Raw genomic sequence first — 72,089 nt, 5'->3', positions numbered from 1 at the left:
GACAATTGTAGGGCAAATTCCCAGAAGTGCAGGGCCTCGTGGCGCAACGGTAGCGCGTCTGACTCCAGATCAGAAGGTTGCGTGTTCAAATCACGTCGAGGTCAAACAATCCCTAATCTGACTGCGAGTCTTTTATAAAATTCTTGAATCCTTACTGCTAGACCATATAACTAGCTCAGAAAATTCAGACAATTGTAGGGCAAATTCCCAGAAGTGCAGGACCTCGTGGCGCAACGGTAGCGCGTCTGACTCCAGATCAGAAGGTTGTGTGTTCAAATCACGTCGAGGTCAAGCAATCCCTAATCTGGCTGCGAGTCTTTTATAAAATTAATGAATCCTTACTGCTAGACCATATAACTAGTTCAGCAAATTCCCAGAAGAGTAGGTTAAATTCCCAGAGGTGCAGGACCTCGTAGCGTGTCTGACTCCAGATATGAAGGTTGCGTGTTCAAATCAAATCAAGGTCAAACAATCCCTAATTTGCCTGCGAGTCTTTTATAAAATTCATGAATCCTTACTGCTAGACCATATAACTAGCTCAGAAAATTCAGACAATTGTAGGGCAAATTACCAGAAGTGCAGGACCACGTGGCGCAACGGTCAAACAATCCCTAATCTGACTGCGAGTCTTTTATAAAATTCATGAATCCTTACTGCTAGACCATATAACCAGCTCAGAAAATTCACAGAAGTGTAGGGCAAATTCCCAGAAGTGCAGGACCACGTGGCGCAACGGTCAAACAATCCCTAATCTGACTGCGAGTCTTTTATAAAATTCATGAATTCTTACTGCTAGACCATATAACTAGCTCAGAAAATTCAGACATTTGTAGGGCAAATTACCAGAAGTGCAGGACCTCGTGGCACAACGGTAGCGCGTCTGACTCCAGATCAGAAGGTTGCGTGTTCAAATCACGTCGAGGTCAGACAATCCCTAATCTGACCGTGAGTCTTTTATAAAATTCATGAATCCTTACTGCTAGTACATATAACTAGCTCAGAAAATTCAGACAATTGTAGGGCAAATTCTCAGATGTGAAGGACCTCGTGTCGCAACGGTAGCGTGTCTGACTCCAGATCAGAAGGTTGTGTGTTCAAATCACGTCGAGGTCAAACAATCCCTAATCTGACCGTGAGTCTATTAAAAAATTCATGAATCCTTACTTCTAGACCATATAATTAGCTCAGAAAATTCTCAGTCATGCAGGGCAAATTCCCAGATGTGCGGGACCTTGTGGCGCAACGGTAGCGCGTCTGACTCCAGATCAGAAGGTTGCATGTTCAAATCACGTTGAGGTCAAACAATCCCTAGTCTGACTGCAAGTCTTTTATAAAATTCATAAATAGTTATTGCTAGACCATATAACTAGCTCAGCAAATTCCCAGAAGTGCAGGACCTCGTTGCGCAACCCGGTAGCGCGTCTGACTCCAGATCAGAAGGTTGCGTGTTCAAATCACGTTGAGGTCAAACAATCCCTAATCTGACTGCGAGTCTTTTAAAAAAATTCATGAATCCTTACAGCTAGACCATATAACTAGCTCAACAAACCCACAGAAGTGCAGGAGCTCATAGCGCACCGGTAGTGTTTCTAAGTCTTTTATAAAATTCAGGAATCCTCACTGCTAGACCCTAGCCTGACCTAAGTTCTGGCTAAGTTCGGCTGGCATCCAGGCTAGCTAGACCCTATTACTTGATAAGCAAATTCACAGAAGTGCAGGTCCTCGTGGTGCAATTGTATTGCGTCTGACTCCAGATCAGGCACGTAGCCAGTAATGGGCCAGGGCGGCACTGGCCCGACCAGGCAAGTTTGATCAAAATACATTTTTAGTTAATTTTTATTATTCAAATGTATTTAAGAAAATATATTAAAGTCCCCATGAAATCAAAATTGACCCTATTTACTTTGTTAGCGCATATTACTAGTCTTGCGGTGAACAATTAATCCGTGCAAGTAAATATAAAAAAAATTTTTTTTTACCATGGTAATCTTTAATCAAAATCTGAAAAGTTTCTTCCGGTCTGGAATGGCGTCTTTTTCTGATGACGTAGGTTTGATGGCTTGGTTTGAAAACGCTTAATAGTCTAGGCAGAATTTCTGAAAATGTGCTTATTTAAAGTGCTGTAGGCATTTTGTGATTATTTATATTATACAACATTTCTAGGGGTATTAAGGGGTGCTGAATCCAAATCTGCTGTATATGAAGCTCAAAAATGTCCCAAAATGCCTCAAAATTGAGAAATTCTAAATGGCCGCCACCACCAGGCTGAAATCTATTTTTCAGTTTTGACTAAACAAGGTACAAACATGAAATAAATGTGCTTTTGTAAGTTTTCCTACATGGGCAATTCAATGCCATATTCAGATTTGAGATGTCATTCTGAAGAAACTGCTTAGATATTGAAAAAATAGCTGTTTTTAACTATGAGCTATTATTAAATAATAATTATGTTATTATTATTAATATTATCAGGTTACTTTTACTTAGTTTGTATTTTGTTTTGAGGTAAAATGTGTCAAATGTGCTATAATGCACTCCCCAACCTTTGCCCTCCCCGATATCATCCCACCCTCCCCCGAGCTTGGCCTTTCTCACACCTCCCCCGAACTTAGCCTTTCTTAGCCTCTCTCCACTCTCACACTCAGAACGGCTGATCGGAAACATAAGACAGCTAACAGGTAAAGTCATGTCCAGTGTATATTTTCATAATGTGACATGTTTTCATAAACATCCCAAGGGGATCAATAACGTTTCTATCTATATATCTATCTAAGTAGTTTAAATAATTGCAGTATATATTTTAGCATTTTTGATCACTAAAAAAAGCCTATTAGCACGATTAGCTAGATGACATCAAAGTCAGTAAACTTAACACACTTGCTTTTACACTGACTGATTGGAGGAAAGACTTTAAATTTATTTCATTTAACCCTTTCACACGTACGATCACACCGGTGTGATCAGTCTAGGCTGGTCCCTGGAGCGTACGATCACACCGGTGTGATTAGAACGGTTAGTGCAGCACGTTGGCTGGCACTGAGCCAGAGACAGGTGCGCTCAGAGCTGCCATATATCAAAACTTTTCAGTGTTTTCAACCACATAATGTAGGTTTCAGACTTATAAATTCATATAAGTACTAAAAAAACCAATACATTTAGAGTATGTAAAATACACACTGATGTCTATGGAAGAAGCAATAATAATCCTTTCCATTATAATTAGACACGTTGTATTCATATCAGATACACATTGTGTAAGTAACTTCAAAGTTTACTCTATTCTTTTCCCAGTTCACCTGCCACTTACTGTTATGTATTTCGGGAGAAGTGGATGAATTCACGTGTTGTAAATCCAACAGATCTGATTCTCTGAACTGCGTCTGGGGCACAAACTAACATGGGGGCGCCCATCGCGCATACAGGTCAACTAACATGACTAACATGAAGGGGTTTAAACAACAAAACACATCCACTTGCATATATTTGATAATCGGATTATCAGATATTTCATGCCATATCAAACAAATTTGTGAATATTTTGAATAAAAAAGGAAAAATGACATAAAAGCAGAATTCATGAATTTTTTTATTTTTTTCTATTGAAAGGCCTCCCACGGTCCACCTGCAATACATCGGCGGCCCACAGGTTGGGAACCAACTCTTTCTTGTAGGTCTGAATTAGTCATTTGGCGACAAAAACCATGGCTGAAGAAATAGACCATACCCAAGAAAGCTTAATGTCATCTGAGCCACAGTTATGCATCATATGCCAGGAAGACAATAAGAAAAATCTCATGACAGTTAGTAAGGATGGCCTCCAGTCAGCTGACACTATAAGACAGCTCCAGATGAAATTACACCATGACAATTTCCGAGATGCAACCAATCGACTTACTGAGATACTTCAAGGAGACTTGCCTCAGCAATTCTTATGGCATAAGGACTGCCGAGCAAAATACATGAATAAACGTGAAATAGAAAGGAAATTGAAGGCAGAATTGAAAAAAGATACCAAACCAAGTTTATCTGCATCCACCCCAACTCTGCAAAATGTTACTCTACGGAGCAAAATGCCTCCAATAGATTGGAAGCAGTGTATCTTTTGCCAACAAGATCAGAAAGAAAAACTACATCTCATACAAGAAATGAAATTCAGCAGCAGAATCCTACAAGCAGCAAAGTGTGATTCATTCTTAAGAGTGCAACTAGCTTGTGTAAATGATCTTATAGCTGCAGAAGGAAGTTATCACATGACTTGCAAGACCAGGTTTGAACGTAGGACCAAACGCATGGAGTCACTTCCGAGCACAGACATGCCATTAGAGTGGATCTGCCAAGAACTTGAACAATCAGCAAATCAAGCGGATATTCTGGATCTTGTACATGTGTGGGACCGGTACTCTACACTAGCTAATGAGGCTCAATTAGATATACCATCTAGATTTCTAAGCCGAAGGAACTCCTTCAAGGAACAAATAGCTGATCGTCTTGAGGGCATATACGACTTTGTTGTACTGCATGATCAGCCTCGAAATGAACCTCGTACTGTCTTGGTTCCATCCAAATACCGGCATATTCCAGTATCAACAATGTTGAAAGACGACACCTCCAATATTCATAGAGTTATTCCTACATTCAAACATAAGGATCAAGATATGTTCCTGAACATGGTCCATGTGGCATTGCAGATCCGAAGAGATATGATCTCACATCCAAAACAAGAACGGATAGACATCAGTGAAAACAGAGCAATAGACAGCATACCCAACAGCCTGTACATGTTCCTCAACTTGTTACTAGGTGGTCAGCGCCTCCTGGAGGATGACACTGAAGATTATGATAAGAACACAGCCAAACGACAGCTTAGAGTCCTCAGCATTGCACAGGATCTTATGTACACAGCTAGTGGAGACAAGTTCCTCACTCCGAAGCACATTGGACTGGCCTGTACCCTTCATCAAGCTACACGTTCGAAGGAGTTGGTGAACATGTTTCACCAGGCAGGTCATGTTATGAGTTACCGTGAGGTAATCAAACTTGACACTGAACTGGCTAAGACGACCTTGGAGACCATGGGGGATGATGGTGCCGTTGTTCCACAAAATCTGGTAAAGGGTCGCTTTGTTCATTTCTCAGCGGACAATGTTGACATCAACGAATACACTCTGGATGGAAAAGGGACATTCCATGCCACTCAACTGACTGCCTGGCAACGTGGTCCACCTGAAGGTGATCTCCTTGAAGGAGTTGATCTTTACTCCAGGTCAGACACCCTCAACATCCCCAAGGCAATGACTGATATCATACCTGCACCAAAGAGAGGAATAACAGAACCGCCAATCAGTGGTGTATTAGCAGCAGACTGTTTCACACAGTCATCTGAACAATGTCCTGCAGCACAGAAAGCACAAGCTACAGACATGGCCTTCTTCATGTCCAGGACATCTCAAAAACCAAAACCTTCCTGGACATTGTATAATTAAAAGGCAAGCACAGTCAACCCAGAGAAAACTACAGTAGGGTACCTACCTATCATCCAGGTTCCTGCATCTGAACTCGATACACTGAACACAGTCGTCAAGCGAGTGCTCCATGTCTCCAAATCAATGGAACAACAGCATGTCATTCTGACAGTGGATAAGGCACTTTATCCGAAGTTGCTAGAACTGAAGTGGTCAGTAGAAGAATACAAGGGCGTGCTTATACCTTGCCTTGGAGGCCTTCACATTGCCATGAACTTCCTGGGTGTGATAGGACAACACATGGTTGATTCTGGCCTGAGGGAGCTATGGGTCAAGTGTGATCTTCTGGGAGCAAATGCTGCTCAGCATGTCATGGCAGGAAAGGGGTATGCACGTGCTATGATGACCCACAAGCTTACCCTGCAGGCTCTTTGGCAACTACTACTCCCACAGCTTTACACATATCTGGATGAGGTTGATGTTACACTGAGAGTTGAACTCGCAGATCTCTGCCAGTCCATAGATGCTGATCACATCGCACAAATGGTCGACAAACTGACCAAAGACCGATTCCAGCAGCCCATGAAAGAATTTTCTGCATCACTTGCAGTTGATGACCCGAATGCTGCATTCTGGTGGGACTATATGACTATGGTCAGCATCCTACTTTGTTTCACAAGAGCGCAACGTGATGGATTGTGGGATCTCCACCTGTATGCTTTCAAACATATGCTGCCCTTCTTCTTCAGGTACGATCATATCAACTACGCCAGATGGGGTACTGTGTACCTGGCTGAGATGTCTGCTCTCCCACCAGAAATCCTCCTTGAGTTTCAGAAAGGCAACTTCGTGGTAAAACGCAGTGATCGAAGCTTCAATCATGTTTTAGCGGATCAAAGTACAGAGTGGCTAAACGCTACAGGAAAAAAGAGTGGAGGTATCACCAGGATACCAACATCCCTCAGTAGATGGACACTATCGTATAATCTGAGAACAGTCATAGCTTCTCAGACAACAGCGATGCTGAGACTGACAACAGATGATGAAGACGATGAGTACACACACACAGAGTGCACAAAGAGTAGAATGGAAAGAGATGATGTGGATGAAAGCAGAATATGTCAATCATTAAAAGAGCACGGTGTGTTTCAAGATGGTGGGGACACACTCAAGAACATAATCAACAAGGACATGGTCACACCCTAGATTCAACAATCTCTGCTTGGTGCAGAACACCTTGGACAGGCACAAATTAAAGTGTTTGTGGACAAACGTCTGTGTGAACCTCCAGATAGTGACCAGCACTTGGATCTGAAGTCACCCATTCGGAAGAACAAAGCCAAAACATTTGCCTCTTTGTATGAAGTCGTGCAACTTTCCAAGAACAAGCAAAACATCATCAAAGTGGACAGGCAGATTCTACAAAGGCTCATCACAGCTTACAGAGCAGGTCGTAAGGTAGACCTGGAAAATATTCTCCAGCATGAACTCATGCCCATCCCGCCATCTCTGGCCGCAACTAACAGCAGTCTACATTCCACCAACAAATCTGTTTTTAGCAAATATACTGACAAAACATATCCAAACCCCTGCAGATGTGCCCCTTCAGGAACCCACCTGCTTTCTTATTGATGGCCAAGCACTTGTAATGGCACTTGGGAAGCTGCCTGACATCACAACATTCGGCAACTATGCCAAAAAGTTTGCTGACACAGTGTTGAAGATGGCAGAGAAGTACCAGAGGGTTGATGTAGTCTTCGACAGGTACCATGACAAATCCATCAAAACAGGCACAAGAAAGAAGCGTAAACAGCGCCACCGACCAGTACGCAGAGAGATCGTGAATGACTCTGTTCCACTTCCAGCAGACTGGTCGAGCTTCATGGCACTGGAAGAGAACAAAGCAGATCTTGCTCGACTACTCTCAAACCATCTGATAGAACACAGCCCAGAATATGAGCCAGTGGTTGTAGTATCAGGTGGGTTTGCTGAAGCAACCACTGTCAAGTCATCAGATCCAGAACTTGAAATATCCTCTCTGACTGCTGACCATGAGGAGGCTGATACACGACTGATTTTGCACTGCATCCAGGCTCCTATGGACACAATAGTGGTGTCAGCGCATGACACAGACGTGCTTCTTCTACTTCTAGCACATCATGACAGAATTGGATGTACCCATCTCTACATGAAAGCTGGAACATCAAAGGATCCAAAGTATTTTCCAGTACATGACATTCGCAAGTTACTCTCTGATGATCAAGTGGACACACTCCTTGCCTTCCATGCCATCACTGGCTGTGATAGTGTGTCTCAGTTCAGCGGTCACGGAAAGAAAACAGCCTGGCAGGTGTTCGAGCAACATCACACCGATCTTACTGGCCTTGGGAAGGGCCCTCTCACAGAAGATATTGTGAATTCAACAGAGAAATTCATCTGTAAGATGTATGGTGTGCCCGAGGTTGATACATGCAACAAAGCAAGAGTGAAGTTGTTTTGCAAAGGTCGTCCACAAGAGACTCTGCCTCCAACCTCAGATGCAGTGAAGTTTCATATCATGCGTTCACACTATCAAGCGACAATCTGGAACCAAGCTCACCTGCCACATCCTGATCTTCCTCCAGTGGATGAAATGGGATGGTTGCACAAGGAAGGTCAATTAGTGCCACAGCTAATGTATCTGCCACCTATGCCTAAAGCCTGCAGGGAGTTCACTTCATGTGGGTGTACCAAGGGATGCCTCAGCCAACGCTGCAGCTGCAGGTATGTGTATAGGGAATTAGCTGATGTTGATCATTGTGTACAAGAATGTACAAATATGATAGACTGGTAGAGTATTCCAATGTATCTGTACTTGTACTGGTTGCAATCTATCTATTCTATTCTTCTATTATTCAGAAAGAGTCGCATGGAATGTATAGACGCATGCAACTGCAGGAAACTTGACAACACTTGCCAGAACATTGAAGAGGACTGCGAATAAGCTGTCACTGTAACTTTTACTGGCATATATTTCAATAAATATCACCATGACCCATGGATCTTCCTGCTTTTGGATCTTATTTGATTGACAACTTCTTTATCACTAATGACCACCTTTTTCTCTATACTTGTGTGATTTTCAAGCTGATTATTGACACTTGATCTAAATCAGGACAGGATGTTAAATTCCCCATGTGTGAAAACCTGTGAACATTTAATTAAAGGTTGTAACTTTTTGTATTTGTTTGTACATTTGACCTCAAAACAAAATACAAAGTAAGTAAATGTAGCCTTATAATATCAACAGTAATAGTAATATTAAAAAAGGATTTGTTGTGGAGTGAGGGGTACTAAAATATATGTTTATAATGTTTTTAAACATTTAATTCTATTTACTGGTATTTTACATTATCTTTAAAAGTAATAATAAAATGCGATTTAAATTTGATCCTGTGATATGCAACATACTAAGGTAAAGAATGTATAATATCAACAATAATAGTAATAATAATATTAATAATAATAACTTAATTATTAATTAATTAATAATAGTTCATAGTTAAAAACAGCTATTTTTGCAATATCTAAGCAGTTTCTTCACATGACATCTCAAATCTGAATATGGCATTGAATTGCCCATGTAGGGAAACTTACAAAAGCACATTTATTTCATGTTTGTACCTTGTTTAGTCAAAAAGATGAAAGACTGAAAAATAGATGTCAGCCTGGCGGTGGCGGCCATTTAGAATTTCTCAATTTTGAGGCATTTTGGGACATTTTTGAGCTTCATATACAGCAGATTTGGATTCAGCACCCCTTAATACCCCTAGAAATGTTGTATAATATAAATAATCACAAAATGCCTTCGGGGTTCTGATTTTGTGAAAATTGACCCTGTCTATAACCACTCCTCAAACCGTTAGTCTGCTATGAGCGAGAGATGGAGAGGAGGAGCACTAGAGTTAAACCCCGCCCTCTGTTCAATATTCCGTTTCGCTTGGAAATACGTCACAACACTGGAGAAAAGTCGTTTCCAACTTCCGGTTCACAGGGACTTTAATATAAACCTGATTTATTGTTGATTGGTGTGTGTGTGTTTAATTTGTTTTCCGAATAAAATGGAACTGTTGAAGCAAGTTGTAGAAAGCCTCTCTCCCGAACGTTATTGGTTGCTATGGTTGCTAGGGTTTCCGACAGGAAGACTCTCTGGGCGGCGGGCTCTGGCGGCCTTTAGCCAGCTAACTTTGCTAGCTGCTTTTTAGCCATAAAGTTATTTGAAAAAGAACTCTGTGACAGACTATTTTCAACACTAAACCCAGGCACTTGTGTCTTGTTTTGTAGAATGAAAACAACAAAGGTACGCCTGTTGTTTAATGAATTTCCTTAATTTTTGCCTGTGAAGTGATTTAAGGCGAGACACGGCAGGCAAAAACATCGGGTTTTTTTTCACTGGTCAATTTTGAGATTTTGGGCTATTTGTCTTCAATGCCTTCTTTCAGACTTGTGGTGAAAAAAAGTCCAAAATACACATTTAGGTCTTTATTTTACTACATTTTGTCGATTTGCGTCTGTAGATTTCTCCTAAATTCAAGAAAAGTTGGCGTTCTTAATCAATACGCTGCTCCGCGATCGCTGTCTGCACCTGTCATCACAAACACCGTTGAAAAGCTCTCTCTCTCTCTCCTGTACAATGCTGTTGGATCCAAATGGTCATTTCCTTTAATCAGCAACCAATCTTGAAAGTACAATGGGGCATTTAACTCTAAAAGCGAAATCTCATTGGCTGATGTCAATTTCTGACAACGTGATTCGTTCAGATGCATCATGTGACGTGCTCTGACATTTTGATGTGTGTTTTTGACTGGGGTTCTGTTCAGTTGAAGGCCATCAATGCTGTGTTATAAGTTTTGATGTGTTTTAGGTGGTTTGTATTGTTGCTGATGATTTGATAAGATGTTGTGTCTGTAAATAGTTGTTTCTACTAAAAAAGTATGATTTTTTACATTACAAATCTTTAAATGCTGTTTTCTCAAAATGAGTTGTTTGTCATTCTCCGGATCAACTGAGGAAGTTTTATGGTAATATCTATTATTTTAAAATGTTACCCTATTCACCTGTAGTGTCTCGCCTTAAGTTAGTGGTGTGTTGTGTATAGCTGTATGCCTTATAGGCTAGCCTACATTCTTTAGTTTAAATTAGTTGCTATTTTTTGGCACAAAAGTGTAATTTCCACCAGGCTGATTGCATTGTATGGTTGATTTAACAGAAATTAGGGAGTGTGTTGTTATTTATTTCAAACCGTGCTCTGCTGATAGTTTTCATTATTTGAATTTCTTTTACTTTTAGCCTACTTTATTTTCGGGTGAACTGTCTTTGCACTGCTGACTAGCCTGAATAAATACACAGGTTATTGTCTATGCTGGTGGTTTGTCCAGCCTTTATTGAGCTCTGTTGGTTGAACATGATGATTAGACAGTGTTTTGTTATTGCCTTTGCCGAATATTGCAAAATAAAGTTGTAACTGTTTTTGCAGTTTGTCTATTCTTTTTTCTACTCTCTAAGGTTTAATTATTATTGAAGTCATTTTTTTTCTAGGAAAAACTAAAGGCCCACTCACTTTTTCACTGGCCCGCCCAAAATACAATTTCTGCCTACGCCACTGCTCCAGATCAGAAGGTTTTGAGTTCCAATCACATCTCGCTCAAAGACTGATCAATATTTACTCTGCTGTTTGAATGAATTAAACAAGGTAGTTGTACAAATGTATGTTTATAACTAAATCAGCAAATTCACAGATGCTCAGGGCTTCAATGCCAATTTCAGTTTCTCTTTAAATAAATTCATTAAGGCTTTAAAATAAATATTGTTTGTAAAGAATACCACTCTAATTTGTATATTTTATAGACTACTAATATTTTTAATTTTTTTCTTGTTTTGTTCTGAGTAGGCTACAGTTAAATTAAAAAAGGATTTGTTGTGGAGTGAGGGGTACTAAAATATATGTTTATAATGTTTTTAAACATTTAATTCTATTTACTGGTATTTTACATTATCTTTAAAAGTAATAATAAAATGCGATTTAAATTTGATCCTGTGATATGCAACATACTAAGGTAAAGAAAGTAATGTAAGGTAAATTATAAAATTGTAAAATTTATTTGTAAATCAAATTTACAGATGGGGACCATTTGCACCAGTAAAGCAAGCACATTGTGTTCGTTACTCCCACCCACTTTAGCTTTGGGTTTAATCACTGTTATAATTATGTTATAAGTTTGCTTTAGATGACAGTCGTGCAGACTGATGTCCCCTTTGGCGTTCCATACAGGTGATCGTCTGTGGGAGGAGCCGAGTCCGAGTCCGCCAGAGTTTCGCGCTGAAAAGAGCCTGTGAATTCCTGCTTGTGTTACTTCCCCGTCGTTTAATCTAAAACAGCCCAAAATACTCTTTTATTCCGATTCTGAGTCTGACCCACACAACCTCACTCAAGACGACTAAAAGATCCGCGCCGGTGAGAGAGTGAAAGGAAAACCTGATTTCTCTCTTCTTTTACAGATGAAGAAATGCCTTAAATATTTATGGCCATAAAGACATATAAAACCGGACTGCCTACAGCTCTCTGTCTCTGATCCAATGGATCCTTGTGCTGAGGATCACGTCTTTCATGGATGGGATGTTCCTGTCTTTTCAGAGCAGGATTATTTGGATTTATACACACCCGTCTCTGGTTTAATAGCAGCCGACCAGAGGAAAGAGCAGGTGAATGTGGACATGAAGAATGAGGAAGCAGCTGTGAGTGAAACACCTGGACAACACCTGCCACAGGTGACAGATCGTCATCACTGATCACACACACACACACACACACACACACACACACACACACACACACACACACACACACACACACACACACACACACACACACACACACACACACACACACAGAGACACAAACAGTCAAACCCAGATTCACTCACACTCCTTCAACATGTCTCACATCATCACAGTTTATTCGCTATAGTTTAGAGAACGGTAATGAAATATGAGCAGAACTCAGATGATATTTGACTGGTTTTGTCCGTCCTTCTGTTAGACTGTCTCACACATGAATTATGTTGAATATCTGTCAGCTGTTAAATTTAACTACACAATTAGATAATACCAGTTTAGCTCAACCAATCACCAAGCAATGCTTCATTGTGTTCAGTCTGTGTGTAAAAAGAGCATTAGCAATTAAAGAAAACACACTTCAGCAAATTATGTCACTGGTAGTCTCTGTATGAAGAGTTTCTGGGTGTAATATGCCACAGTTTACTGTATTCTGCTCTCCTCACTCACAGTAATGAACTATAGTGTCCTGATCACACTAGTGAAAAAAATATAAAAAATTATATCTGGTGTCTGAATAATTTTTGGTTTGACTGTACAGCCACACACACACACACACACACACACACACACACACACACACACATACATATATACAGCCATTACAATTACAAACAAGTCCTGTGACATCTGGTAAAACCATAGAAGCCATAAAACCATAGTCTGTCCCTCATTAATTTTCGCCATAACCGGCACTGAACATTAGCGTCGCAGAAGTTACGTGGCAGAAAGACTTTGGCTCCTAGCTAAACGTTTACTTACATTTTACTTCACTCTTTACTACTTCAACAACTATGTTTAGTACTAAGCTACTAAAAGTAGATGCTTATTATATTAATTATATTAATATATCAAGCAAACAATAGGCCTAAATGAATAAAATAAAGCACATTAGCAGCTCCTGACAATAAATGTAGGTGGGGCAGATTCCGGGTCATAGTTCAAGTGTAAGCTTTAGAATTACTACAGCTAATATGTAATTAGGATTAAACGCTTGTAAGTTTACATTCTAAACAAATCATTTCAAATAAGAAGTATTTACTGAAATATTTATAAATCAGGGAAACACAATTTGTTTTCTGTCAAAATGTGGGAAAGCCCTTTGAAATATCCATCAATGTTCCAGATAATGAAAGAACATTTATTATTCACGCAACATACACAATATAGTCAGTCGAGTCTCCTTCATTTATACAGCGCTTTAACAGTATAGAGTCTCACAGCAGCTTTACAGCGATAACAGGAGATTACAGTAACAGTGTTTAGGCTTTACAGCAGATCTAGAATAAAGTTATTGTCCAGATAAAGTTATTGTCCAGATAAAGTTATTGTCCAGATAAAGCTAGTTTTGATCGCTTCACTTCCGTTGTAAAGATCATTAGTGATTAACTTATGGGCCGCTAACACGACCTTAACGCGCTCCGGCCGCTCATCCGCACAGCAACAGTGTCTGTGGCTCGAGAACGCAAACCTTGAAACAGGTTCTTCCTGTCTGACCTTAAAAATTCATAATACAGAATTTTTTCTATCGCTTCCGCATGTCCACGCGAACCGGAATTATATGATAACGTTTTATCTGTACAGAGGAAAAGGGAAGGAGGCCTTCACAGGGACGTGTGTGTGTGTGTGTGTGTGTGTGTGTGTGTGTGTGTGTGTGTGTGTCTTCTCATGATGTAACGAGTACATCAGGATTTATGGGAAGTGTTCCCGGTTCCAGCTGACCTAATCTATGCAGCCTAATATGGAATTATAGAAGTCTATAATGTATTATGTGAATGCTATGTCAAAGAGATGTGTCTTTAGTCTAGCTTTGAACTGACAGAGAGTGTCTGCTTCCCGGACAATGTTAGGAAGACTGTTCCAGAGTTTTGGTGCTAAATAGGAAAAGGATCGATTTTGATATTCTAGGTATTATCAACTGGCCGGAATTTTGAGATCGCAATAGACGTGAAGGACTATAATGCGTTCGCTCAAGCACTGCGGAGGTAACCCATTTAATGCTTTGTAAGTGATCAGCAATATTTAAAAATTTATACGATGTTTAATAGGGAGCCAGTGCAGTGTTGACAGAACCGGGCTAATATGGTCATACTTCCTGGTTCTGGTAAGAACTCGAGCTGCTGCGTTTTGAACCAGCTGTAGTTTGTTTATTAAGCGTGCAGGGCAACCACCCAGTAGAGCATTACAATAATCTAGCCTTGAGCTCATGAACGCATGAACTAATTGTTCCGCATTTGTAGGGCTGGGCGATTTAAATCGTGATATTGTTATGCGCATCTCGTCAGTAAAGCCGGTTCCTTGATTAGTAGTAAATCGCCATCACCTGCTTTCAGATGGAGCGGCATTTACTACAAAGAGCCGTAGTTAACTGACAAGCTGAGCCATATCGCATTAAAATTGCGGACGTATCGCCAGGTGATGGCGATTTACTACTAATCAAGGAACCGGCTTTACTGACGAGATGCGCACAATATCACGATTTAAATCGCCCAGCCCTACGCATTTGTCAATGAGAGCATATGGCGTAATTTAGATATATTTTGAAGATGGAAAAATGCGGTTTTACAGATACTAGACACGTGACTTTCAAATGAAAGATTGGTATCAAAGAGCACACCCAGGTTCCTAACCGACGACGAAGACTTGACAGAGCAGCCATCGAGTGTTAGACAGTTCTAGGTTATTACGTGAGGACGTTTTTTGTCCAATAATTAGAATCTGTTTTTTCAGAATTTAGTAGTAGGAAATTAGCAGAGGATATCGCCTTTTCTAGTATCTTTGACAGAAAAGGTGGATTCGAGATCGGCCTGTAATTGACTAATTCTGTAGGATCAAGTTGCGTTTTTTTAACAAGCGGTTTAATTTATGAGTTTAGTAAATTCTTCCTCTCCTATAGCAATGAATGAATCAAATTTTTTCCTCAGGGAGACTACAATGCACTGCCTGATGCGATACTGTAGTAGACGGTTGCATAGTTATAATTTTCCCCCTGATATTATCAATCTTATAAGTGAAGAAGTTCATAAAGTCATTACTGCTGTGCTGCTCGGAAACTTCTGGGCTTGAAGCTTTATTTTTCGTTAGTTTAGCCACTGTTTCAAATAAATACCTAGGGTTATGTTTATTTTCTTCTAATAGGGTTGTAAAATAAGCAGATCTAGCAGCTTTTAAAGCCTCTCTGTAAGCAATCGAGGTCTCCTTCCATGAAATGCGAAATACCTCTAGTTTTGTTTTCTTCCAGTTGCGCTCCATCTCTCTGGCTGCTCTCTTAAGGGCCCGAGTGTGCTCGTTGTACCACGGCGTTGGACTATTTTCTTTAATCTTCTTTAAGCGCAACGGAGCAACTGTGTCTAAAGTGCTGGAAAAGAGAGAGTTAAAAGTTTCTGTTGCAATATCGAGTTCTTCTAAGCTATCTGGGATGCTAAGATGATGAAACTGATTAGGAAGATTATTAATAAAGCAATCTTTAGTGGCAGAAGTGATAGGTCTAACATATTTGTAACACGGAGTCGGCTTTGCAGCCTTGGCTAAATGAAGTTTACACGAGACTAGGTAATGATCTGAGATGTCATCGCTCTGCTGCAGAATTTCAACGGCATCAACATCTATTCCATGTGATAATATTAGATCTAGAGTATGATTACGACAATGAGTAGGTCCTGATACGTGTTGTCTAACTCCAATAGAGTTTACAATGTCTTTAAATGCCAAACCCAATGCATCTTTTTCATTATCGATGTGTATATTAAAATCACCAACAATTAGTACTTTATCTGCAGTCAATACTAACTCTGATAGAAAGTCAGCAAATTCTTTGATAAAGTCTGTATGGTGCCCTGGTGGCCTGTGTACAGTACCCAGCACAAATCTCAAACGTGATTTATCGTTTACACTAGATAGTGTTACATTAAGCACCAACACTTCAAAATATAGGCTTATTAATATTGCTACTGTGATATTTAAATACATCTGTAATGGACCTATGAGCTTTTGAAGTTATTCATGTTCTGTTGAAAGTAATTTGTTAATATTTTGTTAAACTTTCCTTTTGATGTTCGATGGTTGAAGGGTAAAGAGAATGATGTCACCTCATCGTTCCCAATTTTTGAAAATGCTTCCCAGACAGCAACATAGTGTCGGCTCAGAGCTGGCTCAGATCGGGCTGGATCTGTTATATGTGGATTCCCCATGTACCAGATGTGGGCCAGATCTGGGTCGACACTATGTTGCTGTCTGGGTTATTGTCGCATTCATAGATCAAACCTTTAAACAAGGTTATGTGCAGTATCTGATTGTTTGTAAAATCACAATGAAATCAAAATTACAATCCTTATTTTTTTAATGGAATATTGCAGTGTTTATTCTAAATGATTTATCGGCACACATCATTACTGTTTTAATAATCTTGAATCAGAATCACAGCGACGTCTCGTCTCGTCTCTTCGTTTCTCTTCTCTTCTCGTCTCTTTTCGTCTCTTCTCTTCTCGTCTCTTTTCTTCTCTTCTCTTCTCGTCTCTTTTCTTCTCTTCTCTTCTCGTCTCTTTTCTTCTCTTCTCTTCTCGTCTCTTTTCTTATCTTCTCTTCTCGTCTCTTCTCTTCTCTTCTCTTCTCTTCTCTTCTCTTCTCTTCTCTTCTCTTCTCGTCTCGTCTCGTCTCGTCTCTTTTCTTTTCTTTTCTTTTCTTTTCTTTTCTTCTCTTCTCTTCTCATCTCTTTTCTTCTCTTCTCTTCTCGTCTCGTCTCGTCTCGTCTCTTCTCTTCTCTTCTCTTCTCTTCTCTTCTCTTCTCGTCTCTTCTCTTCTCGTCTCTTTTCTTCTCGTCTCGTCTCGTCTCGTCTCTTTTCTTCTCTTCTCGTCTCTTTTCTTCTCTTCTCGTCTCTTTTCTTCTCTTCTCTTCTCTTCTCTCTTCTCTTCTCTTCTCTTCTCTTCTCTTCTCTTCTCTTCTCTTCTCTTCTCTTCTCGTCTCTTTTCTTCTCCTTCTCTTCTCTTCTCGTCTCTTTTCTTCTCTTCTCGTCTCTTTTCTTCTCTTCTCTTCTCTTCTCTTCTCTTCTCTTCTCTTCTCTTCTCTTCTCTTCTCGTCTCGTCTCGTCTCCTCTTTTCTTTTCTTTTCTTTTCTTTTCTTTTCTTTTCTTTTCTTTTCTTTTCTTCTCGTCTCGTCTCGTCTCTTTTCTTCTCTTCTCGTCTCTTTTCTTCTCGTCTCTTTTCTTCTCTTCTCGTCTCGTCTCTTTTTTTCTCTTCTCTTCTCTTCTCTTCTCGTCTCTTTTCTTCTCTTCTCTTCTCGTCTCTTTTCTTCTCTTCTCGTCTCTTTTCTTCTCTTCTCTTCTCTTCTCTTCTCTTCTCTTCTCTTCTCTTCTCTTCTCTTTTCTTCTCCTTCTCTTCTCGTCTCTTTTCTTCTCTTCTCGTCTCTTTTCTTCTCGTCTCGTCTCGTCTCTTCTCTTCTCGTCTCTTTTCTTCTCTTCTCGTCTCGTCTCTTTTTTTCTCTTCTCTTCTCTTCTCTTCTCGTCTCTTTTCTTCTCTTCTCTTCTCGTCTCTTTTCTTCTCTTCTCGTCTCTTTTCTTCTCTTCTCTTCTCTTCTCTTCTCTTCTCTTCTCTTCTCTTCTCTTCTCGTCTCTTCTTTTCTTTTCTTTTCTTTTCTTTTCTTTTCTTTTCTTTTCTTTTCTTTTCTTTTCTTTTCTTTTCTTTTCTTCTCTTCTCTTCTCTTCTGTTCTCTTCTCGTCTCTTTTCTTTTCTTTTCTTTTCTTTTCTTCTCTTCTCGTCTCGTCTCGTCTCGTCTCGTCTCTTCTCTTCTCGTCTCTTTTCTTCTCTTCTCTTCTCTTCTCTTCTCTTCTCTTCTCTTCTCTTCTCTTCTCGTCTCTTCTCGTCTCTTCTTTTCTTTTCTTTTCTTTTCTTTTCTTTTCTTTTCTTTTCTTTTCTTCTCTTCTCTTCTCTTCTCTTCTCTTCTCTTCTCTTCTGTTCTCTTCTCGTCTCTTTTCTTTTCTTTTCTTTTCTTTTCTTTTCTTTTCTTTTCTTTTCTTTTCTTTTCTTCTCTTCTCGTCTCGTCTCGTCTCTTCTCTTCTCGTCTCTTTTCTTCTCTTCTCTTCTCGTCTCGTCTCGTCTCGTCTCTTCTCTTCTCTTCTCTTCTCTTCTCGTCTCGTCTCGTCTCGTCTCGTCTCGTCTCTTCTCTTCTCTTCTCTTCTCTTCTCTTCTCGTCTCGTCTCGTCTCGTCTCGTCTCGTCTCTTCTCTTCTCTTCTCTTCTCTTCTCTTCTCTTCTCTTCTCTTCTCTTCTCTTCTCTTCTCTTCTCTTCTCTTATGACGATGGCGGGGCAACCTGTCACTCACATGAGATCCAATCAATTTCCCACGGACACAATCAAAGTTTTTTGCAAAATTTTTAATCCATCCAACTTACATCACGACTTTAAATAAGTGTAGAAATGCCGAAAAATATTTGTTGCAGAATGCTGTGCACATTACGAGTTAACAGTGGATCGACAGATTTATAAAGAGGTCTGTTTTCAGAAACGTGCGTCCTGGTTAGGGTTGGGAATCAAAAATCGTTTCCAATTCTGGAATCGAATACTTGAGGTCAGGAATCGGATTCTTTGTTCTAAAATTTTAATTTCTATTCCTCTTATCGATAAGAATCGGAATCGATAAGCAGAATCGGAATCGTTAAAATGAAAAAGATACCCAACCCTAGTCCTGGTGCATCTTGCCAGAAAAGAAAAGATTTCGAAATGACCACCAAGTGTGAACAAGAAAAGGCTTTTCTTTTTGTATATTCATCATGACTTGCAAAGTGTAAGATTACATTGTTTCCATGGGCCTCACTGTGCAACAGAGGATAATAGACTTGTTTCAAGCGTTCTATAACCGTACATATTATGATTGCTCTCTTATGTCTACAGGGCTCTTGGAACATCGACTTACTTGATTCAGCCCACGGCAGCAACAGCAGAACAGCATTGCTCTGCATGTCAACATCGCGGTAAGATGCATCAGTCTTTTTCAACATATTAATGTTCATATATGGCTGTCGAATTTCATCCATGTGTTCTGAATTCACATGTAGATTTTCATTAACGTGAAATTCAATTCACACAGCTACTTTCATAAAGCTCACTGCTCCAGTATGAATAACTGAGCACATCTGTATTCGTGTCTGTAATGCTGTTGTTTGTCAGAATCCTCTCAGAACACAGCGAGACCCGTGACGAGTCCAGCAGGAGTGTGTTCTGGGCCCGTGTGGCTCCTGTGCTCGTGTCCGATGATCTGCTCTTCAGGGTCTCTGTGCCGTGGGTCTCTGTGGAGCTGCCGATCAGATGGAGACGTAAGCGTTGCAGAGGACACACTCAAGCACCAAAATACTGAGTACCAACTCGTCTGTAAAACATGTTCTTTTGGACTGCCCAAACTTTAGTGTTATGAGACAGCGCTTTTTATCAGGACAAACTTTTAAGGATTTATTTATGGATCCAGAATTGTACAAGCACAAGTACATTTAAAGAATCTTTTATAGAATTGGACTCGTGTACCATTTTTCTGTCTAAGTTTGTTTTCATTATGTTGTACTTATGATATTATGTTGTTATGTTTAATATGTATCTGCCATGTCATAGCCGGTAATGCTGATATGGCAATAAACTCAAATACTGCTACTACCACTACAACAGATGACACGCTCAGTTTTACATTAGGCTGGAGCTTTTCGGACAGTTTGGCAAACTTTATTTGCATTGTTTCATCAGTAAGCAGCACAGCCCGGGAACTGATGGAGGCGGTTCTGGAGACTCTGGATCATGAAGCTGCTGTCAGTGGACAATACCTGATGAAACTCTGTGACTCTGAGGAGTTTCTCAGAAGGTGATTTAAGCAGTGGATCTGATGTTCTTGTTGTTGCTGAATGGAAATGCTATCTCTGCTGTTGTTTAAGTGCATTAGATATTGTTGCCGTTTGTTTTACCTCTTCCAGTGATGAAATCTTGGGATCTCACGAACGCATCCAGGCGTATCATAAGTTTGCTTCAGATGTTCCCGTGAGGATGATGCTCTGGGACACCGTTGACAAAACCCTGACGCGAGATGTATGACATTTAATTACAGTGGCTCAAAACAGTTACTCATTTGAAGAAGCTCATATTGTTATGGGATTGCATGTTTCTGTAGGAGGAAGACGACAGGCAGACGTTTCATTTTAATCAAGTCCTCGCTTCTGCTTGTGCATTCAACACAATAAGGTTTGTTTACGTCTGCACTATGAAAGCATAAAGCTGACAAAATTCCATTTGAAATGTAAATTGTCTATGTACGGTATTCCTGTATTTTAATGTACATTTCCCTTACCTCTGCTTGGTGCATTTTATTTTTAAATTGAAACATCACTTTATATATTCAATTCAATTCAAATTTATTTGTAGAGCGCTTTTCACAATACATATTGTTTCAAAGCAGCTTTACAGAAAGTGCATTTCAGAAATGTACATGGAAAAATACAGTTAGTTAATCATGTATTAATTTAGGGCATAACATATCGCCAGCGTCGAGTCGTCTATATATGTCACGATTTGCAAAATTAAAGTTGATTATGTTGTTAGCTGTGACATGAATATGTAAATGCAGTCACTGCATTTTCTTACCAACATTGAATTTATTTCATAGTATTAATGAACGCGCAATTTCAAAATAATTTTTTTGTCCTTGATGGATTCGCATCAATTTTATTTGAAATTTTGCACATTGAGGCATTTAAATGAATTTTACATTTACATTAAAACCAGAACTGGAACTACATTTTAGAATTTGAACTTTGTTTTGCTCCAAATGTTGCATATATGCGTATGGGAAATGTACAGAAATACATTGCCACCATTTCAATTTCCTGATACATATTGAATATCATTTGTTCTCTTAGGTCGTGTCTGCAGGAGAAACTAAATATCTACAGCAAGGAAGTAAACGAGCTCATGAGAAGCGAGGTTTGTGTTTCACTCAACTCCACATGCATGACTGAAATGCTTAGAAATTCTGTACATATTTAGAGTTTATTCTGAATGATCTGAGTGGCTTCATCAGTTGACGGATGGACTGAGTTTTGTCAAGATGATGGTGTGTAATAATGAAACTGCTGCAAAGCATCTCTACAGGACACATTATTGTCATTATTCCGATCAGTTCAGTTCAAGCTTTGTTCTCATCTGCAGTCAAATCAGTGATATTGCTGAATATTAAAGCAATAGTTCACTTAAAAATGAAAATTGTCATCATTTACTCACCCTCAAGTTGTTTAAACCTGTATGAGTTTCTTTCTTCTGCTGAACACAAAAGTGAATGTCAGTAACTAAACAGTTGTTGGACCCCATTGACTTCCATAGTAGGAAAAAAAATACGGATGGAAGTCAATGGGGTCCATGGGCTGTTCAGTGACCGACATTCTTCAAAATATCTTCTTTTGTGTTCAGCAGAAGAAAGAAACTCATACAGGTTTAAAGAACTTGAGGGTGAGTAAATGATGACAATTTTTATTTTTAAGTGAACTATTCCGTTAAGTTACCTGACAGCAGCGCTCAGAGACATGACTGAATGTAATGAATGAGTGTGTGTGTGTGTGTCAGTGTGGCGTGTGTGTGAGTGCGGTCGTGGACAGCGTCGGCGGTGTGTGTGAGCAGATGTGTGGCGTCACTACAGCAGATCTAGAGGAGGCCGTCGGGCGGCTCAAGCGCTTCGCTGCTCTGGCACGGGTACGGGCCGCATCTTACTCTCTCTGCATGTGGGTCACTGAAGGAATTTCATTTCCCAGGAATTATTATTAATTATAATGTTCTTTTCCCTAGACTCCAGTGGAAATGAGTGACTGTGAAACTGGTGAGTATTAAGTAATGTTTTGAAACATGCTGTTTGATCTGTAGGGGACGAGTGGTTTGTCTGTGATTTTGAGTGTCTTCGTAAGCGTAAAGTCTGCATGTTTCAGCTGTAGTCACGCTCCATCAAGCTCTGCTGAAGCTGCTCCACATTTTCTTCACAAACTTTGATTTGGACTTCAGAGGACCGGATGTTCCCGATCCGCCAGCATCCACCGTCCGGCTCAACACACACATGCTTCAGCTCGACCTGACCGGCTTCTACAGGCTCCTGCCCGACTGGGTCCACGGGTACGACCGGCGTTTAATACCAGTGCAGAACACACACACTAGTGCAGAACACACACACACCAGTGCAGAACACACACACAACACACACACCAGTGCAGAACACACACACACCAGTGCAGAACACACACACTAGTGCAGAACACACACACACCAGTGCAGAACACACACAACACACACACCAGTGCAGAACACACACAACACACACACCAGTGCAGAACACACACAACACACACACACAACACACAACACACACACACACAACACACAACACACACACACACACACACACACACACCAGTGCAGAACACACACAACACACACACCAGTGCAGAACACACACAACACACACACCAGTGCAGAACACACACAACACACACACCAGTGCAGAACACACACAACACACACACCAGTGCAGAACACACACAACACACACACACACACACAACACACAACACACACACACACACCAGTGCAGAACACACACAACACACACACCAGTGCAGAACACACACAACACACACACCAGTGCAGAACACACACAACACACACACCAGTGCAGAACACACACAACACACACACACACAACACACAACACACACACACACACACCAGTGCAGAACACACACAACACACACACCAGTGCAGAACACACACAACACACACACCAGTGCAGAACACACACAACACACACACCAGTGCAGAACACACACAACACACACACCAGTGCAGAACACACACAACACACACACCAGTGCAGAACACACACAACACACACACCAGTGCAGAACACACACAACACACACACCAGTGCAGAACACACACAACACACACACACACAACACACAACACACACACACACACACCAGTGCAGAACACACACAACACACACACCAGTGCAGAACACACACAACACACACACCAGTGCAGAACACACACAACACACACACCAGTGCAGAACACACACAACACACACACCAGTGCAGAACACACACAACACACACACCAGTGCAGAACACACACAACACACACACCAGTGCAGAACACACACAACACACACACCAGTGCAGAACACACACAACACACACACCAGTGCAGAACACACACAACACACACACCAGTGCAGAACACACACAACACACACACCAGTGCAGAACACACACAACACACACACCAGTGCAGAACACACACAACACACACACCAGTGCAGAACACACACAACACACACACCAGTGCAGAACATACACACACAACACACACACCAGTGCAGAACACACACACAACACACACACACAACACACACACCAGTGCAGAACATGCACACAACACACACACCAGTGCAGAACACACACACACCAGTGCACAACACACACACCAGTGCAGAACACACACAACACATACACCAGTGCAGAACACACACAACACACACACCAGTGCAGAACATGCACAACACATACACCAGTGCAGAACACACACAACACACACACCAGTGCAGAACACACACACAACACACACACCAGTGCAGAACACACACACAACACACACACCAGTGCAGAACACACACACAACACACACAACACACACACCAGTGCAGAACACACACAACACACACACCAGTGCAGAACACACACACAACACACACACCAGTGCAGAACACACACACAACACACACACCAGTGCAGAACACACACACAACACACACACCAGTGCAGAACACACACACAACACACACACCAGTGCAGAACACACACACAACACACACAGCAGTGCAGAACACACACACAACACACACAGCAGTGCAGAACACACACAACACACACACCAGTGCAGAACACACACAACACACACACCAGTGCAGAACACACACAACACACACACCAGTGCAGAACATACACACACAACACACACACCAGTGCAGAACACACACACAACAGTGTGTTAAGGGGTGGTGTGGCGCAATGGATAAGACACATGCCTTTGGTGTGAGAGACCCGGGTTCGAATCCACTGTGAGACACCAATGTGTCCCTGAGCAAGACACTTAACCCCTAGTTGCTCCAGAGGCGTGCGACCTCTGACATACTGTATATAGCAATTGTAAGTCCCTTTTGATAAAAGCGTCAGCTAAATGAATAAATGTAAATGTAAATGTAAATGTAACAACACACACACCAGTGCAGAACACACACACAACACACACACCAGTGCAGAACACACACAACACACACACCAGTGCAGAACATACACAACACACACACCAGTGCAGAACACACACACAACACACACACCAGTGCAGAACACACACACAACACACACACCAGTGCAGAACACACACACACCAGTGCAGAACACACACAACACACACACCAGTGCAGAACACACACAACACACACACCAGTGCAGAACACACACAACACACACACCAGTGCAGAACACACACAACACACACACCAGTGCAGAACACACACACACCAGTGCAGAACACACACACAACACACACACCAATGCAGAACACACACACCAGTGCAGAACACACAACACACACACACCAGTGCAGAACACACACCAGTGCAGAACACACACCAGTGCAGAACACACACCAGTGCAGAACACACACACAACACACACACCAGTGCAGAACACACACACAACACACACACCAGTGCAGAACACACACACAACACACACACCAGTGCAGAACACACACAGGAAACTTGAGTATTGGTAACTCCGTTTTACAAGTTAAACTTAGTTCAGTCAAATTAAAGATTTAAGTACATGAACTCAAACCAAACATTTGGTATCACTTTATTTTACAGTCTTGTTCCCCGTGTACAGACTATAATCACAATAACTGGGTAGTAACTAGATGCAAACCCTGAACCCACCGCTAAAGGTGCTTGCACACTGAGTCTGAAATGTTCGTGTTCGTCATTCGGTGGCTCTGAATTGTCAGAACACCTCTCAAAATGCTTGCTACGGATTCAAAAAACTCAGAGAATCGAACCCGATCCGAATTTTTTTAAGATAGATGAAAGTTTCGGAGGCAGTGTGTAAACGAGATTGACAAAACGTGAGGTCGTATTTATTTTTTAACGTGCTAAAATTTCGGACGAGAATTTCGGACTCAGTGTGCAAGGACCGTAACCCCTGTAGTTGCCTTATATTTTCCAGTACGTTCTTAGTAAGTGCACGTACTGTAAAATAAAGTGCAACCAAACTGTTTTCTTTACAAGTCTACTTAATATGTGGAAATGGATTACCTTACATTTCTCAAGAAAGTTTTACTCAAAATTGTAAGTTGTTAAAACAAACAAAACAGTGTTGGGACAACAATGGGCCATGCATTAATTTACTGTAAACACTGCTCAAATACTTTGTGTGTCTGAAGCTCAAATTGAATGAAATTAAATAAATAAAACTAAAAACATCATTTTACCTCAAATCAGCAATACCATACATGCATGAACTAATGTAACTAGCTAATAAACACCACTGCATTGGCAGCTCGCAGGAGTCAATGATGACAGGAGGTTCCTTTATGGGTGAACAGTCTCTTTAAGACACAGAGAACATTGATGGATGGATGGATGGATGAATGAATGAGATGTGGTGTGTGTTTCAGCTACGATCACTTCAGCGTGAGCTGCGCGCTCACACACTGCGGCAGGAATCTGACGGAACCGGTTCTGTGTGAGAACATCAGCACGTCACTGCAGCTGCACTGCAAGATCCACTGCAACCGCCTGTAAGAAACCGGGCGCTTTCTTTATCGAGTTTATCAAAGGCCTCATGAACTTAGTCTATTTTGGTTTGTGTATGCCATTATTGGGATTAGGTTCAAAAGGGAAAAGAACCTATTCTGCTTTTATCAACATTCAAGCAGGAAAACCTGCTCTAGTAGAGCCTGAAAACAACATCAAGACTCTGAGAAAGAGCATAACAGGTCCGGATTAATACAACGGCAGAAAGAGTTTTAATTAACGTCTACATTCACTAAATGATGCGCTCTGGGTGTTTACATACTGGAAATCTCTTATTATGCTCAAAATGGTGAGCAAGTTAAGGGTAAGATTATTCATTAGGATAAATAAAACATTAGGATACGTGTTCTATGATTCAGTTATCTAGTGAACTCCCTGCTGTGAAACATGATTGAGTGACTGTGAAAGTTCAGAGAAAAATATGTTTTTCACCCTGATGTTCTTTCTGTTTCTGTTGTGTGTGTTTCAGATTGGTGTTTCCTGTTCCAGTTAGAGAGCTGCCATATGAATCAATGTTGACTTTTCATCTATTGGGCTCAAAACAGTCCAAAAGCCCTGAGCTTCTCTGCTGGGCGGCCCTTCCTCTCTTCAACAACAAGTATGCCATCAAACGCTCTTTCATAAAGCACTGATTTCTCTTAGTTGTCTTCTATCTGTCTGCTGTTTCTCAGATGCTCTACACACACATGTGCACGAATGCAAACGCACATTCCTGCTGACTCGAACAGTTTTCCAGTGCTTGTCACGGAAATAACCGATGAAATTGTTTGGTAACAAGAAGGGTTTTAGATTTAGATTTTGTAAATTATAACAAAGATGAAAGATGCTTGATAATTAAACGATTTCAAGTTAAACATATTGTCGTCAAAAATATAACGCGTAAAAAATAACACAGCAATATTATAAGAAATATACTTACCAAAGTATCAATAAAAAAAATTTGTCAACAATTATCTGTTCCACCAGGACTTTTGTGAGGTTTTTTTTTTTGCTTCCCAAAATGACTGAATATGCTGCTGTTCTTAAACAGTTGTTGCATGTTTTGTGTTGTTTTGCAGTAAAAGCCCACTAGTCATTTGTGTCAGTGACAGTAAGAGTATGTTTAGCTGTCAATACTTTTATGCATAATTACGGAATTTGTGGTTCTGGACCGCCATGCACAAGGCAATGGTGACACCAGCATAGAAATATTCATAATTCTGCTTTGCTTTGTTTCATATTCAGTTATATCAGTGTCTGTTGTTTAATATTGTTTTTTTCCCCCCACAACTTACAATAGTAGTATCAGTGGATGTATTCACTCGACATATTTAAAGAAGTGCATGTCCAGTAATGGAGCACAGAATAAGATATTTGAAGAATGTTGGAAACCAAACAACATTGCACCCCATTGACTTTTTATTATATGGACAAAAAACACTGTCTGAGACATTTCTCAAAATATCTTCTTCTTTAACCAACTTTTAGTCTTCAGACAGTCAGTTATTTCCCAACTCTGGCAGTGCCACACACCACACACACTTGCATTGTGATATGATGCAACAGTCTGTGCTCACATCCATAGAGTGTGTTAAGTATATTAATCTGCAGTGGATGTGTTTCGAGCCGTGTTTCTGTGAGCTATTGTGACTGATGTTGTGTGTTGCAGGACTCTGGTTCACGGCACGGTTCTGCTCAGCATGTCCACACAGGTGCCGCCCAGGTGTCCTCCATCCGCAGCACTGACCCACGGCCATCGGCAGCCCACAGGGGTCATTCTACAGGTCAGCTCGTCCGTACCGTACACACACGTGCTCCGGAAACATCAGTACTGTTCACACACATGTGCTCTGGAGACATCAGTACCGTACACACACACGTGCTCTGGAAACATCAGTACCGTACACACACACACACACACGCTCTGAAAACATCAGTACCGTACACACACAAATGCTCTGGAAACATCCCTACCATACACACACACACACACGTGCTCTGGAGACATCAGTACCGTACACACACATGTGCTCTGGAAACATCAGTACCTTACACACACATGTGCTCTGGAAAAATCAGTACTGTATACACACACATGCTCTGGAAACATCAGTACCGTACACACACACATGCCCTGAAACATCAGTACCGTACACACACGTGCTCTGGAAACATCAGTACCGTACACACACACGTGCTCTGGAGACATCAGTACCGCACACACACACATGCCCTGAAACATCAGTACCGTACACACACGTGCTCTGGAAACATCAGTACCGTACACACACACACGTGCTCTGGAGACATCAGTACCGCACACACACACGTGCTCTGGAGACATCAGTACCGCACACACACACACGTGCTCTCTGGAGACATCAGTACCGCACACACACACATGCTCTGGAGACATCAGTACCGTACACACACACATGCTCTGGAGACATCAGTACCGTACACACACACACACACATGTGCTCTGGAGACATCAGTACCGTACACACACACACACATGCTCTGGAAACATCAGTACCGTACACACACACGTGGTCTGGAAACATCAGTACCGTACACACACATGCTCTGGAAACATCAGTACCGTGCACACACACACACACACACATGCTCTGGAAACATCAGTACCGTACACACACACACGTGCTCTGGAAACATCAGTACTATACACACACACATGCTCTGGAGACATCAGTACCGTACACACACACACGTGCTCCAGAAACATCAGTACTGTTCACACACATGTGCTCTGGAGACATCAGTACCGTACACACACACACACACACACACATGCTCTGGAAACATCAGTACCGTATACACACACACACACACACACACACACACACACACACACATACACGTGCTCCGGAAACATCAGTACTGTTCACACACATGTGCTCTGGAGACATCAGTACCGTACACACACACACGTGCTCCAGAAACATCAGTACTGTTCACACACATGTGCTCTGGAGACATCAGTACCGTACACACACACACATGCTCTGGAAACATCAGTACCGTATACACACACACACACACACACACACACACACACACACACACACACACACACACACACGTGCTCCAGAAACATCAGTACTGTTCACACACATGTGCTCTGGAGACATCAGTACCGTACACACACACATGTGCTCTGGAGACATCAGTACCGTACACACACATGTGCTCTGGAGACATCAGTACCGTACACACACACGTGCTCCGGAAACATCAGTACTGTTCACACACATGTGCTCTGGAAACATCAGTACCGTACACACATATGTGCTCTGGAGACATCAGTACTGTACACACATATGTGCTCTGGAGACATCAGTACCGTACACACACATGTGCTCTGGAGACATCAGTACCGTACACACACATGTGCTCTGGAGACATCAGTACCGTACACACACCACACATGTGCTCTGGGGACATCAGTACCGTACACACACCACACATGTGCTCTGGGGACATCAGTACCGTACACACACCACACATGTGCTCTGGAAACATCAGTACCGTACACACACATGTGCTCTGGGGACATCAGTACTGTACACACACATATGTACACACACATGTGCTCTGGAAACATCAGTACCGTACACGCATACGTGCTCTGGAAACATCAGTACTGTACACACACATGTGCTCTGGAAACATCAGTACCGTACACACATACGTGCTCTGGAAACATCAGTACTGTACACACACGTGCTCTGGAAACATCAGTACCATACACACATACGTGCTCTGGAAACATCAGTACCGTACACACATACGTGCTCTGGAAACATCAGTACCGTACACACACACGTGGTCTGGAAACATCAGTACCGTACACACACACGTGCTCCGGAAACATCAGTACCGTACACACACATGTGCTCTGGAAACATCAGTACCTTACACACACATGTGCTCTGGAAACATCAGTACCTTACACACACATGTGCTCTGGAAACATCAGTACCGTACACACACACATGCCCTGAAACATCAGTACCGTACACACACGTGCTCTGGAAACATCAGTACCGTACACACACACGTGCTCTGGAGACATCAGTACCGCACACACACGTGCTCTCTGGAGACATCAGTACCGCACACACACACATGCTCTGGAAACATCAGTACCGTACACACACACATGCCCTGAAACATCAGTACCGTACACACACATGCTCTGGAAACATCAGTACCGTACACACACACGTGCTCTGGAGACATCAGTACCGCACACACACACATGCCCTGAAACATCAGTACCGTACACACACGTGCTCTGGAAACATCAGTACCGTAAACACACACGTGCTCTGGAGACATCAGTACCGCACACACACACACGTGCTCTCTGGAGACATCAGTACCGCACACACACATGCTCTGGAGACATCAGTACCGTACACACACACATGCTCTGGAGACATCAGTACCGTACACACACACACACACATGTGCTCTGGAGACATCAGTACCGTACACACACACACACATGCTCTGGAAACATCAGTACCGTACACACACATGCTCTGGAAACATCAGTACCGTGCACACACACACACACACATGCTCTGGAAACATCAGTACCGTACACACACACACGTGCTCTGGAAACATCAGTACTATACACACACACATGCTCTGGAGACATCAGTACCGTACACACACACACGTGCTCTGGAAACATCAGTACTGTACACACACATGTGCTCTGGAAACATCAGTACCGTACACACATACGTGCTCTGGAAACATCAGTACTGTACACACACGTGCTCTGGGGACATCAGTACCGTACACACACATGTGCTCCGGAAACATCAGTACCATACACACATACGTGCTCTGGAAACATCAGTACCGTACACACATACGTGCTCTGGAAACATCAGTACCGTACACACACGTGCTCTGGAAACATCAGTACCGTACACACACACGTGGTCTGGAAACATCAGTACCGTACACACACACGTGCTCCGGAAACATCAGTACCGTACACACACATGTGCTCTGGAAACATCAGTACCGTACACACACACGTGCTCCGGAAACATCAGTACCGTACACACACACGTGCTCTGGAAACATCAGTACCGTACACACACACGTGCTCCGGAAACATCAGTACCGTACACACACACGTGCTCTGGAAACATCAGTACCGTACACACACACGTGGTCTGGAAACATCAGTACCGTACACACACACCTGCTCCGGAAACATCAGTACCGTACACACACACGTGCTCTGGAAACATCAGTACCGTATACACACACGTGCTCTGGGGACATCAGTACTGTACACACACATGTGCTCTGGGGACATCAGTACTGTACACACACATGTGCTCTGGAAACATCAGTACCGTACACACACACGTGCTCTGGGGACAACAGTACTGTACACACACATGTGCTCTGGAAACATCAGTACCGTACACACACATGTGCTCTGGAAACATCAGTACCGTACACACACACGTGGTCTGGAAACATCAGTACCGTACACACACATGTGCTCTGGAAACATCAGTACCGTACACACACACGTGCTCCGGAAACATCAGTACCATACACACACACACGTGCTCTGGAAACATCAGTACCGTATACACACACGTGCTCTTGGGACATCAGTACTGTACACACACATGTGCTCTGGGGACATCAGTACTGTACACACACATGTGCTCTGGAAACATCAGTACCGTACACACACACGTGCTCTGGGGACATCAGTACTGTACACACACGTGCTCTGGGGACATCAGTACTGTACACACACATGTGCTCTGGAAACATCAGTACTGTACACACACATGTGCTCTGGGGACATCAGTACTGTACACACACATGTGCTCTGGAAACATCAGTACCGTACACACACATGTGCTCTGGAAACATCAGCATCACATTTACAGGGATATAAGAAGTCTACACACCCCTGTAAAACATCTGGCTTTTGTGATGTAAAAACTGAAACAGAGATAAATCATATCAGACCTTTTGTACCTTTTATGTAAACATCACAAGCTATGCAGTGACACTGAAAACCAAAGTGACACGTTAAAATAACCTAACTGCATAAGTTTGCACCCCCTGTTATAATTGGCTGTGTTGATAATGAACTAATCCTCAAGCTGATGTGAAATACACACCTGTCTCTGTTCACCTGAAGTGATTACACATTAATCTCAGCTATTCTTTTTCTGACAAATTCTTTTGCTTTTACTTGTGCATTTATTTCAAGATAACATGTCACTTTGGTTTTCAGTGTCACTGCATAGCTTGTGATGTTTACATTAAAGCTACAAAAGGTCTGATATGATTTATCTGTTTCAGTTTTTACATCACAAAAGCTTGCTGTTTTACAGGGGTGTTTTCTTCCTAATGAGTGAACATGTGTTATGTAACATTCAACCACATTTCTTCCTCTTGAGATGTTTTTGGAGATTCATTCCAGAGTATAATTATATATGTTGTTATGGCTTAAGTTTATAAATGAAATCTCCTTCATGTGTGTTTGTGTGTGAAGCTTGGTTTCCCAGACTCTGAGCAGTGGCGATATGAGCGAGCGTCCGCACGGCCCGGGTCAGTCCTCGTGTCTCCTGCGTGTGAACCTGCGTGTGAACCTGCGTGTGAACCTGCGTGTGAACCTGCGTGTGAACCTGCGTGTGAACCTGCGTGTGAACCTGCATGTGAAGAGCTGCAGAAAAGAATAGCAGACGTGTCTCAGAAACACTGCCTGTCGCTGTCAGTATAAGATAACCCTCTCCTGAACCTGTGGGTAATGTGGACACTGATGTGGGTGTCCACATGATGTCACTTCCTCTGTTGATCACCCGCAGGTTGACTGAGAACGAGAAGCTGTTCCTGTGGAGCAGACGGCAGGTGTGCAGCTCGAGGAACTCACTCCTACACCTGGTGTTGGGCAGCGCTCCTCATTCGACACCGCAGGACCAGTCCGAGATCTACGGGATCCTGCAGCGCTGGGGCATCAGCTGTGAGGAGGCTCTGTTCCTCCTGAGCCACGAGTACGTGCTGTTTCTGTTTCCTGTCACAGCTTCAATAGACAAGGGTTAGGGTATTATTTCTGAAAGGGTTAGTTCACCCAAAAATGAAAATTAGCCCATGATTTACTCACCCTCAAGCAATCCTTGGTGTATAGGACATTGTGTGTATGACAAGTGCATCTATCCATCATAAAAGTGCATCTATCTATCCATCATAAAAGTGCATCTATCTATCCATCATAAAAGTGCATCTATCTATCCATCATAAAAGTGCATCTATCTATCCATCATAAAAGTGCATCTATCTGTCCATCATAAAAGTGCATCTATCCATGATAAAAGTGCATCTATCATAAAAGTGCATCTATCCATGATAAAAGTGCATCTATCATCAAAAGTGCATCTATCAATGATAAAAGTGCATCTATCCATGATAAAAGTGCATCTATCATCATAAAAGTGCATCTATCCATGATTAAAGTGCATCTATCATCATAAAAGTGCATCTATCCATGATAAAAGTGCATCTATCATCATGAAAGTGCATCTATCCATCATGAAAGTGCATCTATCATCATGAAAGTGCATCTATCCATCATGAAAGTGCATCTATCCATGATAAAAGTGCATCTATCATCATAAAAGTGCATCTATCCATCATAAAAGTGCATCTATCCATCATAAAAGTGCATCTATCCATGATAAAAGTGCATCTATCATCATAAAAGTGCATCTATCCATGATAAAAGTGCATCTACCATGATAAAAGTGCATCTACCATGATTAAAGTGCATCTACCATGATAAAAGTGCATCTATCATCATAAAAGTGCATCTATCCATGATAAAAGTGCATCTATTCATCATAAAAGTGCATCTATCATGATAAAAGTGCATCTATCATCATAAAAGTGCATCTATCATCATAAAAGTGCATCTATCCATGATAAAAGTGCATCTATCATCATAAAAGTGCATCTATCCATCATAAAAGTGCATCTATCCATCATAAAAGTGCATCTATCCATGATAAAAGTGCATCTATCATCATAAAAGTGCATCTATCCATGATAAAAGTGCATCTACCATGATAAAAGTGCATCTATCATCATAAAAGTGCATCTACCATGATAAAAGTGCATCTATCATCATAAAAGTGCATCTATCCATGATAAAAGTGCATCTATCCATGATAAAAGTGCATCTATTCATCATAAAAGTGCATCTATCCATGATAAAAGTGCATCTATCATCATAAAAGTGCATCTATCCATGATAAAAGTGCATCTATTCATCATAAAAGTGCATCTATCCATGATAAAAGTGCATCTATTCATCATAAAAGTGCATCTATCCATGATAAAAGTGCATCTATCATCATAAAAGTGCATCTATCCATCATAAGAAGCACAGCTGCGTTGTATACTGGGTTTACCACACGCCTGCTATATTTCTGCTGTCCACCTTACATCTAAACAATTAGGATAAAATCATATCAGACCTTTTGCACCTTTTATGTAAAAATCAAAACCTGTGCAATGCCAATAAAAACCAAAGTGACACGTTATCTTGGAATAACTGCGTAAATGCGGCTCTTATAGTAGCAGCAACTAGAGAATATCTTACAAGAACAGCTGAGATTTACAGCGGAGTTAATCAGAGTCAAGACAGGTGTGTACTATGATTTATATATATATATATATATATATATATATGTATATGTATATAATATATGAAATGTATGAAATATATCATATTTTAAATAAATATGAATATAATAATTTATCATTTTGACTCATCCCTTTTCTTTAAAAAATGGCTAAAATATGAGGTTTGTCATTTTATAAAACTGGTTTTGTTTTCATCAAAATCTGTATTATTTGAACTGTAAAGCTGTGTTTCTGACATGGAGTGACTGGTTTTTCAGATCCTGTTGTGTGATTTATCAGTACAGTGGAGTTCTCAACTTATCAATACAGTCTTATCTATACAGTGGAGTGTGTGTAGTTGCTGCTCATCAGGTCACACACGCAGACAGAGATTCAGCTTTACTGTGTTCCTGCTTCTGACGGGTTTAGTGTGAGTGTGATGTGATGATCTTTCAGGTTTCATGACCAGTTCGTGCGTTCAGTGGCTGTGCAGCGTTTCCAGCAGATGTGTGACAGTCAACTGGAGGAGTTTCTGCCACAACTGGTGCAGGTGAGACACACACACCTGTAAACACACATCTGAGACGCACACACATGCCTGTAAACACACATCTGAGACGCACACACACGCCTGTAAACACACATCTGAGACGCACACACACGCCTGTAAACACACATCTGAGACGCACACACATGCCTGTAAACACACATCTGAGACGCGCACACACACACGCCTGTAAACACACATCTGAGACGCACACACATGCCTGTAAACACACATCTGAGACGCACACACACGCCTGTAAACACACATCTGAGATGCGCACACACACATGCCTGTAAATACACATCTGAGACGCGCACACACGCCTGTAAACACACATCTGAGACGCACACACATGCCTGTAAACACACATCTGAGACGCACACACACGCCTGTAAACACACATCTGAGACGCATACACACGCCTGTAAACACACATCTGAGACGCACACACATGCCTGTAAACACACATCTGAGACGCACACACACGCCTGTAAACACACATCTGAGACGCACTCACACACACCAGTAAACACACATCTGAGACGCGCACACACACACACACACGCCTGATCAGTGTTGTAGTTGTGAATCCTGATGTGTGTGTTCCTCCTCAGGCTCTGAAGACGGAGTGGGACTCTGACGGGCCGCTGGTGTCGCTGCTACTCTCCAGATCCCTGCGCTGTATCCGTATCGCTCAGCAGCTGTACTGGTGCGGGAACACACACACACACACACACACACACACACTTCTTGCTTTGCTTGCTTGCTTGTAGTTGTCCATCAAATCCGATGATGACGTCCACTTTCGTCTTTTAACGGTGAGTTTTCTGATGGCTGAATAATCCTATTTTGGATCCACATATTCAATTGCAGGTCGGACATATATACATGGTATTGGTGTTACTGGTATTTATGGGAGTGTTTCTCCTGAGCCTTCTTTGTTGTCTCCTGACTGTCCTTTCCTCCTCCAGTGCTTGGGTCCCATCTGGACATAGCTGCCGCCAGATGTTCTCCAGGTCCCCAGGGTTTATTTTGCACTTCTTTAGCACTGTCTTCAATTGGTCTTTGAAGCGCTTCTTCTGTCCTCCAGCAGAGCGCTGGCCGTGTTGTAGCTGGCCATATAGCACTCTGCGGGGCAGACGGTTGTAGGGCATCCTTATGACATGCCCCAACCAGCGCAGTTGGTGCTGGGTGATTGTGGCCTCTATACTCTTGCAACCTGCTCTTCTGAGGATCTCAGTGTGAGGCACTCTGTCATGCCAAGTGATTCCCAGGATGCGCTGGAGACAGCAGATGTGGAAGTGTTCCAGGGACTTGATGTGGCGGCTGTAAGTAACCCAAGCTTCACAGCTGTAGAGGAGGGTGGTGATGCAGACCGCTTGGTAGAAGCAGATTTTTGTGTTGAGATGAAGGTTCTTATTCTGAAAAACCCGCCGCCGGAGTCTTCCAAAGGCAGCTGGTGCTTGTTTGATTCTGTTCTGGACCTCACTGTCAGTGCTATTGTCTTCAGAGATAATGCTCCCCAGGTATTTGAATGATGGAACAACCAACAGTTTGTCACCTGCAACAGAGAAGATGGGTGGTGCGGGTGGGAGTGTTTGCACTCCACTGGCAGATTATCACTGTTTTGGCAGTGCTGATGGTCAACCCCATCCTGCTATATGCCCTCACTGCTGCATCTAAGACACACTGGAGGTCTTGTGAAGAGTGAGATACAAGAGCGCTGTCATCAGCATACTGCAGCTCAAGGATCCTCACTCTGTGCAGTTTGGTGGTTGCCTGCAGTCTCCTGATATTAAAGAGGTTACCGTCCAGCCTGTACGCTACTGTCACCCCACTGTTGTCTTCAGTCTCCTTGTGGAGAAGCTGGGTGACACATATGAGGAAGATGTTAAAAAGCACTGGTGCCAGTACACACCCCTGCCTTACCCCTGTGCGCACAGGGAAAGGGCTTGACTGTTGACCTCCTATTATCACCCTACCAGTCATTCCATCATGAAACTGACGGAGGATGTTGACAAACTTAGTGGGGCATCCGAACCGGAGGAGGACTTCCCACAAGAGATCTCTCTGCTCATTGTCGAAGGCTTTGGAGAGGTCGACAAAAGCCATAAACAGATCTTTATGTTGCTCCCTGCACTTTTCCTGGAGTTGCCAGGTTGTGAAGACCATGTCGACTGTACTCCTGTTCCTTCTAAACCCGCACTGTGACTCGGGTAGCATAGACTCTGTGATGTCATTGATCAGTCTTTAAAGCATCACCTTGGCCAGGACCTTACCTGCCACAGCAAGAAGTGATATGCCCCTATGGTTATCACAAATAGCCCTATCCCCTTTGCTTTTATATATGGTGACAATACTAGCATCCCTCCAATGCTGTGGGATGAATTCATCAGCCCAAACCTTGGTGATGTAATGGTGTAGTGTTCTTGTGCAGAGATACCCTCCTTGTTTTAGCAGTTCTGCAGGAATATTGTCAGAGCCTGGAGACTTGTTGCACTTCAGGGAGTGGACAGCTGTCAGAACCTCCAGGAAAGTTGGAGGATGGCTAAGGTTGTCAATGGGGGAAATTCAGGAAGTTCATCCAGGATGGTGTAGTCTAAATGTTCAGCCCACCTCTCCAGGATGCTATTCGGGTCTTTCAGGACTTTGAGCCCATCTGCTGTTTTCAGGGGAGTGATGCAGTGACTTCTTGGGCCATAAATGGATTTGACTGGATTGTAAAAGTTGTGCATGTCATTTCTGTCAGCGAATGACTGAATTTCATGAGCCTTCTCCATCCACCACTTGTTCTGTAAGTTCCGCAGAGTTCTCTGCACTTCCCGACGATATTTTTGCCATTGCTGTCTGGCGGTGCTGGATAAGGGTTTTTCAGGCTTTTCTGATATGCTTTGTGCATGTTGCTTGGTCATGATCATGCGGTGATCTGTCCAGCATTCCTCACCTCTCATGGCCCGGGTTATGAGAACATCTCTGATGTCACAACGTCTGACGATGACATAATCAATCAGGTGCCAATGTTTGGAGCGTGGGTGCATCCATGATGTTTTGTATTTGTATTGTGTGTGTGACTGTGTCTGTGAGTGCGTGTGTGTGCGTGTGTGTGTGTGTGTGTGTGTGTGTGTGTAGGCTGCTGGTGGACGCTCTGGAGGACTGGCTCTATAAGAGCTGGATCAGTAAGGTTCTGTCGGCGCGTGTGTGTGTGTGTGTGTGTGTGTGTGTGTGTGTGTGTGTGTGTGTGTGTGTGTAGGCTGCTGGTGGACGCTCTGGAGGACTGGCTCTATAAGAGCTGGATCAGTAAGGTTCTGTCGGCTCGTGTGTGTGTGTGTGTGTGTGTGTGTGTGTGTGTGTGTGCAGGCTGCTGGTGGACGCTCTGGAGGACTGGCTCTATAAGAGCTGGATCAGTAAGGTTCTGTCGGCGCGTGTGTGTGTGTGTGTGTGTGTGTGTGTGTGTGTGCAGGCTGCTGGTGGACGCTCTGGAGGACTGGCTCTATAAGAGCTGGATCAGTAAGGTTCTGTCGGCGCTGATGTGTGTGTGTGTGTGTGTGCAGGCTGCTGGTGGACGCTCTGGAGGACTGGCTCTATAAGAGCTGGATCAGTAAGGTTCTGTCGGCGCTGATGTGTGTGTGTGTGTGTGTGTGTGTGTGTGCAGGCTGCTGGTGGACGCTCTGGAGGACTGGCTCTATAAGAGCTGGATCAGTAAGGTTCTGTCGGCGCTGATGTGTGTGTGTGTGTGTGTGTGTGTGTGTGTGCAGGCTGCTGGTGGACGCTCTGGAGGACTGGCTCTATAAGAGCTGGATCAGTAAGGTTCTGTCGGCGCTGGTGTGTGTGTGTGTGTGTGTGTGTGTGTGTGTGTGTGTGTGTGTGTGTGTGTGTGTGTGCAGGCTGCTGGTGGACGCTCTGGAGGACTGGCTCTATAAGAGCTGGATCAGTAAGGTTCTGTCGGCGCTGATGTGTGTGTGTGTGTGTGTGTGTGTGTGTGCAGGCTGCTGGTGGACGCTCTGGAGGACTGGCTCTATAAGAGCTGGATCAGTAAGGTTCTGTCGGCGCTGAAGCACTGCTGTGGACGTGCGCTGAGACTCGAGCTGGAGCGGGAGAGTCGACTGATGGATCTGCTCACACACCTGGCCCAGAGAATACACACTGCGGACAAACACAAGAGAAAGGTGTGAGCTGGAACACACAGTAGCTGTAACATACACACACACCCCGGTTTAGTGCTGAAGTGTCGTGTCTGTGCAGGATGTGTTTCGCAGAGAGCGATGGAAGATTGCCAGCTTTTTCTCCGAGGGTCTGTCCTGCAGGCTTCCGCTAGACCCGGCGGTCGAGGTCAAGGGAGTGAACATCGAGGTAAAGTCAGTAAACATCCGTGAGATTTACAGACGCAGGGTTTCAGACAGTACGAGTTCAGAGGTCAAACCCTGTGCATATGTTCTGTCTTTTACTGAACTTTAATCATTCAATAATCTCTGATACTTTACAATCTTTAATCAGTAATGAACTTTTCTCCTTGTTGTTTTGTATGTCAGTAAAATATTGTTAAAAAAAAAAAAAGGATGATCTTGCATCTGCTCAATATGATGATGAGGATGAATTATTACACTTGGAATCTCCCGTCTCTGTCGTGCCGTTCTGTCCTCGAACACTATCTGGAGAATGTTGTGATCTGTAGAAATGTCAGATCTTGTGAAACGATCAGTGAAAATCAAGTTTTTTTTGGTCAATTTAACAAGTGAAATCTCTGCTACGATGCAGCATAACTGAGCAAACATGACTTATGTTTTCTAATAATTTAGTCATAAATGGAAGATTTGAGATGGATCTGTACTTTCCCAGTTCAATAAGATCCAGTTGTGAAGGGGTTTCCCAGCGAACAAAAACATGTTCTAAGAATGTTTTGCTAATGTTCATATAAAAGATTTTTCTGAATGTTCTGAAACAAGAAGAAACATTTAACATTTAAACATTAAACGAACATCAACTAAAACATTTCTGAAAAAGCGCTCCATGAACGATGTATAAATAATGTTTAGAGAACATGGCCAGATAACTGAATTAATGTTCTATTAATGTTACTGGAAGAACGTTTGTTCATAACTTTGAGAGAACGTTCCCGGTTCGCTGAGGTTAATATCCGGCATGTTCTCTGGATGTGAGCTAGAGATACGGAGGATCTGACCGTGTCAATGCCGTTGCTGAACTATAGGATCTGTGAGTGTTAGTGACGTAGTGTTTGTTTTGTGTGAATCATAAGAAACCCTGTGTGTCTCTCAGGCTTTTAAGGTTTATAACTCAAACGCAGCTCCTGTGGAAGTGTCCTTCATCACCGCCGACCCGCTGGGACGAAACTACAGCGTCATCTGCAAGGTATGAGGGTCTTCAGCAGTTTCAGTCCGGCTGAGCGGAGTGTGTGTGTGTGTGCTGTTGTTTCAGTCGTCTGAACGGAGTGTGTGTGTGTGTGTGCTGTTGTTTCAGTCCGGCTGAGCGGAGTGAGTGTGTGTGTGTGTGTGTGTGTGTGTGTGTGTGCTGTTGTTTCAGTCCGGCTGAGCGGAGTGTGTGTGTGTTTGTGTGCTGTTGTTTCAGTCATCTGAGCGGAGTGTGTGTGTGTGTGCTGTTGTTTCAGTCCGGCTGAGCGGAGTGAGTGAGTGTGTGTGTGTGTGTGTGTGTGTGTGTGTGTGTGTGTGTGCTGTTGTTTCAGTCCAGCTGAGCGGAGTGTGTGTGCTGTTGTTTCAGTCCGGCTGAGCGGAGTGTGTGTGTGTGTGTGTGTGTGTGTGTGTGTGTGTGGTTCAGAGCGGAGAGAACCTGCGGCAGGACATGCTGGTGCTGCAGATCGTGCGTCTCCTGGACCGCATGTGGAGGCTCGAGCGGCTGGATATGCGCATGGTCACATACAGATGCCTTTCTGCTGGCAGAGATCGAGGTCAGTCTGTGTGAGAGTGTGTGTGAGATCAAGGTCAGTCTGTTATAATCATACTGATGTATTACATCCTTTACTCAGTTTATGGCATTAGTTCTTTAGATTCTTGTCAAATATTTTATTTAGGTTTGTGTTCAGTCAATGCAGAAGCAGGTATTCAGAGTAAACCTGACTGAATCTGACGAACACGCTGTGTCTCTTTCACTCCTTTGCTACAGATTCACACACACTCCAGTTATCTGCAGTGTATTGAATATCAACAGTGTTCTGAGTATGGGTATGAGTGTTATGGGTATGAGTATGAGTGTTATGGGTATGGGTATGAGTGGTTATGGGTATGAGTGTTCTTAGTATGAGTGTATGAGTGTGTGAGTATTAGTGTGTGAGTGTGTGTGAGTATGAGTCTGAGTATAAGTGTTATGGGTATGAGTGTTCTGTGTGAGTATGAGTGTGTGAGTATGAGTGTGTGAGTATGAGTGTGTGAGTATGAGTGTGTGAGTATGAGTGTGTGAGTATGAGTGTGTGAGTATGAGTGTTTTGAGTATGAGTGTTTTGAGTATGAGTGTTTTGAGTATGAGTGTTTTGAGTATGAGTGTTTTGAGTATGCGTGTATGAGTATGCGTGTATGAGTATGCGTGTATGAGTATGCGTGTATGAGTATGCGTGTATGAGTATGCGTGTATGAGTATGCGTGTATGAGTATGCGTGTATGAGTATGCGTGTATGAGTATGCGTGTATGAGTATGCGTGTATGAGTATGCGTGTATGAGTATGCGTGTATTGAGTATGCGTGTATTGAGTATGCGTGTATTGAGTATGCGTGTTTTGAGTATGCGTGTATGAGTATGCGTGTATGAGTATGCGTGTATGAGTATGCGTGTATGAGTATGCGTGTATGAGTATGCGTGTATGAGTATGCGTGTATGAGTATGCGTGTATGAGTATGCGTGTATGAGTATGCGTGTATGAGTATGCGTGTGCGAGTATGCGTGTGCGAGTATGCGTGTGCGAGTATGCGTGTGCGAGTATGCGTGTGCGAGTATGCGTGTGCGAGTATGCGTGTGCGAGTATGCGTGTGCGAGTATGCGTGTGCGAGTATGCGTGTGCGAGTATGCGTGTGCGAGTATGCGTGTGCGAGTATGCGTGTGCGAGTATGCGTGTGCGAGTATGCGTGTGCGAGTATGCGTGTGCGAGTATGCGTGTGCGAGTATGCGTGTGCGAGTATGCGTGTGCGAGTATGCGTGTGCGAGTATGCGTGTGCGAGTATGCGTGTGCGAGTATGCGTGTGCGAGTATGCGTGTGCGAGTATGCGTGTGCGAGTATGCGTGTGCGAGTATGCGTGTGCGAGTATGCGTGTGCGAGTATGCGTGTGCGAGTATGCGTGTGCGAGTATGCGTGTGCGAGTATGCGTGTGCGAGTATGCGTGTGCGAGTATGAGAATGAGTGTATGAGTGTTTTGAGTATGAGTGTTTTGAGTATGAGTGTTTTGAGTATGAGTGTTTTGAGTATGAGTGTTTTGAGTATGAGTGTTTTGAGTATGAGTGTTTTGAGTATGAGTGTTTTGAGTATGCGTGTTTTGAGTATGCGTGTATGAGTATGCGTGTGCGAGTATGCGTGTGCGAGTATGCGTGTGCGAGTATGCGTGTGCGAGTATGAGAATGAGTGTATGAGTGTTTTGAGTATGAGTGTTTTGAGTATGAGTGTTTTGAGTATGAGTGTTTTGAGTATGAGTGTTTTGAGTATGAGTGTTTTGAGTATGAGTGTTTTGAGTATGAGTGTTTTGAGTATGAGTGTTTTGAGTATGAGTGTTTTGAGTATGCGTGTTTTGAGTATGCGTGTATGAGTATGCGTGTACGAGTATGCGTGTACGAGTATGCGTGTACGAGTATGCGTGTACGAGTATGCGTGTACGAGTATGCGTGTGCGAGTATGCGTGTACGAGTATGCGTGTACGAGTATGCTTGTGCGAGTATGAGAATGAGTGTATGAGTGTTTTGAGTATGAGTGTTTTGAGTATGAGTGTTTTGAGTATGAGTGTTTTGAGTATGAGTGTTTTGAGTATGAGTGTTTTGAGTATGAGTGTTTTGAGTATGCGTGTACGAGTATGCGTGTACGAGTATGCGTGTACGAGTATGCGTGTACGAGTATGCGTGTACGAGTATGCGTGTACGAGTATGCGTGTACGAGTATGCTTGTGCGAGTATGAGAATGAGTGTATGAGTGTTTTGAGTATGAGTGTTTTGAGTATGAGTGTTTTGAGTATGAGTGTTTTGAGTATGAGTGTTTTGAGTATGAGTGTTTTGAGTATGCGTGTTTTGAGTATGCGTGTATGAGTATGCGTGTATGAGTATGCGTGTATGAGTATGCGTGTATGAGTATGCGTGTATGAGTATGCGTGTATGAGTATGCGTGTATGAGTATGCGTGTATGAGTATGCGTGTATGAGTATGCGTGTGCGAGTATGCGTGTGCGAGTATGCGTGTGCGAGTATGCGTGTGCGAGTATGCGTGTGCGAGTATGCGTGTGCGAGTATGCGTGTGCGAGTATGCGTGTGCGAGTATGCGTGTGCGAGTATGCGTGTGCGAGTATGCGTGTGCGAGTATGCGTGTGCGAGTATGCGTGTGCGAGTATGCGTGTGCGAGTATGCGTGTGCGAGTATGCGTGTGCGAGTATGCGTGTGCGAGTATGCGTGTGCGAGTATGCGTGTGCGAGTATGCGTGTGCGAGTATGCGTGTGCGAGTATGCGTGTGCGAGTATGCGTGTGCGAGTATGCGTGTGCGAGTATGCGTGTGCGAGTATGCGTGTGCGAGTATGCGTGTGCGAGTATGCGTGTGCGAGTATGCTTGTGCGAGTATGCTTGTGCGAGTATGAGAATGAGTGTATGAGTGTTTTGAGTATGAGTGTTTTGAGTATGAGTGTTTTGAGTATGAGTGTTTTGAGTATGAGTGTTTTGAGTATGAGTGTTTTGAGTATGCGTGTTTTGAGTATGCGTGTATGAGTATGCGTGTACGAGTATGCGTGTACGAGTATGCGTGTACGAGTATGCGTGTACGAGTATGCGTGTACGAGTATGCGTGTACGAGTATGCGTGTACGAGTATGCGTGTACGAGTATGCGTGTACGAGTATGCTTGTGCGAGTATGAGAATGAGTGTATGAGTGTTTTGAGTATGAGTGTTTTGAGTATGCGTGTTTTGAGTATGCGTGTATGAGTATGCGTGTATGAGTATGCGTGTACGAGTATGCGTGTACGAGTATGCGTGTACGAGTATGCGTGTACGAGTATGCGTGTACGAGTATGCGTGTACGAGTATGCGTGTACGAGTATGCGTGTACGAGTATGCTTGTGCGAGTATGAGAATGAGTGTATGAGTGTTTTGAGTATGAGTGTTTTGAGTATGAGTGTTTTGAGTATGAGTGTTTTGAGTATGAGTGTTTTGAGTATGAGTGTTTTGAGTATGAGTGTTTTGAGTATGTGTTTTGAGTATGAGTGTTTTGAGTATGAGTGTTTTGAGTATGAGTGTTTTGAGTATGCGTGTTTTGAGTATGCGTGTATGAGTATGCGTGTATGAGTATGCGTGTATGAGTATGCGTGTATGAGTATGCGTGTATGAGTATGCGTGTATGAGTATGCGTGTGCGAGTATGCGTGTGCGAGTATGCGTGTGCGAGTATGCGTGTGCGAGTATGCGTGTGCGAGTATGCGTGTGCGAGTATGCGTGTGCGAGTATGCGTGTGCGAGTATGCGTGTGCGAGTATGCGTGTGCGAGTATGCGTGTGCGAGTATGCGTGTGCGAGTATGCGTGTGCGAGTATGCGTGTGCGAGTATGCGTGTGCGAGTATGCGTGTGCGAGTATGCGTGTGCGAGTATGCGTGTGCGAGTATGCGTGTGCGAGTATGCGTGTGCGAGTATGCGTGTGCGAGTATGAGTGTTTTGAGTATGAGTGTTTTGAGTATGAGTGTTTTGAGTATGAGTGTTTTGAGTATGAGTGTTTTGAGTATGAGTGTTTTGAGTATGCGTGTTTTGAGTATGCGTGTATGAGTATGCGTGTACGAGTATGCGTGTACGAGTATGCGTGTACGAGTATGCGTGTACGAGTATGCGTGTACGAGTATGCGTGTACGAGTATGCGTGTACGAGTATGCGTGTACGAGTATGCGTGTACGAGTATGCGTGTACGAGTATGCGTGTACGAGTATGCGTGTACGAGTATGCGTGTACGAGTATGCTTGTGCGAGTATGAGAATGAGTGTATGAGTGTTTTGAGTATGTGTTTTGAGTATGAGTGTTTTGAGTATGAGTGTTTTGAGTATGAGTGTTTTGAGTATGAGTGTTTTGAGTATGAGTGTTTTGAGTATGAGTGTTTTGAGTATGAGTGTTTTGAGTATGAGTGTTTTGAGTATGCGTGTTTTGAGTATGCGTGTACGAGTATGCGTGTACGAGTATGCGTGTACGAGTATGCGTGTACGAGTATGCGTGTACGAGTATGCGTGTACGAGTATGCGTGTACGAGTATGCGTGTACGAGTATGCGTGTACGAGTATGCGTGTACGAGTATGCGTGTACGAGTATGCGTGTACGAGTATGCGTGTACGAGTATGCGTGTACGAGTATGCTTGTGCGAGTATGAGAATGAGTGTATGAGTGTTTTGAGTATGAGTGTTTTGAGTATGTGTTTTGAGTATGAGTGTTTTGAGTATGAGTGTTTTGAGTATGAGTGTTTTGAGTATGAGTGTTTTGAGTATGCGTGTTTTGAGTATGCGTGTATGAGTATGCGTGTATGAGTATGCGTGTATGAGTATGCGTGTATGAGTATGCGTGTATGAGTATGCGTGTATGAGTATGCGTGTGCGAGTATGCGTGTGCGAGTATGCGTGTGCGAGTATGCGTGTGCGAGTATGCGTGTGCGAGTATGCGTGTGCGAGTATGCGTGTACGAGTATGCGTGTACGAGTATGCGTGTACGAGTATGCGTGTACGAGTATGCGTGTACGAGTATGCGTGTACGAGTATGCGTGTACGAGTATGCGTGTACGAGTATGCGTGTACGAGTATGCGTGTACGAGTATGCTTGTGCGAGTATGAGAATGAGTGTATGAGTGTTTTGAGTATGAGTGTTTTGAGTATGTGTTTTGAGTATGAGTGTTTTGAGTATGAGTGTTTTGAGTATGAGTGTTTTGAGTATGAGTGTTTTGAGTATGCGTGTTTTGAGTATGCGTGTATGAGTATGCGTGTATGAGTATGCGTGTATGAGTATGCGTGTATGAGTATGCGTGTGCGAGTATGCGTGTGCGAGTATGCGTGTGCGAGTATGCGTGTGCGAGTATGCGTGTGCGAGTATGCGTGTGCGAGTATGCGTGTGCGAGTATGCGTGTGCGAGTATGCGTGTGCGAGTATGCGTGTGCGAGTATGCGTGTGCGAGTATGCGTGTGCGAGTATGCGTGTGCGAGTATGCGTGTGCGAGTATGCGTGTGCGAGTATGCGTGTGCGAGTATGCGTGTGCGAGTATGCGTGTGCGAGTATGCGTGTGCGAGTATGCGTGTGCGAGTATGCGTGTGCGAGTATGCGTGTGCGAGTATGCGTGTGCGAGTATGCGTGTGCGAGTATGCGTGTGCGAGTATGCGTGTGCGAGTATGCGTGTGCGAGTATGCGTGTGCGAGTATGCGTGTGCGAGTATGCGTGTGCGAGTATGAGAATGAGTGTATGAGTGTTTTGAGTATGAGTGTTTTGAGTATGAGTGTTTTGAGTATGAGTGTTTTGAGTATGAGTGTTTTGAGTATGAGTGTTTTGAGTATGAGTGTTTTGAGTATGAGTGTTTTGAGTATGCGTGTTTTGAGTATGCGTGTACGAGTATGCGTGTACGAGTATGCGTGTGCGAGTATGCGTGTGCGAGTATGCGTGTGCGAGTATGCGTGTGCGAGTATGCGTGTGCGAGTATGCGTGTGCGAGTATGCGTGTGCGAGTATGCTTGTGCGAGTATGAGAATGAGTGTATGAGTGTTTTGAGTATGAGTGTTTTGAGTATGAGTGTTTTGAGTATGAGTGTTTTGAGTATGAGTGTTTTGAGTATGAGTGTTTTGAGTATGAGTGTTTTGAGTATGAGTGTTTTGAGTATGCGTGTTTTGAGTATGCGTGTACGAGTATGCGTGTACGAGTATGCGTGTACGAGTATGCGTGTACGAGTATGCGTGTACGAGTATGCGTGTACGAGTATGCGTGTACGAGTATGCGTGTACGAGTATGCGTGTACGAGTATGCGTGTACGAGTATGCGTGTACGAGTATGCTTGTGCGAGTATGAGAATGAGTGTATGAGTGTTTTGAGTATGAGTGTTTTGAGTATGTGTTTTGAGTATGAGTGTTTTGAGTATGAGTGTTTTGAGTATGAGTGTTTTGAGTATGCGTGTTTTGAGTATGCGTGTATGAGTATGCGTGTATGAGTATGCGTGTATGAGTATGCGTGTATGAGTATGCGTGTATGAGTATGCGTGTGCGAGTATGCGTGTGCGAGTATGCGTGTGCGAGTATGCGTGTGCGAGTATGCGTGTGCGAGTATGCGTGTGCGAGTATGCGTGTGCGAGTATGCGTGTGCGAGTATGCGTGTGCGAGTATGCGTGTGCGAGTATGCGTGTGCGAGTATGCGTGTGCGAGTATGCGTGTGCGAGTATGCGTGTGCGAGTATGCGTGTGCGAGTATGCGTGTGCGAGTATGCGTGTGCGAGTATGCGTGTGCGAGTATGCGTGTGCGAGTATGCGTGTGCGAGTATGCGTGTGCGAGTATGCGTGTGCGAGTATGCGTGTGCGAGTATGCGTGTGCGAGTATGCGTGTGCGAGTATGCGTGTGCGAGTATGCGTGTGCGAGTATGCGTGTGCGAGTATGCGTGTGCGAGTATGCGTGTGCGAGTATGCGTGTGCGAGTATGCGTGTGCGAGTATGCGTGTGCGAGTATGCGTGTGCGAGTATGCGTGTGCGAGTATGCGTGTGCGAGTATGCGTGTGCGAGTATGCGTGTGCGAGTATGCGTGTGCGAGTATGCGTGTGCGAGTATGCGTGTGCGAGTATGCGTGTGCGAGTATGCGTGTGCGAGTATGCGTGTGCGAGTATGCGTGTGCGAGTATGCGTGTGCGAGTATGCGTGTGCGAGTATGCGAATGAGTGTATGAGTGTTTTGAGTATGAGTGTTTTGAGTATGAGTGTTTTGAGTATGAGTGTTTTGAGTATGAGTGTTTTGAGTATGAGTGTTTTGAGTATGAGTGTTTTGAGTATGAGTGTTTTGAGTGAGTGTTTTGAGTATGAGTGTGTGAGTATGAGTATGAGTGTTTTGAGTATGAGTGTTTTGAGTATGCGTGTATGAGTATAAATGAGTATGAGTGTGCGAGTATGAGTATGAGTGTTTTGAGTATGAGTGTTTTGAGTATGAGTGTTTTGAGTATGAGTGTTTTGAGTATGAGTGTTTTGAGTATGAGTGTTTTGAGTATGAGTGTTTTGAGTATGAGTGTTTTGAGTATGAGTGTTTTGAGTATGAGTGTTTTGAGTATGAGTGTTTTGAGTATGAGTGTTTTGAGTATGAGTGTTTTGAGTATGAGTGTTTTGAGTGAGTGTTTTGAGTATGAGTGTGTGAGTATAAATGAGTATGAGTGTGCGAGTATGAGTATGAGTGTTTTGAGTATGAGTGTTTTGAGTATGAGTGTTTTGAGTATGCGTGTATGAGTATAAATGAGTATGAGTGTGCGAGTATGAGTATGAGTGTTTTGAGTATGAGTGTTTTGAGTATGAGTGTTTTGAGTATGAGTGTTTTGAGTATGAGTGTTTTGAGTATGAGTGTTTTGAGTATGAGTGTTTTGAGTATGAGTGTTTTGAGTGAGTGTTTTGAGTATGAGTGTGTGAGTATAAATGAGTATGAGTGTGCGAGTATGAGTATGAGTGTTTTGAGTATGAGTGTTTTGAGTATGAGTGTTTTGAGTATGCGTGTATGAGTATAAATGAGTATGAGTGTGCGAGTATGAGTATGAGTGTTTTGAGTATGCGTGTATGAGTATGCGTGTGCGAGTATGCGTGTGCGAGTATGCGTGTGCGAGTATGCGTGTGCGAGTATGCGTGTGCGAGTATGCGTGTGCGAGTATGCGTGTGCGAGTATGCGTGTGCGAGTATGAGAATGAGTGTATGAGTGTTTTGAGTATGAGTGTTTTGAGTATGAGTGTTTTGAGTATGAGTGTTTTGAGTATGAGTGTTTTGAGTATGAGTGTTTTGAGTATGAGTGTTTTGAGTATGCGTGTATGAGTATGAGTGTGTGAGTATAAATGAGTATGAGTGTGCGAGTATGAGAATGAGTGTATGAGTATGAGTGTTTTGAGTATGAGTGTTTTGAGTATGAGTGTTTTGAGTATGAGTGTTTTGAGTATGCGTGTATGAGTATAAATGAGTATGAGTGTGCGAGTATGAGTATGAGTGTTTTGAGTATGCGTGTATGAGTATGCGTGTATGAGTATGCGTGTATGAGTATGCGTGTATGAGTATGCTTGTGCGAGTATGAGAATGAGTGTATGAGTGTTTTGAGTATGAGTGTGCGAGTATGAGAATGAGTGTTTTGAGTTTGAGTGTTCTGAGTATGCGTGTATGAGTATGAGTGTGCGAGTATGAGAATGAGTGTATGAGTATGAGTGTTTTGAGTATGAGTGTTTTGAGTATGAGTGTTTTGAGTATGAGTGTTTTGAGTATGAGTGTTTTGAGTATGGGTGTTTTGAGTATGAGTGTTTTGAGTATGAGTGTTTTGAGTATGCGTGTATGAGTATAAATGAGTATGAGTGTGCGAGTATGAGTATGAGTGTTCTGAGTATGCGTGTATGAGTATAAATGAGTATGAGTGTGCGAGTATGAGTATGAGTGTTCTGAGTATGCGTGTATGAGTATAAATGAGTATGAGTGTGCGAGTATGAGTGAGTGTTTTGAGTATGCGTGTATGAGTATGCGTGTATGAGTATGCGTGTATGAGTATGCGTGTATGAGTATGCTTGTGCGAGTATGAGAATGAGTGTATGAGTGTTTTGAGTATGAGTGTGCGAGTATGAGAATGAGTGTTTTGAGTTTGAGTGTTCTGAGTATGCGTGTATGAGTATGCGTGTATGAGTATGCGTGTATGAGTATGCGTGTATGAGTATGCGTGTATGAGTATGCGTGTATGAGTATGCTTGTGCGAGTATGAGAATGAGTGTATGAGTGTTTTGAGTATGAGTGTGCGAGTATGAGAATGAGTGTTTTGAGTTTGAGTGTTCTGAGTATGCGTGTATGAGTATGAGTGTGCGAGTATGAGAATGAGTGTATGAGTATGAGTGTTTTGAGTATGAGTATGAGTGTTTTGAGTATGAGTGTTTTGAGTATGAGTGTATGAGTGTTTTGAGTATGAGTGTTTTGAGTATGAGTGTTTTGAGTATGAGAATGAGTGTATGAGTGTTTTGAGTATGAGTGTGCGAGTATGAGAATGAGTGTTTTGAGTTTGAGTGTTCTGAGTATGCGTGTATGAGTATGAGTGTGCGAGTATGAGAATGAGTGTATGAGTATGAGTGTTTTGAGTATGAGTATGAGTGTTTTGAGTATGAGTGTTTTGAGTATGAGTGTTTTGAGTATGAGTGTTTTGAGTATGAGTGTATGAGTGTTTTGAGTATGAGTGTTTTGAGTATGAGTGTTTTGAGTATGAGTGTATGAGTGTTTTGAGTATGAGTGTTCTGAGTATGAGTGTTTTGAGTATGAGTGTTTTGAGTATGAGTGTTTTGAGTATGCGTGTATGAGTATGAGTGTGTGAGTATAAATGAGTATGTGTGCGAGTATGAGAATGAGTGTATGAGTATGAGTGTTTTGAGTATGAGTGTATGAGTATAAATGAGTGAGTGTGCGAGTATGAGTATGAGTGTTTTGAGTATGCGTGTATGAGTATGCGTGTATGAGTATGCGTGTATGAGTATGAGTGTGTGAGTATAAATGAGTATGAGTGTGCGAGTATGAGAATGAGTGTATGAGTATGAGTGTTTTGAGTATGAGTGTTTTGAGTATGAGTGTTTTGAGTATGAGTGTTTTGAGTATGAGTGTTTTGAGTATGAGTGTTTTGAGTATGAGTGTTTTGAGTATGCGTGTATGAGTATAAATGAGTATGAGTGTGCGAGTATGAGTATGAGTGTTTTGAGTATGCGTGTATGGGTATGCGTGTATGAGTATGCGTGTATGAGTATGCGTGTATGAGTATGCTTGTGCGAGTATGAGAATGAGTGTATGAGTGTTTTGAGTATGAGTGTGCGAGTATGAGAATGAGTGTTTTGAGTTTGAGTGTTCTGAGTATGCGTGTATGAGTATGAGTGTGCGAGTATGAGAATGAGTGTATGAGTATGAGTGTTTTGAGTATGAGTGTTTTGAGTATGAGTGTTTTGAGTATGAGTGTTTTGAGTATGGGTGTTTTGAGTATGAGTGTTTTGAGTATGAGTGTTTTGAGTATGAGTGTTTTGAGTATGAGTGTTTTGAGTATGAGTGTTTTGAGTATGAGTGTTTTGAGTATGCGTGTATGAGTATAAATGAGTATGAGTGTGCGAGTATGAGTATGAGTGTTTTGAGTATGCGTGTATGAGTATGCGTGTATGAGTATGCGTGTATGAGTATGCGTGTATGAGTATGCTTGTGCGAGTATGAGAATGAGTGTATGAGTGTTTTGAGTATGAGTGTGCGAGTATGAGAATGAGTGTTTTGAGTTTGAGTGTTCTGAGTATGCGTGTATGAGTATGAGTGTGCGAGTATGAGAATGAGTGTTTGAGTATGCGTGTATGAGTATGCGTGTATGAGTATGCGTGTATGAGTATGCGTGTGCGAGTATGAGAATGAGTGTATGAGTGTTTTGAGTATGAGTGTTTTGAGTATGCGTGTATGAGTATGAGTGTGTGAGTATAAATGAGTATGTGTGCGAGTATGAGAATGAGTGTATGAGTATGAGTGTTTTGAGTATGAGTGTATGAGTATAAATGAGTGAGTGTGCGAGTATGAGTATGAGTGTTTTGAGTATGCGTGTATGAGTATGCGTGTATGAGTATGAGTGTGTGAGTATAAATGAGTATGAGTGTGCGAGTATGAGAATGAGTGTATGAGTATGAGTGTTTTGAGTATGAGTGTATGAGTATAAATGAGTATGAGTGTGCGAGTATGAGAATGAGTGTATGAGTATGAGTGTTTTGAGTATGAGTGTATGAGTATAAATGAGTATGAGTGTATGAGTATGCGTGTATTGAGTATGCGTGTATTGAGTATGCGTGTATTGAGTATGCGTGTATTGAGTATGCGTGTATTGAGTATGCGTGTATTGAGTATGCGTGTATTGAGTATGCGTGTATTGAGTATGCGTGTATTGAGTATGCGTGTATTGAGTATGCGTGTATTGAGTATGCGTGTATTGAGTATGCGTGTATTGAGTATGAGTGTTCTGAGTATGAGTGTTCTGAGTATGAGTGTTCTGAGTATGAGTGTTCTGAGTATGCGTGTTCTGAGTATGCGTGTTCTGAGTATGCGTGTTCTGAGTATGCGTGTTCTGAGTATGAGTGTTCTGAGTATGAGTGTTCTGAGTATGAGTGTTCTGAGTATGAGTGTTCTGAGTGTTCTGAGTGTTCTGAGTGTTCTGAGTGTTCTGAGTGTTCTGAGTATGAGTGTTCTGAGTATGAGTGTTCTGAGTATGAGTGTTCTGAGTATGAGTGTTCTGAGTATGAGTTTTGAGTATGCGTGTATTGAGTATGCGTGTATTGAGTATGCGTGTATTGAGTATGCGTGTATTGAGTATGCGTGTATTGAGTATGCGTGTATTGAGTATGCGTGTAATTGAGTATGCGTGTATTGAGTATGCGTGTATTGAGTATGCGTGTATTGAGTATGCGTGTATTGAGTATGCGTGTTTTGAGTATGAGTGTTCTGAGTATGAGTGTTCTGAGTATGAGTGTTCTGAGTATGAGTGTTCTGAGTATGAGTGTTCTGAGTATGAGTGTTCTGAGTATGAGTGTTCTGAGTATGAGTGTTCTGAGTGTTCTGAGTGTTCTGAGTATGAGTGTTCTGAGTATGAGTGTTCTGAGTATGAGTGTTCTGAGTATGAGTGTTCTGAGTATGAGTGTTCTGAGTATGCGTGTATGAGTATGAGTGTTCTGAGTATGAGTGTTCTGAGTATGAGTGTTCTGAGTATGCGTGTATGAGTATGAGTGTGTGAGTATAAATATGAGTGTGAGTATGAGAATGAGTGTTCTGAGTATGAGTGTGTGAGAATGGGTGTGAATATGAGTATGTGTGTGAGTATAAATATGAGTGCGAGTATAAATATGAGTGTGAGGAGTATGAGTGTGTGAGTATGAGTGTTTACAACCCTGGCTCTAGGGATGCAACATAAAGGACACAAAAACAGAAATCTGCCAATCAAAAGAAAGTTTATTAAACAAAAAAAGAAAAAGGGGACTGTAGAGACAAAAAACACTGCTACTGCAGGGCTGGCTGCAAGACAAGAGAGGAGAGAGCATGTGTCCTAGATTTAAATGGCTCCCGTCAGGTGACACCAATTAACCAATTAATTGCAGGTGAGCTACCAGGGAAACTGCAATGAAACACAGATTAGAACACTCCCACATAACACTCCCACCCTTAAAATGTTGCTATAGGATAACCTATGTCAAAGTCAACAAGTACATGAAATATAAACAAACACAAGCACTTATGACCTTGATAGAGCATCCGCCAAAACTTTATCCTTCCCACGAATGTGGCGGACTGTAAGGTCAAATCCCTGCAAAAACAGGCTCCATCGCATTAACCTATGCCACTAACCACTAACCATCTATATGGGCGTTGCTTAATAGGGTTAGCTTGACCTACATCAATGTCATGCTCTAGCACATTGGTACAAGATGGAACATCAGAAAACAAGGCCAAATATTGACCAATTAACTGAATAACATAAGAGTGCTCAAAGATTTAGATACGACAAATGAAAGTCTAAATCATTCAGAATTTCAGAATTTGGCAATCTACTCTGAGCAATCTCAGTAACAGCAAGACTTCCTTCTGTCTCTGTAGATGGAGCATTCAGTGTAGCCAAGGCCTTGACCTCCTGTAGATACTGTTTGATTACGGTCAAAGTAAGGCTTGGGTAAATTCACATGGCACATGCAGGTTTTCCTTTTACGATCTGGAGTCTTAACCAAATAGTTACTCGCCAACTTTCCGATCAATGGTATATAGACCACTATATTGAGCCTGAAACGCAGAACCCAGTATTGGTAAGAGCACAAGCACTTGGTCTTCTGAACAAAACACACAATGTTTAGCCTTTCGATCATACCAAGTCTTCATCTTCTCCTGAGCTGCTTTCAAATTTTCTTTGGCCAGTCACAGGCTCAACTAAGCCTGAAACAAAAGTTAGACACATAGTCCAAGAGGTTAATAGGAGTAGAATGCTCAACATCTAACCATTTCTCCTTTACCAGTTTCAAGGGCCCCCTCACAGTGTGGCCAAAACACAAGTTCAGCTGGACTGAAACCAAGGGATTCCTGAACCACCTCTCTAACTGAGAAGAGGAGTCGTGGAATGCCACCATCCCAGTCTCTCTCAAACTCTTTGCAGTAGGTCTACAGCATAGTCTTGAGAGTTTGATGGAATCTCTCAAGTACACCTTGAGGCTCTGGATGATACGCAGATGAAATGTTATGCTGAATATACAACTGCTTTAACACCTGGGAGAAAAGGCGAGACATAAAATTAGACCCTTGATCAGACAGAACAACTCTTGGTAGTCCAAACACTGTGAAAAGCTTAATAAGGGCTTTGGAAATGGCAGGGGCTGTGACCTTTCACAAAGGGACAGCTTTAGGAAATCTTGTGACGGCACACATAATTGTGAGAAGATATTGATTACCTGACTTGGTACGGGGGAGAGGTCCAACACAATCAATCAAAACATGTTCAAATGGCTCTCCAATGGCAGGAATGGGATGTAATGGAGCTGCAGGAATAGACTGGTTAGGTTTGCCTACAACCTGACAAACATAACATGATCTACAATACTGAGCCTCATCGGACCTCACCCCAGGCCAGAAAAAATGCCTTAACACACGATCCAAAGTTTTCCTGACACCCAAGTGACCAGACAGACAATGATCATGGGCAAGATACAATATGTCAGATCGATAAACCTCTGGAACCACCACTTGAAACACACTTCTCCAGTCACCCTCACGTGATATTTTTGGATCTGTCCACTTTCTCATCAAAACACCATCACTAACAAAATAGCCAGAAGCAGCATTTGATAGTACTTCATCGGACACTACATATTCAAACATGGGTGACAAAGTGGGGCCTTGTTTTTGCTAGTATTAACTGTTCACAAGATGGAAACATCTTTCCACCCCATGCCAAGTTCATGTCACCTTGGGCCATGAAAGTATCATAACGTGGAATCACAGATTGACTGTTGGAAGATTTGTCTTCAACTTGCCTCTTAGCAGACATTGCACGAGTAGTTGCACAAACAGGAAAAGTTTCTGGAAATACCAATTCAAGTTCATCTGGACCATCTGACAGTAGAGGTTACTTCAGGGACAGCTAGCACTTTCCCACCAGCTAAATCATTCCCTAGAATAAAGGACACACCATCTATGGGAATCTGGGAACAAAGTGCAGCAACAACATCCCCAGAGATTAAATCTGATTGGAGATTAATGCTATGTAAAGGCATGGACAAAAATCCTCCACCAAAACCTTTGACAATTACCTCTGAACCTTGCGCTGACTTTTCATTGAATGACAAGACATCACGTAAAATCACAGATTGAAAAGCTCCAGTATCTCTCCAGATCTTGATATCTTGCCTGTGTTCAGGGTCAGAAGACAGATACACTAAGCCATCCATCAGAAATGATGATGAGCCAGCTAACTCACCTTTCTTACTGAAGATGTCAGAGGAAGGGCTTAGGATGGCACTTAAGACTTCCTTAAGATGGCACAGGGCTTACAAATGCTACAGTCTTTGGGGATTTCTGTTTCTTACTTAGAACAGGACAATCTGCGATAAGATGGCCTGGTCTCTTACAATAAAAACAAGCCCTTTCTGAAATCAAACCATCATTAGTCATTTTATTGGCAGGTGATGAGGCAAAGGGCACAGACTTTACAAACCGAGACGTATTGTGCTTTATCTGGTCCTGACAAACAGGCTAAGACAAACTCATCTGCCAAGATTGCAGCTTGTTCTAAAGTCACTGCCTTCTGCTGACACTACATCAGGCAGACAATTTTTAAATTCTTCAAGCAAAATGAGTTGTCTAAGATGTTCCTTACTTTCCACCTTCTGAGATGTACACCACCGTTCAAACAAATTCTCCTTCTGTTTTGCAAACTCAACATAAGTGTCGTGGTACAACTTCGAAAGCACTGGCGATAAGCTTCAGGAACCCGCTCATATGCCTTCAATATGGCTGCTTTAACCTCATCATAATTAGCACTCTTCTCAAGGCTTAGAGCGGAATAAGCTTCCTGAGCTTTTCCCACCAAAACACATTGTAAAAGCAAAGTCCACACAGTTCTAGGCCACTTTGATGTGGTTGCCACCCGTTCAAAATGAGAAAAATATCTCTCAACATCTTTCTCAGAAAAAGGAGGTACTAACTTAATATGTCTACCAACATCAAATGGAGAAACATCACCTCTTAGAGTTAAAGCAGCAGCCTTTAATTCCAACTCTTTAAGAGACAGTTCATGTTCAAGATGCATTTGTTTCTCTCTTAATTTTCTATTCTTCTCCCTAGCCTCTTGTTCACTCTCTCTTAATTTTCTATTAACCTCGAGCTGTTTCTCCTGGAAAGCTAGCTCTTTGAGCCTAAGCTCAGTTGCAGCTTCAGACAAAGGAGCAGTCATGGATTGTGGGGAAACCTGCTTAACTTTCAAAATACCATTGTCAATCAAAACACTTCTAATGATTTCCTTCACACTATCCTTCAGTCGCTTCTCACTACTTGTGATGGGAATGTCATAATGAGAGGACAACTGCAAAAGTTGATCCTTTGTGAAAAACTCATGTAATTCTTCTGAAGGTTCCTTTAGGAAGTCTTCTAAAGAAGCCATTACTAAATTCAACACTAACTACACTTAAGTAGTAACACTACTTCCTACACAGAAGTTCAGCTGACACAACAGGTCCAATAGCACACAGCTACAAAAATGACCAATAGCAGCAAAAATGCTCTCAAACGAAGCTTTTAAAGCTTTAAACACAGAAGTAGAGCTAACCCAAACACAGAAACTTACTCACCCCATTCAATCACAAATATCTAAAGGTAATACTGGACATTAGTCTACACTAAAGTCCACAAAGGAACTTCACACAAACACTGCTAACACACTAAAGTTAGGATCATGGACCAAATAAACACAAAAGTGCCTCAAAAATGTTTAACTCGCCTAACTTAAGTATTCCTCTTTCACTTCCATCAAAAAAGTGAGCATGGTTGCTGAGCCCAAACACAATACAAAACACATGAGATACACCGGGATACCTGCCTAACACTTCTTACTCCTATCTATCTTCTGAGGTGTACCGGGCGGGCACAAGGCGACTTTAAAAGCAAAAGCTCAGCAACTGTGGGCCATATAATCAATGGTCACAGTTCTGAAATGCTTACCTCCGACAGAGAACAAGTCTCCACCCAGAATAACCTCTGTGTGTGTGAGTATGAATGTGTGTGTGTTTACTCTTACCAATGGTTTGACTGTATTCAGGTCTGGTGGAAGTGGTACAGGATGCAGTGACTCTGGCAACGATCCATCAGGAATGGGGTTTATCCGGAGCGCTGAGGGAAGACACCTTAGAGAAGTGGTTCCACATGAGGAACAAGACTAAAGAGGACTACGAGAAGGTGACGGATCAGTACTATAGCAAAACTAACCTGTTTATTTCTGCAATCAGTATTTTCAGTTTGAGTGTGAAAATAAGTGTAAATACTTGCGATACTGACGTTGTTTCGAGAGTATCGCTGCTCACTTAAAATATTGATACCAAATGTTTTAACTTGTAATTTTCTTACTGTGAATATTAATGTGCAAAATAAACTAAGTGTGAAAAAATGAATGTACAGCTGTCATTCAGACAGCAAGAGCAGAACACACACACACACACACACACACACACACACACACACACACACACACACACACACACACACACACACACACACACACACACACACAGAGACATACATACATACACTCACACTGTCCTTCCCCCAGGCTGTGCTGAACTTCCTCCACTCGTGTGCCGGCTGGTGTGTCGTCACGTTTGTTCTGGGCATCTGTGACCGTCACAACGACAACATCATGATCAAACACAGCGGCCACATGTTCCACATCGACTTCGGGAAGATCATGGGAAACGCGCAGAAGTTCGGCAGCATCAAGAGGCGAGTGTTTGTTCTCTTGCCTCGTAGTCTTTGAGTAATCAAAAGGAAACCCTTGTAAAAGAAGCGTGTGTTTGTGAATGCAGAGACCGACCGCCCTTCATCTTCACACCGGAGATGCAGCGCTTTATCACAGGTGGCGGCGAGAACCCTCAGCGCTTCCATCGGTTCGTGGAGCTGTGCTGTAACGCTTACAACAGCCTGCGCGCACACACACCACTGCTGCTTAGCCTCCTGCAGCCGGTGAGACACACACACACACACACACACACACACACACACACACACACACACACACACACACACACACACACACACACACACACACACACACACACACACACACACACACACACACACACACACACACACACACATGACAGCTTCACTTCACTGACTCCTTCTGTTATCTGACGGTCTGTGTGTGTGTGTGTGTGTAGATGCTGGCGGCCGGAATGCCTGATATGAAGGATGTCCGGGATCTTCAGTATGTTCACAATAACCTGCGGCCACACGACTCTGAGCTCGAGGCCACTTCATATTTCACCCGGTTAGCAGAGATCAGAGAATACTGGAACTAATGTAGTGAAATAAGTACGAGACAATGTACATCGAGCCGGTTGTTATCTCAGAATAAACCCGACAGGGTGATCAGGATCAGGTCTTCCATCAGCCTGAATGGGGTTTATTCTGAGATAACAACCGGCTCGATGTACATTATCCCGCTTATTACATACTTGCCACATCAGTAAATAATTAGACTCAAAATATTGATCTGAGTTGAAATATTTTATTAGGTGTTTAAACGCAAAGCTTCCACGGAGAGAGCAGTTTCAGCGGCAAGATCAAACTAGACGGACATTTAAGAGATACGGTATACAGTCATACCACTTATTACACAGCATTTCACCACATAAATAATTATGGGGATCAGAGATATTGATTTCAGATGAAACTGTTTTAAAATCGTACCTGTTTGTATCTTATAATCCAACAGCAAGTCCACGATACTAGATGGCATACTTAAATAACTGTACACAAAATATTGATTCGACTGAGTTTTAATATTTTATTAGCTCACCAAACGCAAAACTTCCATGGAGAAAAACCGTTCCGAGCGAGTGTATAGCGCTGCTGACTTTAGTGACCCGGGTGAGCCTGTGTTTCTGTTTTCTGCGGTTGTTATCTGGGAATAATTTACCGCTTAATGGCGTGATTGACCAATCAGAATCAAGCATTTCACAGAGCCGTGAAATAACTAACGTTAACTAATGCAACCTTATTGTAAAGTGTCATACATGTGAGTTTATAGGGCCTTAAATATGAATATAGCAGAAGGAGAGTTTGCGGTATGTGGATTTTTCATGTTTATTTTAAATATCTGATCATGATTTCAGTAGATCTTTACACATCTGTAAGAACATGTTCTCTTCTCACACCACAATTTCATTCCTGTGCAAAAAAGGCCGGCCGAATCTGAGGCCTTCAACACAATTATCCTGCTGCCCTTTGAGTGTTTGTGGAGGTTCTACTTTTTTAGGACTAGATTTTATTTTATTTTTCAGAAAGATTAAGGAGAGCATGGAGAGTTTCCCAGTGAAGTTAAACTTCCTGATCCACAATATGGTGCAGTTTTCCTCCGGCAGGCGTTCGGAGCCGCTTACTGACAGCCGGATCTCCAACACATCCAACATCCAGCAGGCCGTGATCCAGAAATACAGTGGCAGCGGCAAAGATGTGGTGAGATTCCTTCAGGAAGACCTTCAAGAAGTGGATTGAATACAGAGTGGATGAAAAGAAGTTCAGTGAAGAGTATTCAACTGTGCTGTTAATCTTTTGAACTAAAAATAAGATTATCTCAGATAAGGCAGTCATACTTCAGTTTATGGTTGCGTAATCTTGGCTTATAATGACAAGTATACAGAAAAGTAAAAGTATATTTGGGCAGTAAATTATTTTTTTTTCACACACATTGTCTTCTTTCAGATCCTCCAGCATGTTTTACATAACGTACATGTTCAAATATAGAGTAACGTTAATTTAACTAATGTAGATAATGTTTACAAATGAAACGGTAACACTTTACAATAGGGTTCATTAGTTAAAATTAGTTAGCATGAACTAATAATGAACTGCATGTTTACAGCATTTATTAATCTTTGTTAATGTTAATGTCAACATTTACTAATACTTTATTAAAATCTTGGTAACATTAGTTAATGCACTGTGAACTAACATTGAACAAACAATGAACAGCTTTATTTGTATTAAGTAACTAACAAAAATTAATAAATACTGTAACAAATGTATTGTTCATGGTTAGTTCATGTTAGTTAATACATTAACTAATGTTAACTAATGAAACCTTACTGTAATGTGTTACCAATAAACAGGGAAGGCTGTGTTTGTGTAGTAAAGCGTAGTGAGCAATGTTCGGGTTCGAGCCTTCACAGACAGTTGAACTCTAGCAGACATCTAATGACTCCTAATGATAGCAATGCTTCTCCTTTGTCAGACGTACGAGCTGAAGCTGACCATCAAGGACGGTTTCGTCATCAGTCACAAGAGCTTTGCTCAGTTCGAGACGCTCCACAAGCTGCTTCAGAAGCACTTCATCGAGTCCACACTGCCCAAGTAAGATTCTGTTTACACAGCTGGCCCGAGGAGGTGTGTGTGTGAGTGAGTGCAGTGAGTGTGTGAGTGCAGTGAAGTGAGTGTGAGTGCAGTGAGGTGAGTTCAGTCAGTCAGTGAGTGCAGTGAGTGAGTTCAGTCAGTGAGTGCAGTGAGTTCAGTCAGTGAGTGAGGGGAGTGAGTGGGGGGAGTGAGTGAGTTCAGTCAGTGAGTGAGTTCAGTCAGTGAGTGAGTTCAGTCAGTGAGTGCAGTGAGTTCAGTCAGTGAGTGCAGTGAGGTGAGTGAGGGGAGTGAGTGAGTTCAGTCAGTGAGTGCAGTGAGTGCAGTGAGTTCAGTCAGTGAGTGAGGGGAGTGAGTGAGTTCAGTCAGTGAGGGCAGTGAGTGAGTGCAGTGAGTGAGGGCAGTCAGTGAGTGCAGTGAGGTGAGTGAGTGCAGTGAGTGAGTTCAGTCGTTGAGTGAGTGAGTGCAGTGAGTGAGTTCAGTCAGTGAGTGCAGTGAGTGAGTTCAGTCGTTGAGTGAGTGCGGTGAGTGTGAGTGCAGTGAGGTGAGTGAGTGCAGTGAGTTCAGTCAGTGAGTTCAGTCAGTGAGTTCAGTCAGTGAGTTCAGTCAGTGAGTGCAGTGAGTGAGTGCAGTGAATGAGTTCAGTCAGTGAGTGCAGTGAGTGAGTGCAGTGAGGTGAGTGAGTGCAGTGAGTGAGTGCAGTGAGTGAGTGCAGTGAGTGAGTGCAGTGAGTGAGTGAGTGCAGTGAGTGAGTGAGTGCAGTGAGTGAGTTCAGTCAGTGAGTGCAGTGAGTGAGTGCAGTGAGTGAGGGCAGTCAGTGAGTGCAGTGAGGTGAGTGAGTGCAGTGAGTGAGTTCAGTCAGTGAGTGCAGTGAGTGAGTTCAGTCGTTGAGTGAGTGCAGTCAGTGAGTGCAGTGAGTGCGGTGAGTGCAGTGAGGTGAGGGCAGTGAGTGTGTTCAGTCAGTGAGTGCAGTGAGTGAGTGCAGTGAGTTCAGTCAGTGAGTGCAGTGAGTGAGTGCAGTGAGGTGAGTGAGTGCAGTGAGTGAGTGCAGTGAGTGAGTGAGTGCAGTGAGTGAGTTCAGTCAGTGAGTGCAGTGAGTGAGTGCAGTGAGGTGAGTGAGTGCAGTGAGTGAGTTCAGTCGGTGAGTGCAGTGAGTGAGTTCAGTCGTTGAGTGAGTGCAGTCAGTGAGTGCAGTGAGGTGAGTGAGTGCAGTGAGTGAGTGAGTGCAGTGAGTGAGTTCAGTCAGTGAGTGCAGTGAGTGAGTGCAGTGAGGTGAGTGAGTGAGTTCAGTCGTTGAGTGAGTGCAGTGAGTGCAGTGAGTGAGTTCAGTCGGTGAGTGCAGTGAGTGTGAGTGCAGTGAGGTGAGTGAGTTCAGTCGGTGAGTGAGGGCAGTGAGTGAGTGCAGTGAGTGAGTGCAGTGAGTGAGTGCAGTGAGTGTGAGTGCAGTGAGGTGAGTGAGGGGAGTGAGTGAGTTCAGTCAGTGAGTGTGAGTGCAGTGAGGTGAGTGAGGGCGGTGAGTGAGTTCAGTCGGTGAGTGAGGGCAGTGAGTGAGTTCAGTGAGTGAGTGAGGGCAGTGAGTGAGTGCAGTGAGTTCAGTCAGTGAGTGCAGTGAGGTGAGTGAGTGCAGTGAGTGAGTCCAGTCGTTGAGTGAGGGCAGTGAGTGTGTTCAGTCAGTGAGTGCAGTGAGTTCAGTCAGTGAGTGCAGTGAGGTGAGTGAGTGCAGTGAATGAGTTCAGTCAGTGAGTGAGGGCAGTGAGTGAGTGCAGTGAGTTCAGTCAGTGAGTGCAGTGAGGTGAGTGAGGGCAGTGAGTGAGTTCAGTCGGTGAGTGAGGGCAGTGAGTGAGTTCAGTCAGTGAGTGCAGTGAGGTGAGTGAGGGCAGTGAGTGAGGGCAGTGAGTGAGTTCAGTCAGTGAGTGCAGTGAGGTGAGTGAGGGCAGTGAGTGAGTTCAGTCGGTGAGTGAGGGCAGTGAGTGAGTTCAGTGAGTTCAGTCAGTGAGTGCAGTGAGGTGAGTGAGTGCAGTGAGTGAGTTCAGTCGTTGAGTGAGGGCAGTGAGTGTGTTCAGTCAGTGAGTGCAGTGAGTGAGGGCAGTGAGTTCAGTCAGTGAGTGCAGTGAGGTGAGTGAGTGCAGTGAATGAGTTCAGTCAGTGAGTGAGGGCAGTGAGTGAGTGCAGTGAGTTCAGTCAGTGAGTGCAGTGAGGTGAGTGAGGGCAGTGAGTGAGGGCAGTGAGTGAGTGCAGTGAGTTCAGTCAGTGAGTGCAGTGAGGTGAGTGAGGGCAGTGAGTGAGTTCAGTCAGTGAGTGCAGTGAGTGAGGGCAGTGAGTTCAGTCAGTGAGTGCAGTGAGGTGAGTGAGTGCAGTGAATGAGTTCAGTCAGTGAGTGAGGGCAGTGAGTGAGTGCAGTGAGTTCAGTCAGTGAGTGCAGTGAGGTGAGTGAGGGCAGTGAGTGAGTTCAGTCAGTGAGTGCAGTGAGGTGAGTGAGGGCAGTGAGTGAGTTCAGTCGGTGAGTGAGGGCAGTGAGTGAGTTCAGTGAGTTCAGTCAGTGAGTGCAGTGAGGTGAGTGAGTGCAGTGAGTGAGTTCAGTCGTTGAGTGAGGGCAGTGAGTGTGTTCAGTCAGTGAGTGCAGTGAGTGAGGGCAGTGAGTTCAGTCAGTGAGTGCAGTGAGGTGAGTGAGTGCAGTGAATGAGTTCAGTCAGTGAGTGAGGGCAGTGAGTGAGTGCAGTGAGTTCAGTCAGTGAGTGCAGTGAGGTGAGTGAGGGCAGTGAGTGAGGGCAGTGAGTGAGTGCAGTGAGTTCAGTCAGTGAGTGCAGTGAGGTGAGTGAGGGCAGTGAGTGAGTTCAGTCAGTGAGTGCAGTGAGTGAGGGCAGTGAGTTCAGTCAGTGAGTGCAGTGAGGTGAGTGAGTGCAGTGAATGAGTTCAGTCAGTGAGTGAGGGCAGTGAGTGAGTGCAGTGAGTTCAGTCAGTGAGTGCAGTGAGGTGAGTGAGGGCAGTGAGTGAGTTCAGTCGGTGAGTGAGGGCAGTGAGTGAGTTCAGCCAGTGAGTGCAGTGAGGTGAGTGAGGGCAGTGAGTGAGTTCAGTCAGTGAGTGCAGTGAGGTGAGTGAGGGCAGTGAGTGAGTTCAGTCAGTGAGTGCAGTGAGGTGAGTGAGGGCAGTGAGTGAGGGCAGTGAGTGAGTTCAGTCAGTGAGTGCAGTGAGGTGAGTGAGGGCAGTGAGTGAGTTCAGTCAGTGAGTGCAGTGAGTGTGAGTGAGTGCGGTGAGTGAGGGCAGTGAGGTGAGTGCAGTGAGTTCAGTCAGTGAGTGCAGTGAGTTCAGTCAGTGAGTGAGGGCAGTGAGTGTGAGTGAGTACAGTGAGGTGAGTGTGAGAGTCAGTGAGTGCAGTCAGTGAGTGAGGTCAGTGAGTGAGTTAGTCAGTCAGTCAGTGCTGTTTTTCCACAGCCGGCCTGATAAGGAAAGTGTGTGTGTGTATGTGAGTGATTGTGTGAGTGTGTGTGAGTCAGGGTTGCCAACTCTCACGCATCTCGCGTGACAGTCACGCATTCAGCCTCAATCTCACGCTCTCACGCTCAACAAAGAAATCTCACGCAAAAATAGACATTCTTCTGTGCTGTATTTTTTTTTCACTCATGTGCACTAAATTTCAGAATTACTATAAACAATTCAGGCTCTTAACTACTGGATGGATCACTAGTTATGGCGCAAATTAGTTAAAAATCTCCCAGAACCTAGAGCGAGCACGCATGCGAGACAGAGACTGTCGTCCAACCGATAGCGCGCGCACGCGCGGCAGAGAGGGAAAGTCTTACAACGGCGCATTTTATCAGTTGCGGCGCCTTCATCTATAGGCTACACTGCAGCACGACGTATATTCACATCAAATGTTAACGCAGAGGAACGGGACACTGCAGTTCACAAAAGTTCATTATTTGCATGTGCTTTAAAGCCTTGCCGGTTAGGTTAAACATGTCATTCGCTGCTGATGCGCTGTTCAAATATGCGCTTTACTGAGCGCGTACACTCGACGCGCACATGCACTAAAAGCCTGTTACTGGACTAAAAGTTATCTTTTGAGTCTTATATTGCGCTAATACTGTCAAATACAGACAATGTTTACATAAACAAAGTTGGTTATGTCTAAAGTGAAAGCAAACAGAGAAAATTAATTAAAATCTGCTTGTCATATATGCGTGTATATTAGACGCGTCGCGTGCAGTTCTTAAAGAGACAGTAGCCCTAATAATAAACATGCTGCCGCTTGTTCTTAAAGAGATAGTTCACCCAAAACCAAACAGTTGCTGGTCCCCATTGACATACATAGTAGGAAAAAAATATACTATGGAAGTCACAGGGGTACATCAACTGTTTGGTTACTGACATTCTTTCAAATAACGTTTATTTTCAACAGAAGAAAGAAACTTATTCAGGTTTAAAACAACTTAAGAGAGTAAATTATGACTTTTTGGGGGGAGAAGAACTATGCCGTTAATGTTAATAAAACAACAAAACACACAGAGGAAATCATTCACTGCTCTTGACTGAGAACTTTAAGTCTGTTGTGTTTTATTTTCATATTTGTCCATTTAATTACTTTCTTCAATTCTACTGTTAAATACACCTATAGCTGAAAAAATAAAGCACTGTTTATTTCATTTGTATATTAAGTTGTGTATGTGTAATATGTATCTCTGTTCTTAATTTTTAATAACAAAGAAAATAGTGACAAAGATTTTATCTTCGCCACTTTGACCTAAATGTCTGCCATTCTTTTTTATTTTATATTTTGTTACCTATATTTTGTTATAAGGCTTTGTTTTTAAAATAGGGACATTAGTTTGGCTGTAATGCTCAGTCACATGCAAAATAGTAAAACCAACATGAAAAAGAATCATGATAAAATCGTGATTTTTTCTGAAAAAAACAACAACAAAAATTGTGATATTATTGCCATATCGCCCACCCCAGGTGTAAAAAAGTGCCTAGATGTGCTTAGATGCTAAAAATGTGTTATTATTGATCATTATATCACACTACAATTAAACATAATGAAACATTCATTTGAATTGAAATTGTTTTATTAGCTTAGCTAATATTATAAATTAGCTTTTTCTAGAGATTGCAGTCATGCATGACATGGTGAAAAATGACTTGAAATAATACTGAAAATAGGTTAAGATGAATGTTAAAGGTGTGCCCCCTAAAAGCACAAGTGGCCCCTGCCTGGACCCCCCCCCCCCCCCCCAGCCCCGTCGGAGAAGTCTCACTCCGAGCTAAACTGAAAAGTTGGCAACCCGGGTGAGTGAGAGCCACACTGATCCTGATCCGCTGTTCCTGCTTCCAGGTTCCCCAGCTGGTTCCACATGTCCTTCACGGCGAGCAGGAGGATGGTTCTGCTGAACCGGTACCTGAAGGAGCTGTTCTCCGGGCCCTGCAGAGGAGTAAGCATGGCTGAGCCACTTCCCAGAGTTCACTGCACTATCACTGATGTTTCCCAGAGTTCACTGGACCATCACTGATTTGTTTCCCAGATTTCACTGCACTTTCGCTGATGTTTCCTAGAGTTCACTGCACTATCGCTGATGTTTCCCAGAATTCACTGCACCATCACTGATGTTTCCCAGAGTTCACTGGACCATCACTGATGTTTCCCAGAGTTCACTGCACCATCACTGATGTTTCCCAGAGTTCACAGCACTATCACTGATGTTTCCCAGAATTCACTGCACTATCACCGATGTTTCCCAGATTTCACTGCACTATCACTGATGTTTCCCAGAGTTCACTGCACCATCACTGATGTTTCCCAGAGTTCACTGGACCAACACTGATGTTTCCCAGAGTTCACAGCACTATCACTGATGTTTCCCAGAATTCACTGCACTATCACCGATGTTTCCCTGATTTCACTGCACTATCACTGATGTTTCCCAGAGTTCACTGCACCATCACTGATGTTTCCCAGAGTTCACTGCACCATCACTGATGTTTCCCAGAGTTCACAGCACTATCACTGATGTTTCTCAGAATTCACTGCACCATCACTGATGTTTCCCAGAGTTCACAGCACTATCACTGATGTTTCCCAGAATTCACTGCACTATCACTGTTGTATTCCCAGATTTCACTGCACTATCACTGTTGTATTCCCAGATTTCACTGCACTTTCACTGATATTTCACTGTGTTTATGACAGAACGAGTACGTCTGCAGTCTGTTCCTGGATGGACCGAATGCCGCCAACAAATCAGGTGACTTTCCATTGGTGACGTTTACATATCGGTGACGTTTAGGGACGTTTAAAACTTTGGAGCTGCCGTGTAAATGTCAGGACTCGCATGAAGAGGGTACTAAATCAGAGCTATAATAGTCACAGCGCCGTCTCTCAGTCACAATGAAACGCTGCTCTTCCTTTCAGTTTCATGATCTCAGCTATCACACACATCTGTTGTCGCCTGGCTTTGACTTGTTTAGGGATTTATTTACGTATTTTATTCCCAAAGAAGCGATATTTGGAAGGTTTAAATGGATTGGAATTTCCAAGCGCTTTATATTTTAACATGAGTTATTTCTTCTGTTTAAAACACTGCAATATTCCTGCAGTTCTGCATCAGTTAGCGGCTCCTTGTTTCTGTTTTCTGTTTGTTTCAGAACCAGATGCTCATCTCCGGCCACAGATTCAGCTCTACCTGTCTTATAAAGACTTTAAACTATCTGTCATGATAAAGCACTTAAAAAATATTGTGAGTCATCTTTCAACCCTTCTTGATTTGAAAATCATTATTTGACATGACAAGTTTAATGTGTTCACTTAACTAAGGCCCTGTCCCAAATGGCACACTTCATATGCACTTTAGGTCTTGTGGACTTACAATGGCTGCCTCGTGGCCGTGTCCGTTAGGTCCGTGAGACCGTAGGGTGTCCCATTTGTCATTTTAGACCTCAGAAGGGTGCTCGCGAGTGCCCCCTTTGCGGTCGATATGCGCCCTCGATGCGCACTATTGCCAAGCCCGCACTGATGTGGACTCCGCAGCAGATTTCCTCCTGGCAGTCAAAGCGGCATTACGTCATGAAAGTGCGGACTCGTAGGAAGACCACGAGTGCTTAGGGTGCCATTTGGGTCAGGGCCTAACCAACCAAAAGTTTGGAAGAATTATGATTTGAAAGAGTCTCTTCTGCTCACCAAGGCTGCATTTATTTGATTAATAATATTTCACAACATTGCTGTTTTTATTGTATTTTTAGTTTACATTAGATGAACATACAACTAAAACACTCCATGAACGATGTATAAATAATGTTTTTGTGCTAACGTTCTGAGAACAGTGTTAAAGACCAGATGATATTACCGTTACTGGAAGAGCGTTTTTTCATAACGCTGCGAGAACATTCGCTGGCTGATGTGTTTTGAAGCAGATCTCTCTCTCTGTGTGTGTGTGTGTGTGTGTGTGTGTGTCTCAGAGGTTGTCTAACGGTTCGTGTCCGGATGCATATGTGGTCACGCGACTGAGACCCGATCCACATGACCAGAGCAAGAGGAAGACTAAAGCGGTCCGCAGCAACGACAATCCCACATTCAATGAACTGGTGAGAGAAAACCTCTTCACTTGTACCTGGTGTTTGTGAAGCGCTTGTTTTCAACAGCAGTGGATCTGAGCGTGAGATCTGCTGTTTTCTCTCAGATCGAGTACAGGAATGTGCTGAAGCTCCACGGCCGTGTCCTGGAGGTCACGGTGAAGAGCAGAAAGGCTTTCGTTGCTGCCACAAACGTGGTTCTGGGAGAGAGAGTTCTGGACCAGGAGAAGTGGTTTCCTCTGGGCTTCTCTGCGGTTTAAAGACCAGCTTTACTCCAGCGCTCACTGAACAAGAAGCTTAAAGTTTCACAGAACCATCAGCTGTTTATAAGATCTCTACGATTCTGGTAGAGATCATATAATATGAAGGAGAGATGGCGATCAGTATTAATAAAACTCATCGGATGGAGTTTCTTGCCACTGTCTCCTTGGTCTCGCTGCTCATAAACACACGTTAAAGCTGTACTTTAAACTAGTGTAGATCGAATTCACTGTATTCTAGAGCTGCTTTGTTGTACTTGAAGTTGTATTAGAAACCACTGTTTCTTCACACACTGATTTTACTGTAAAGCTGTTTTGAAGGAATTTGTATTGTATGAAGTGCTAAATTAATAAAAGTAAAACTTGATAAATATATATGGCAATTAAGAACTCTTTAGTCATAAAGAATGTTGAGCAGTTTCTGAACAGTGTAACAGCAAGAGCTGGTTTTCCAGAACTCAACATAGTGTCGGCCCAGATCCAGCCCAGATCTGGTACATGTGGAATACTGGATAAGCCAACAAAATAAGCCAACTTTTCACATAACAGATGTTTACTTGCAGTGCACAAGACACAATAACTGCTGAATTATGACCCCATTCATAAGTTTAGAATAAGGTTGTATTTGAGATGCGTCTGTATTTCAGTTCACAAGGATCAAGTTATGATTTCTTTTTTTATCATTGAAGTCTTTATTTATTTTTAACATTTTTAACAAAACAAAACTAAACACCCACAAAAAGAAAAAAAAAAGACAGCTTCCAAACACATGATTAATTCACATTTGCATTTTGGGCCCATCACAAAAAAAAGGTACAATAAAATCAAATTATAAAGTGCCTATACATGTAACACCACAAAAATAATAGACTTAACAAAAGAGAAGCGGACTAAAAAATAAACAAATCCATCAATCTCAGTCAAAAACCCATCCCCAAGATTTGTCAAAACCCTCCATATCATCATTAATCCTGGCCAAGAATTTTTCATATGACACAATTTTCAGCATATTTTCTTTCCACCTGTTAAACTCTGGAGGAGATGGGTCCTTCCACACTCTGAGAATCACTCGGGCAGCTGTAATCACCCCCACCTTTATAACCACAAAATCATATTTCAAAACTCCCGGTAACACAGACTGATCCCCTAATAAGCACAATCTTGGTGACATGGGTATTGTCAAGCCGATCCACCTTCCTATACTGTCCAGTACTCTTTGCCAAAAGGGGTAAACTGTCCCACATTCCCAAATAGCATGCAGAAATGTCCCTGGATCTGAGCTGCATTTCCATCATATATTATTAGGCATAATTCCCATTCTGTGAAGTTTAGAAGGAGTGAAGTACCATCTATGTATTAATTTGTACTGAGTAAATTTACCCCTGGCCTCTCTTATATATTTATTGGAGTGTGACAGAACTTTGCACCAATCTTCTTTACTAATGACACAACTCCGATCTCTCTGCCAGATGGTCCTCAAATTTTCACATATCTCTTTTTTTAAATTGTTAAATAATTTGTAGAAAACAGCTGCTCTATGTGCTGAACCAGACAATTTTAAAAACTCCACCACTGCATTTGTGCTTTGAGTAAATTTTCCTTTATTGCCTTTCCTATATTCCCTTGAACTAGAATGAACTAACCTCCAGATGTCTACTAGGCTCAGGTCCTCCGTCAGCAAATGAATAGCCTCTCTGTCCCTAGCTGAAGACCTACCCCTGGGTTTGCTCTTGTCAATTATCCCATCCATCACCTGGTTGAAATCTCCAGCCAATATAACCTGCCCCTCACGATCCCCTATTATCTTGTTAATTCCATGAAAAAAATCTGGCTCCTCTTTATTAGGTGCATTTTTATTGCACAAAATTGTTCGAACCCCGTTAATTAAAGCTTCCAAACATATAATGCGCCCTTCCTTATCATTATATTTTTCAGCATCACAAAGCTTACATTTTTATTAATAAGGATCAAAACACCATTTTGTTTGCTTGAATATGAACTATGGAAGACGGTGCCCACCCAATCTCTTTTAAACTTGTGAGATTACAATGTGAGATTCCTGGATAAATGCTATATCTGTATTTTTAGATTTTAAGTATGTCAGAACCTTCCTCCTTTTAACTGGGTTCCCACATCCTTTTATGTTCCATGATATTATTTTAATATACCTATTCATCTTTATCTAAAAAAAAAAGAAAAAAAAAGAAAAAGTGGAGGGACACTCCCTGTGCGCTTTACAACCCTGGCCAAAGCCAAAAACATTACACAACTCAAATATATATATATAGGCACTCAATATTACAAAACACATCTGGCCCATTCAAACTAGCTGTCTTAGAAAAATCAAACATGAACAAAATGAACACCCTTCTTTGCATAGCAACCCAGAACAACGTTGCTAAGCGATTGCTACTTGCCATTTTTCCGAAGGCTGCAGTCCTAGAGAAACCTCAAAGTCTGTCGAAATTATGACCACAATTGAAGTGTATGTCTCCAAATTCAGAACATTAATCAACGGGCTTTAGGAGCTCCTCTAGTGTGCGGCCATCTTCCTCGGTGGTCCCACGTGACTCCCAAGTTATGATTTCTTGATGTTTTATAACCGCCGCACAAAGTTTTTCAAGACGAGACCTAGAGATAAAGAGGAGTTAATAATATCAAGAAGACCATGGGCCTCATTTATAAAGTGTTGATCTTATTGTGTGTGTAATAATAATAATAATAATAATAATAATAATAACTTTGACTTTTATAGCGCCTTTCAAGAAACCCAAGGCCGCTTTACAAGGGGTGGGAACTGGTTGGGGGGGGGGGGGGGGGGG

The 72,089-nt window shown here is 42.8% G+C and overlaps 1 protein-coding gene across 1 annotated transcript; it reads left to right on the top strand.

The window, feature by feature from the left end:
* The first annotated feature begins 11,745 nt into the window (after positions 1 to 11,745).
* Positions 11,746 to 69,639, top strand: pik3c2g (phosphatidylinositol-4-phosphate 3-kinase catalytic subunit type 2 gamma). Its single transcript, XM_079873333.1, has 32 exons — positions 11,746 to 12,236; positions 19,221 to 19,300; positions 19,497 to 19,642; positions 20,061 to 20,175; positions 20,285 to 20,396; positions 20,479 to 20,549; positions 21,224 to 21,287; positions 21,924 to 22,049; positions 22,143 to 22,173; positions 22,280 to 22,460; positions 26,082 to 26,204; positions 26,690 to 26,818; positions 27,869 to 27,983; positions 32,777 to 32,994; positions 33,090 to 33,275; positions 35,359 to 35,452; positions 36,064 to 36,158; positions 39,435 to 39,615; positions 39,692 to 39,799; positions 40,724 to 40,816; positions 41,240 to 41,369; positions 58,140 to 58,276; positions 58,647 to 58,816; positions 58,900 to 59,056; positions 59,254 to 59,363; positions 60,379 to 60,553; positions 61,329 to 61,447; positions 66,777 to 66,873; positions 67,629 to 67,683; positions 68,084 to 68,175; positions 68,894 to 69,019; positions 69,115 to 69,639. The coding sequence occupies exons 1-32, from the start codon at positions 12,078 to 12,080 to the stop codon at positions 69,265 to 69,267; spliced, it is 3,948 nt and encodes a 1,315-aa protein (XP_079729459.1). The 5' UTR covers positions 11,746 to 12,077; the 3' UTR covers positions 69,268 to 69,639.
* The last annotated feature ends 2,450 nt before the right edge of the window (positions 69,640 to 72,089 follow it).

This window comes from Squalius cephalus, assembly GCF_949319135.1.
Source record: "Squalius cephalus genome assembly, chromosome: 6".
Classification (NCBI taxonomy): Eukaryota; Metazoa; Chordata; class Actinopteri; order Cypriniformes; family Leuciscidae; genus Squalius; species Squalius cephalus.
The sequence above is the reverse complement of the archived record's forward strand: the minus strand, read 5'-3'. Positions and strand labels throughout refer to the sequence as shown.

Excerpts from the sequence above, each read along its gene's own strand:
- pik3c2g (XM_079873333.1), top strand. The coding sequence starts at position 12,078 with ATGGATCCTTGTGCTGAGGATCACGTCTTTCATGGATGGGATGTTCCT. Across the intron at positions 22,461-26,081 it reads CTGCCCGACTGGGTCCACGG|CTACGATCACTTCAGCGTGA; the intron begins GTACGACCGGCG and ends TGTGTGTTTCAG. Across the intron at positions 58,277-58,646 it reads CTAAAGAGGACTACGAGAAG|GCTGTGCTGAACTTCCTCCA; the intron begins GTGACGGATCAG and ends TCCTTCCCCCAG.